The sequence below is a fragment of the Triticum aestivum genome, chromosome 7B, assembly GCF_018294505.1.
Source record: "Triticum aestivum cultivar Chinese Spring chromosome 7B, IWGSC CS RefSeq v2.1, whole genome shotgun sequence".
Lineage (NCBI taxonomy): Eukaryota > Viridiplantae > Streptophyta > Magnoliopsida > Poales > Poaceae > Triticum > Triticum aestivum.
In genome coordinates this window covers 23,735,978-23,801,978 of record NC_057813.1, presented here as the reverse complement: position 1 = coordinate 23,801,978, position 66,001 = coordinate 23,735,978, and the positions used below count along the sequence as shown (strand labels likewise).

Sequence of the window (66,001 nt, the reverse complement as noted above, 5' to 3'; positions counted from 1 at the left end):
ATCTTATCATATTATCTCTATCAGATATCACTTTCACAAGTGGCCGTGAAGGGATTGACAACCCCTTTATTGCGTTGGTTGCGAGTTCTTCTTTGTTTGTGTAGGTGCGTGGGACTTTTGAGGAGCCTCCTACTGGATTGATACATTGGTTCTCAAAAACTGAAGGAAATACTTACGCTACTATTGCTGCATCACCCTTTCCTCTTCAAGGAAAACCAACGCAAGCTCAAGACGTAGCAAGAAGGATTTTTGGCGCCGTTGCCGGGGAGGTCTTCTCTCAAGTCAAGACATACCAAGTACCCATCATAAACTCATCTCCCTCGCATTTACATTATTTTCCATTTGCCTCTCGTTTTCCTCTCCCCCACTTCACCCTTGCCGTTTTATTCGCCCTATCTTTCCAAATCTCCGCTCTTTTCCGCTTTCCCTCTTTTTCCTCCTCGCTTTTGTTTGCCATTATGTCTGAAATTGGGGAGAGTATCATCGATATGGACAATAATGATAACATGGAAAGTTCTGATGCTCCTGCTGAAGAACCCCCTATCTTGCATACTAAAAAGTTTCAAATCGGTAGTGGTAATATTATTGGAAAAGGGGTTATTCAAGATTTCTTTACTTGTGCCGGTGCTTTACCCTCTATGGGCGGTTCTATTCTTCATAGAACTAGTAGTCTTGCGGATGCTATCGCTATGCTTATAATTGAGCTTGAAAGACAATTTATGTATATGTATCCTTGCATATAAAGAATTTTCCTGGAATTTTCTAATATTGAGCATTCTTCTGTTAAGCGCGCCGCTACTATCTTTTTGTCTCATGAGTTTAGATTTATAATAAGAGAGGCCAAAGAAATCTTTGCACACAATAGGGTGGACACCGGCCGTCCTCCCATAGAAGCGATCCTCTTTGATCAAGAGGAAATTAGGCGTTTTCAATCTTTGGACTATGTTGCTCTTAATGAAAACCTTAGAAAAAAGGTTCCTACCAATGTCCTAGTTGATAGAATTTCCGAACTTAATAATGATTTTGCTCTTCGAAACAATGAGCTAGGATACTCTCTTGAGTATAGTCTTACTAATTTCTGCCAAAAGAATGCTTATAATGATGAATTAGTTGTGCAATATGAAGGGCCAAAGGAGGAACCCATACCTCTTGAGATTGATCTTGGGAACTTTTGTCCCATTAAATTTAGCCCTTTTGATTACTTTTGTTTGCCTCAAAGAAAACTTGCTTCTGAACATAGAGAATATGAGATGAGTTTTCGTGATCTATCTTATTATTATGGCACTACTTAGATCTATCCTCGCTTTTATGCCTAGCTAGGGGCGTTAAACGATAGCGCTAGTTGGGAGGCAACCCAATTTTATTTATGTTTTTTGTTTTTGCTTCTGTTTAGTAATAAATTTTGCATCTACCTTCTGGTTAGATGTGTTTTTATGTTTTAATTAGTGTTTGTGCCAAGTAGAACCTGTAGGATAACCTATGGTGATAGTTAATTTGATTCTGCTGAAAAACAGAAACTTTGCACGCACGAAAATAATTTTAGTAATTCACATAAACGTGATTGTGCGTTGATTCGTTTTGCTGTAGATCAACAGAAATATTTCCCAGGCCTTCCTATTTTGGTAGGATTTTTAGTGTTCCATAAGTATTTGGGAGTTACAGATTGCTCCAGACTGTTCTGTTTTTGACAGATTCTGTTTTTCGTGTGTTGTTTGCTTATTTTGATGCATCTATGGCTAGTATTAAGTGGTATGAACCATAGAGAACTTGGAATACAGTAGGTTTAACACCAATATAAATAAATAATGAGTTCATTACAGTACCGTATGTGGTGGGTTTTCTTTCTTTCACTAACGGAGCTTATGAGATTTCCTGTTGAGTTTTGTGTTGTGAAGTTTTCAAGTTTTGGGTAAAGATTTGATGGACTATGGAATAAGGAGTGGCAAGAGCCTAAGCTTGGGGATGCCCATGGCAGCCCAAGATATTCAAGAATAGCCAAAAGCCTAATTTTGGGGATGCCCCGGAAGGCATCCCCTCTTTCTTCTTTGTTTATCGATAACTTTACTTGGAGCTATATTTTTATTCGCCACATGATATGTGTTTTGCTTGGAGCGTCTTGTATGATATTAGTCTTTGCTTTTTAGTTTACCACAATAATCCTTGATGTACACACCTTTTGGGAGAAGCCCACTTGATTAGAATTTATTAGAATACGCTATGTGCTTCACTTATATCTTTTGAGCTTGATAGTTTTTGCTCTAGTGCTTCACTTATATCTTTTAGAGCACGATGGTGGCTTAATTTTGAAGAAATTGTTGATCTCTCATGATTCACTTATATTATTTTGAGAGTATCTTAGGACAGCATGGTATTTGCTTTGGTTATAAAATTGGTCCTAGAATGATGCGCATCCAAGTTGGGTATAATAAAAACTATCATAGGAAGTGAATTGGATGCTATGATCAATTTGATACTTGATAATTGTTTTGAAATGTAGAGGTGGTAATATTAAAGTCATGCTAGTTGGGTGATTATGAATTTAAAGAATACTTGTGTTGAAGTTTGTGATTCCCGTAGAATGCACGTATGGTGAACCGCTTTGTGATGAAGTTGGAGCACAATTTTATTTATTGATTGTCTTCCTTATGAGTGGCGGTCGAGGACGAGCGATGGTCTTTTCCTACCAATCTATCCCCCTAGGAGCATGCGCGTAGTACTTTGTTTTTGATGACTTGTAGATTTTTGCAATAAGTACATGAGTTCTTTATAAATAATGTTGAGTCCATGGATTATACGCACTCTCACCCTTCCACCATTGCTAGCCTCTCTTGTGCCGCACAACTTTCGCCGGTACCATACACCTACCATATACCTTCCTCAAAACAGCCACCATACCTACCTATTATGGCATTTCCATAGCCATTCCGAGATATATTGCCATGCAACTTTCCACTGTTCCGTTTATATGAGACGCATCATTATTGTCATATTGCTCTTTGCATGATCATGTAGTTGACATCGTATTTGTGGCAAGGACACCTTCATAATTTTCATACATGTCACTCTTGATTCATTGCATATCCCGACCACCGGAGGCATTCATATAGAGTCATATCTTGTTCTAAGTATTGAGTTGTAATCTTGAGTTGTAAGTAAATAAAAGTGTGATGATCTTCATTATTAGAGCATTGTCCCAGTAAAGAAAGGATGATGGAGATTATGATTCCCCCACAAGTCGGGATGAGACTTCAGACTTAAAAAAATAAAGGCCAAACAAAAAATGAGAGAAAAAGAGAGAAGGGACAATGCTACTATCCTTTTTACCACACTTGTGCTTCAAAGTAGCACCATGATCTTCATGATAGAGAGTCTCTTATGTTGTCACTTTCATTTACTAGTGGGAATTTTCATTATAAAACTTGGATTGTATATTCCAATGATGGGCTTCCACAAAATGCCCTAGGTCTTCGTGAGCAAGCGAGTTGGATGCACACCCACTTAGTTTCTTTTGTTGAGCTTTCATACATTTATAGCTCTAGTGCATCCGTTGCATGGCAATCCCTACTCACTCACATTGATATCTATTAATGGGCATCTCCATAGCCCGTTGATACGCCTAGTTGATGTGAGACTATCTTCCTCCTTTTTTGTCTTCTCCACAACCACCATTCTATTCCACATAAAGTGCTATGTCCATGGCTCACGCTCATGTATTGTGTCAAAGTTGAAAAAGTTTGAGATTACTAAAGTATGAAACAATTGCTTGGCTTGTAACCAGGGTTGTGCATGATTAAATACTTTGTGTGATGAAGATAGAGCAATAGCCAGACTATATGATTTTGTGGGGATAACTTTCTTTGGCCATGTTATTTTGAGAAGACATGATTGCTTGATTAAGTATGCTTGAAGTATTACTATTTCTTATGTCAATATGAACTTTTATTTTGAATCATTTGGATCTGAACATTCATGCCACAATAAAAAAATTACATTGAGAAATATGCTAGGTAGCATTCCACATCAAAAATTCTGTTTTTATCATTTACCTACTCGAGGATGAGCGGGAATTAAGCTCGGGGATGCTTGATACGTCTCCAATGTATCTATATTTTTTGATTGTTCCATGCTATTATATTACCCGTTTTGGATGTTTATGGGCTTTACTTTAAACTTTTATATCATTTTTGGGACTAACCTACTAACCGGAGGCCCAGCCTGTATTGCTGTTTTTTTGCCTATTTCAGTGTTTCGAAGAAAAGGAATATCAAACACAGTCCAAACGGAATGAAACCTTCGAGAGCGTGATTTTTGGAACGAACGTGATCCAGAGGACTTGGAGTGGAAGTCAAGCAACAGCCGAGGCGGCCACGAGGGTGGAGGGTGCCCCCCACTGGGCGTGCCCCCTATCTCGTGGGCCCCACGGGCATCCACCGACCTACATCTTCCTCCTATATATACACACGTACCCCAAGAACATCATAACAGACCACGAAAACCTAATTCCACCATCGCAACCTTCTGTATCCGCGAGATCCCATCTTGGAGCCTTTGCCGGCGCTCCACCGGAGGGGGAATCGATCACGGAGGGCCTTACATCATCTTCAAGGCCTCTCCGATGAGTTGTGAGTATTTTACCACAGACCTTCGGGTCCATAGTTATTAGCTAGATGGTTTCTTCTCTCTCTTTGGATCTCAATACCATGTTCTCCTTGATCTTCTTGGAGATCTATTCGATGTAACTCTTTTTGCGGTGTGTTTGTTGAGATCCGATGAATTGTGGGTTTATGATCAAGTTTATCTATGAGAAATATTTTAATCTCCTCTGAATTCTTTTATGTGTGATTAAGTTATCTTTGCAAGTCTCTTTGAATTATCAGTTTGGTTTGGCCTACTAGATTGATCTTTCTTGCAATGGGAGAAGTGCTTAGCTTTGGCTTCAATCTTGCGGTGTCCTTTTCAAGTGACAGCAGGGGCAGCAAGGCACGTATTGTATTGTTGCCATCGAGGATAAAAAGATGGGGTTTATATCATATTGCATGAGTTTATCCCTCTACATCATGTCATCTTTCTTAATGCGTTACTCTATTCTTTATGAACTTAATACTCTAGATGCATGCTGGATAGCGGTCGATGTGTGGAGTAATAGTAGTAGATGCAGGCAGGAGTCGGTCTACTTGTCACGGACGTGATGCCTATATACATGATCATGCTTAGATAATCTCATAATTATTTGCTTTTCTATCAATTGCTCAACAGTAATTTGTTCACCCAGCGTAATAATTATGCGATCTTGAGAGAAGCCACTAGTGAAACCTATGGCCCCCGGGTCTATCTTTTATCATATAAGCTTTCAATCTACTTTTATTTGCATCTTTACTTTTCCAATCTATATTATAAAATACCAAAAATATATTTATCTTATCATATTATCTCTATCAAATCTCACTTTCGCAAGTGGCCGTGAAGGGATTGACAACCCCTTTATTGTGTTGGTTGTGAGTTCTTGTTTGTTTGTGTAGGTGCGTGGGAGTTTTGAGGAGCCTCCTACTGGATTGATACCTTGGTTCTCAAAAACTGAGGGAAATACTTACGCTACTATTGCTGCATCACCCTTTCCTCTTCAAGGAAAACCAACGCAAGCTCAAGACGTAGCACCCGGCTGTATGGCGGCTTGCCGAATTGCCACTCCGACTCTGACAGCTTGCAGTCGGAGATGTGGTTCACTAGCCGGACGATCTCCGAGACCGGAATCTCCTTGGTGGACATCCGGCACGAATCCCGGTGCCCACTCAGGGCGCTGATGATGTGGGGACGACCTTGGAGGGGCAGCACCCGGCTCTCTACGAAGGGGGCCAGCAAGTCGGAGGGCCTGAGACGCTCCGAGTCGATCATCACCTGAAGTCGGGCGAGGGCGTTGGCGGAGGGGATCGACAGACTCTTCAGCCGGAAACTCTAGTTGGCACGGGGCTCGGCAGCCGGGCCAGCTACATAAGCCGGCAAGTTGACGTAGTTCCACTCCAGATTGAGGTTCTCGACGTAGAAATATGACCACTGCCACAGTTTTGCCGACTGCAGCAGGGCGATAGTCGGGAAGCGAGGCCCGCCCCTGGTCCTGGAGCGCTGCACCGTGATGTGGGCTATGCAATGTGCCGCCTCGCCCTTGGTGGTGGTGCCGAGCTTGAGGTAGAAGCGCTCTGCCCACAGCTCGAGTGTGGGCAGAGTGCCGAGGTAGCCTTCGCCAAACGTGACGAAGGTGGAGAGCACCACCACTGTGTTCGGCGTGAGGTGGTGGGGCTGCACTCCGTAGAAGTCCATTAGGGAGCGGAGGAACCCGCTCGCCGGGAGGCCGAAGCCGCGAAGAAAGTGCGCCCGAAAGACGACGTACTCGTCGTCCTTCGGTGCCAGAGAGATCTCCCAGGCAGGGGTAGACGCACCTTGATGTCGGCGTGATGAGGAAGACGCCGCGTCTTGCGCAGGAACTGGATATGATCCTCATGGACGGTGGAGCCGTCCCAGTCGCCGGCGCAGCCGCTGAGCGCCATGAGCTTCGTGCTCAGCAGTGGGGCGAGGTGGCAGCGACGAAGGAAGGGCCAGCGACGACGAACCGCAACAGCACTCCGGTGAGGGAAGAATGTGCAGCGGCAGCGAGGAAGAAGGCGCAAGGCAGCAAGGTAGAGGGAGAGGAGGGCGCGCGTGCATTCAGCTGCCCCTCCCCCCTACTTATAGCCTCGCGGCGGTGGAGCCGAGGGGGCGAGGCATGGGGGAATGTGGGATTAACTACGCCCACTCCCCCCCATGACCCCATGTTTTCTACGCCTTAAAGGCGTGTATTAAACCGCCCTGGAAGAGCAACCGTCCACCCCGGCCGTAGTGGATCCGCGCGCGTGTTGAGGCCCTGTAGTGGCGGGCATAGGCCTGCGGCAACGTCCCATCGCGCGTGTGGGCTTGCAGGCCAACCTGGCTGCCAGGCGCCGCGTGGCGGGCGGGTAGCGGGAGGCGATCCTGTCGCCAAGCCGACACGCCACCTGGTCCCCACCATGACTCTTCAAATTCCGCCAGGCGGCCGCGACTGCGTCCGACTCCTGGCACCCGGCTCCTCCCAGGCGGACGGAGCGGAAGGCGGAAGGCCACTCAAAGAGGGAAACTACCGAGGCTCCCCAGCTGCCCAAGCCGTAGAACCTCACCAGCTTTGGGGACTACTGATGGGGGTTAGACCCCGGGTAGCCTCATCTGCACCTCAGCAGATTTCAAGACATCGGGGCTAGCCTAGCCCCTCAGTCCGACCGGCCGCAAGGCCGGCCTCTATGGCCAGCTGGAGCCAACCGGCCGCCTCCTAGAAGGCGGCGCACCTCAAAAGGCGGCGAGGGTATGGGCCGACTCTGGGCAGGCGGCCCATCGCCGCCTCAAAGTCTACACCCACCTGCTACGACAAGACCGGGCATGGCAACAGTGCCACCTGCCACCAACGAATCCCGGAAGGAACGTGGCTACGGTGCAGACGTACCAGGCGGACACCCTTCGCCTGGCATGACACTGTAGCCATGTGGCCCATGACGATGCCTACGTTAGGCGGAGCCATGCCCCCACGACGGGTGGTCAGTGCGGCCCGCAGGCGGCTAGCCCCACCAGCCCGCTTATCCCAAAAGATGTTAAGGCCAGAGCAGGCGGGCTCAAGGGGAGGCTGACTCCTAGCAGGCGGCAACCCCTCCCATTGGAGTCTGTTCCCAATTAACCAGAGGTGACGGGGTGTGGCTACAGTGATCGCCCGCCAGGCGGTGATACTGTAGCCATGCGCCCCCGACCAAGCCATCGTCATCAGGGGCAGGGCTACAACGTAGCTTGGTCCCCCTGGTCCGCAGGCGACAGGCCCTACCTGTCGGCCGAGCTTACAGCAGCAGGCGGGACCCACCAGGTAGCGGGCACCAGCAGCCGACAGAGAAGCCGGAGCCCAGAGACACTGACGGCCGGGTCCCAGGACCAGCCGGATTACCATTGTACCCCTGGGGGTAGGCCTATATAAACCCCCCCAGGGTCACCCATGCAAAGTGTTCAACCTCTTTAGATCACATACACACACCCATAGCTAAGGAGAAGTAGTGCAAGTAGCCTTCTTCCTCCTCTAGCCCGAACAGCTCAATGAGCATCCTTGTACTTACTATTGATCATAGTGATGCAGAGACCCCGCAGAGCAGGACTAGGGGTGTTATCTCCACGGAGAGCCCCGAACCTGTGTTAGACCCGGCGTCGTTTGCGGTCTTGCCTACTCCCGCTTATAGAGCCCGACAATGTTCTATTGACCCCCTACATGATTAGCCACCCGTTGGCATATGTCGAGGAAATACCACGACAGCTGTCATGCACTTCTGGATTGAGGTGAATCCAAGTTTGCCGGTGCAATCCTTCTTGCACTTGAAGTAGCTGTCGAACTCCCGGATGGAATTCACAATCTCGAGGAAAAGCTTTTGGCTCATCCGATAATGGTGCCAAAATACTTTGTCGCCGTGCAGTAGAGCATCAGCGAAGTAGTCAGAGTAGAGCATGCAATAGCCTTCCAGTCGATGTCTGTTCTTTGCTTTCAGCCGCCCCGGCGCTGAGCCATCTCCCCACGGCTTTGCATTGCTCATGAGTAGGCCGGCCATAGTGACGAGGACCATGAGATGCTCTTCGTCCTGGATGTCGGCATCGGCTTCCTCCTCCAGCAGAGTCAAGAGTGCCTCCTCATTGTCCGAGTCCATCGTCGAGCAGACAAATCACCGAACACCTGGCGGGCGTGGTGGTCACACAGCGTCGGTATCCCGCCCTGCGCGGTCGGAGCATCGGAAACCTCGCCCAAGAAGGTGGTGGAGCGGTTGCCGTGACGAAACCCTCTCTCTTTTCCGGCGAGGAATGACCTATCTAGCGGTGCTGGGCGGCGGGCGTCGCCGGGATCGACAAGGTGGTGGGAGTCGCGCGCGAGGGGGGGGGAATCTAGACGTTTTGTCTTGACTGTTCGCCTGACAGTGTGGACCAGACGTGATTTTTTCTTCCGCCGGAGCCCCGAGCACCCCCAGTGCGCTAGGTTCGTCCTTGGATCGCCGGGCCCAAAAACGGGCCGAGCCGGCGGATTTCGGCATCTTAGGGGCGCGACTGGGGGTTTTTTTCGCCGCCGGCGCGAAAAAAGTCTCCCTAGGGGGCCTATTGGGGACGCGGGTGGTGGAGATGCTCTAAGATAAATACAATTGTGCTTCAACTTTAAAAATGAAAAATATAGTATGTGCTTCATGGAAAAAGAGAAAAGTATAGTCCGCGCCAAAAAATGTTGAAAACCCCAACCATGGTTCTGGCCTTCAGGTCTTTTTTTCTTTTTAAAATTATTATTTTTTGAAAAAAAAAGTTAATCAAAAACTATTAACATGATATCTACTCCCTCTATCCTATAATATAAGAGCATTTTTTACACTACATTAGTGTCAAAAACGCTCTTATATTGTGGGACAGAGGGAGTAATTTTGAAGAACTTGACACAAGAAATTCAACGGCTAGAACAGTTCAGTATTTGCACGCATGATTTAAGAGATAAAATATTTTGAATAAAAAAATTAACGGAAAAAAATAAAACTCCTAGGTAACGACAGGTGGTGCACATACAATACGTGGGCACCTGAGAAGATAGATGAGGAATGACCTCTACAAGGATAAATCTTAACCGGTGATTTCAGCGACCTACACGCCAATTTTTTTTTTGAGAAATCTCACACCACTTTATTATATAATAGCAATGTTCATAGGTACACGAAGCTGGTCATGGGGGACGCCCAGCCAAACATGCCGACCCCTAAGTTACAAGCGAACTTGGCGAGATTATGAGACTCGAAGTTCTGGTTTCTGTGCTCAAAGACAAAAACAACTGAATCGAAATTGCTTCTCCGGTGCGTTATTTCATGTACTATAGCCGAATGCGGACCTCCTGTTCCTTCATTGATATCTTGAACCACTCCTTTGCAATCCGAGGCAATCACCATGTTTGTCACCTGAAGATCCTCTGCAAGAGCTAGAGCCTCCCTGCACGCAAAAGTCTCCAGGGTTGTGGGGTCAGTGATGCCACGGTAAACTACCGCCGATGAGCCCAAGTATAATCCCGTGTGGTCTCGACACACCGTTGAAACTGCCCTGCCACGTCTATGACGCCCCACAGCTCCATCAACATTGATTTTCGCGAACCCCATAGGTGAGGCTAGCCAACTCCTTGGCCCTCCCCACGGTGATGCTACTTGTACATGGCGCTCATTAGGCTTCTCCAGTTGCTGCAGCTTGTTATATAAGAGGTCACAAACGATGAAGTGTGCATCGGGGATTGAAAAATGCCCTCGTGGATCGCCTTCCTTCTGGCGTACCATATCGCCCAAAGAGTCACCACCATCATTGTGAAAGACTTATGATCAAGCACATCATTCAGCCGAAACAGCCAATTCTTGGCGGTGTTCTCTCACTCTTCGCCATTTGCGCAACCAGACCCGGGTCAGATAATGCCCAAGTGCAGCGGGCCGACGTGCATGACACCAAAGCGTGACGCCATGAATTAGGAGTGCCACATAGCGGGCAAGCATCGCATGTTGCCATGTTCCTTCTGTTCAAAACATCAGTAGTTGGGAGAGAGTGGCGGGCTAGGCACCACAAGAAAACTCTGACCTTTGATGGCACTGTCAGCGACCAAAGTGAGGACCAGTCTCGCTCCTCTCTGTCATTGCTCGAGGACCCGCTCCTGCCTTCCAGCAAGTTTTCTCAAGTGATTTTAGTTTTGACCATAAACTTGTAAGTTGAGCTCACCGAAAATGGTCCCGTCTTCTCCGGATTCCATGCCCAAAAGTCCTCTATATTGCTAGTGCATCAGGGATCCTCAAAATCGCCTTTGCGTCAGTTGGCAAGAACAACGCTCGAACTAGGTTGTCATTCCAAGAACATGTTGCTGGAAGAAGTAGCTCGGAAACAAACTGAGGCGGGTCTTGGGCCAGAGACACAATCGGCCGCAAAGATCCCTCCTTGGATATCCAATTATGATCCCAGACCCTCGTCGTCTGTCCATTGCCGATCCTTCGAATTATGCCCTATTTTAGGATGTCTCGCCCCTCTAGGATAGCTCGTCAAATCTGTGATGGACGTGAGCCCAACTCTGCCATAAGAAACTCCGTGTTTGGGAAGTAAGATGCCTTGAGTATCCTCGCACTCAATGATGATGGATCCTGCAGCACCCTCCAAGCCTGTCTAGCTAACAATGCTAGGTTAAAGAGTTCCAGGTCTCTGAAACCTAGTCCTCCCAAATACTTATGCCTCGTCACTATCTCCCATGATACCCAAGACGGTTTCCATTGCCCCTCCTTGCATCCCCACCAAAATTTACGGATGATGGAATTTATATGTTAACATAAACCTTTGGGGAGTTTGAAACATGACATGGAATAAACCGGAATAGCTTGTGCAACCTTAATACCTCCTTGCCCCCGGCAGACAGACACTTGCCCATCCATCCTTTCACCTTGTCCCACACGCGATCGCTCAAGTGTTTGAAGGTGCTTTTTTTGAGTGTCCAACATCCGTGGGCATTCCAAGATATCTGTCGCTTAAGGACTCATTAGGTACCTGGAGACACCCCTTCACTGCATCTCTCACAATCTATGGGCATCCTTTACTGAAGTAAATAGTTGATTTTTCGTTGATAATCTGTTGACCCGAGGCCATACAATAAGTATCCAAAAGGTGTGACACTTCTTCTGCTCCATTCACGCTCGCCTTGAAGAATAGCAAGCTATCATCTGCAAATAAAAGGTGGTTCACCGATGGAGCCGATGGGGCCACCTTGATGCCGCTGAGCTGGGATGATCCCTTCTGAGATTTTAACAGGCACGAAAGGCCCTCTGCTGCCAATAATAAAAGGTATGGAGAGATGGGGTCTCCCCGACGAATACCTCTGGATGGTGAAAATTCTTCCAATTTACTCCCATTAAACAAAACTGAAAAAGAAACTGTTCTGACCATGTTCATGACAATGGAGACCCATGGTGCTGCAAAACCCAGTTTCCTCATGATAGCTTCCAAATAGTTCCACTCCACTCGATCATATGCCTTCATCATATCGAGTTTTAGAGCGCAGTAGTTATTGTTCTTTGACTTATTCCTCTTCATAAAGTGCAAACACTCATACGCTGAGATTATGTTATCAGTTATAAGCCTACCAGGCACAAATGTTGACTGCTCTTCAGAAATAACTTCAGAAAGTATTACCTTCAATCGATTAGCTAGAACCTTTGAAGCTATCTTGTAAAAGACATTGCATAAATTGATCGGTCAAAATTGAGATAAAAGAGTTGGTTTTGATACCTTAGGGATTAACACCAAAACAGTGTCATTCACACACTCCAGACTTTCTTCTCCTCGGACTATACTCCCAGAACAACACGTGTGACCACAGCACCACAAATGTCCTAGTGCCTCTGGAAAAAGTGCGCAGGGAACCCGTCCGGCCCCGGGGCCTTAGTAGGGAACATCTAAAAAAGCGCCTTCTTAACTTCTTCCTCCTTGTACGGCGCCATGAGAGTCTCATTCATCACTGCTGTCAGCTTTGAGGGGACATGTTGAAGCACGTCATCTAACCCCTCCACCCCTTCCGAGGTGTATAAGGCTTTATAGAAATCAAGTGCCAACTTCTGCATCTCTGATAAATCGTCTGTTAGCTGCCCATCTTGCTTCTGCAATGATTTTATCAATTTTTTGCGTCGCCTGTTTGAAGCTCGGAGGTGGAAAAGTGTGTATTCCTATCCCCTCTGACAACCATGCCACCCTTGATCGTTGGCGCCACATTATTTCTTCCCGAAGATATAGTTCGATCAATCGATCATTTGTTTTAATCTCAACATGGCTCGGTGCAGTCCTCGCCGGATCACTCCTGAGCCGCTCCAAGTCTTTCTTCAACCTCCTTATCTCTGACTTTACACTCCCAAAAGTTGACTTACTCCACTCGCCAAATTATTAGAGAAGGATTGTAAGTTTGCTCGGACTTTCGCTGCCGTTAGTTTAGGACCGTTCGCCTCCCATGCATGCTGGACCATGGGGATTAGCTTGGGATGCGTGTCCCACATGCACTTGTATCGAAACTGTATTTTTCCATGCTTTCTTCTATCCGGTGGATCCAGCCTTAGACTGATATGAGAGTGATCAGAAGTCGCAACTATGAGATGTTCCACCGCTGCTAGGGGGAACCAAGCACACCACTCGGGCGTTCCCAAAGCCCTGTCGAGCCTGACTCTTGTATATGATCCACCAGTCACCTTCTTTTCAAACGTCCACTTATGACCATGGTAGCCGAGATCAATTAAACCGCACACATCAACTGCATCACGAAAACCTTGAATCTGGGTTTGACTTCTCTGGCCAATTCCCTCGTTCTCATCATAGCAGAGAACCTCGTTGAAGTCCCCAATACACATCCACGACATGTTTTGGCGGGCTGCCAGGTTTTTCATCGTGTCCCAAGTTCTATAACGGAGGTGTGTTTGTGCCTCTCCGTAGAAACATGAGAGCCTCCAAGGATCTCCTCCCATGTCTGAGATCTTTGCATCAATATGATACTGCGAATAGCCCAAAATCTCAATCTTTATTTCGTTATTCCAATACAAAGCTAAATCACCGCTCCTATCGGTGGAAGGGTTCCGCAAAATAAGAATCAAAACCTAAAGTACTTGCCAAACTTTTAGCTCTATCTTGGCCAATCTGTGTTTCAACAATACAAAGTACTATAGGGGCAAACTTTAGAACGATTTCTCGTAGCTCTTGAACTGTCGGGGTGTTGCCTCGTCCCTGGCAGTTCTAGCTTAGGCAACTCATTGTGCTCGGCGGCCCTCCACCGGGGAGGCCGCCGCTTTAGCATTAGGATTCTTTAAGACCGTCGAGTTCTTCCTCCCACTCCAGTTCAACACCTTCTCTGTTTGTCGTGAGAGTCTTGAATGTTTTGGGTCTTGTTTCGGTGGTGGGCTAAGGGGTAGACTTGCAACACCACCATTGGTTTTCTCCATAGGGACAATATCCAGGCTTGAACTAGCCGCTGCGGGTGTGAGCCGACCCACTACCTCTTCAGATGTCCTTTTGCGGCTTGCATCATTCTCCTCCATCTCAGTATCCTCACCCTCCTTCTCATCATCCTGTGTTTTTGCCTCCTCCCTCTTTACCCCTAGTTCTTTGCCCATAGTTGCAGCGTCTAGAGCCCCATGCCGTAGTAGTAGGTGCCCTCAGGTTCTTGAAAACCAGGGCGGAGGGAGGGTGCACACCATCACCATGTTCCTTGAATTCGTGGCCCATCATACCACACACCTGACACCAATCGGGGAGTCGCTCATATTTCACCGCAAAAATTTCTCGCTGACCACCACGGACGATAGAAATCGCTTTCTTCAGCTGCTTACGAACATCCAGGCAAATTCTCACTCTATAGAAATTACCTTCAAAGTCAAAAGATGACGGCTCTGACTCCACAAAATTGTCGATCTTTGCTGCCAAGGACTTGACCTTTCCGTGGTAAGCAATGGGTAGGTCAAGGATTCTCGCCCAAATCTCAAATTTAAAAAAGCTCAATTGATGTGGGTTTAGATGATCACTCTTTCCCAATCCCCTAGGCACTCAAACTATACATGATGACCAAGTTCTCCGCTAGGGTTTTGATCTTGACCCTTCTTGCTAGATCCCGTGCTGACCGCATGTTGCGGAAGAACCAATAAGTGCTGAAAGTTTTGTCGATGTGAACACGAACCAGGGTCATCCATCTGAGATCCTCCTCTGGTGGCGCCTCCTCCTCCTCGAAGACGACATCATCTAGGTCATCTTCTTTCAGGGCGAGTTCCTCCATGAGGTCCTCGAGCTTCCCCTTCCCCTTGCTACCGGACACGACCGGAGTGCCTTGCTTCGCCATCTTCAGGAACATCAGATCCGATCTCACAGGTTCGACGCCGCCAACACAGCCAAAACCCTAAACACCTCCAGCCACGCCTAGCCTCCCACCAAGGCCGGGAAGCAGTGCTAGACTGCCCCGTAGTCAGCCCGAGCTCAGGGGAGCGGCAGTGAAGGACAGAGTTTCTCAACGTCGCCTGTGGCGGCGAGAGGAAGCCAAAACCCTAGCAAGAGGGAAAAAGTTTTGCATCCGCCTCTTTCTGCTTAGACACCTACACGCCAAGTAAATAACTTTTTTTAAGCAACTAGTGATCCCATCAAATACTTTTTATATATAATAGATGCTCTTAGAACAGCTGCAGTGCAGGCTGAAAGTGAAAACTGGACACACCGCTATTGAGAAACAGTAAAACTGAGCCACCTACGATGCCTCACAGCGACTTGGGGCTCTTTACCGTCCGATCACGTAGTTGAACGTCTCAGATCTTTCACAGTCGTCCCGCATCGTCGCTGAGGCACTTTCGGGCATGAACGAACCCCGCTCGGGCCGCTGCTCCGGAAACCGGTCTAGGTGGCCTGTGGTTGAGCGGGCCTTTTCCAAGTGGGAGGGGCGCCCACTCACACGGTTTGGACGGCCCATTATCACTTCTTTGCTTAGTGGCCCGCCGAGGGTTTGCTTCTCTGGCGACAGACCGTTCAAGATTTACACGACATGGAGGGGCGCGTCGCCTCCTTCGCCTCCACGACGACCTCGCCTAGACCGGGACAGGGCGCTCGATCTGCGTCCCCAGTGACTGACATGCTTGTTCCAGAGTTGCCCGCCATGTTCTATTGGCTTCACCTCTGACTGATTCAGCCATTCAGGTTCCCTCTTCTCTCTCTCTCTCTCTCTCTCTCTCTCCAGATATTAACGCAATCTGACCAACATAATTTGCTGCATGTCATTCTTCCAGACTCTGTCACTGAATCCTACCCTAGCGAGCAACCATGGTTGAGAGATCCCACGGCCAGCGACGGCGCACGGGATGGCGGCTGGACGCCTTCTCACCTTTCAGTGTAGGAAGTTTTGGCAACATGATACAAGTAAGGAGTAGATAAGGACTAAAATTGTTGCTCTGCTGATGATCTATATGTGAGCACGATCATATTCCCATTGTCGTGTGCATCTGCTTCACGTTTATTTATTTTCCAGGAAAGAATTTGAGGATCTTGCGTATATTTTGACGTCAGTTGTGCTCGAGTAATATAAAAATTGGGGGTACCTAGAGTTTTCACAATTGATAACAGGTGGATTAGTGACAATTGAGTACTACTGGTTAGACCTTGTGTCTTATCCATGATTTGGAGCTATACCTCATGTGCAATTGGTAGTTGGTTGAAATCGAGTGATCAGAACACATCCCCCTCATTGGCCATATTTAGTTATTTCATGAAAATTTAGATTATTTGGACTCCCCGAACCATATAGATATATCATTATTGCTGACCTTGAATTGATAGAGAAAATTTGTGATTTAGGTATATATATTATTCGTAGCATGGTATCATATATAGCATTATAGAACATAATTTTTTAGAACTTACCCATTCTTCACTTGTTAATGGGCACTTCTATTTCCAATTTTGAGAAAGGAGATGGAGTAAGTTATTTATCTCATTTTTAACCGATCTCCAAGAACTTAGCTCCCCTACTTTAATTTAATTTATATGTGATTTTTATTTATTTCATAACTTTTAAGAAGTATAAAAAATAAAAATATACATCATTTGCACATTTATTTTTGGCTTACGTGGTGAGGTTAGGTGTGCAACAATTCAAAGATTCAACGATGGTTAAAATGCTTAAGGAGGACAATTTTGTATATTGCCTTTACAACTACGAGGCTTGACATAAAAACAACACAAATTTTCAAGCGCAATTTAAAAGAAACAGAAGCAATATCCATTCTTTATTACCCTACCTTTAGGTATAAACCACCCCTTGTTTTCTCACAATGAATCATTCATGTATCCTCACTTTCGAGTGTTTCGTATTTATTACATATTATAACTCTAATTTTTTTAGACAATATCATCGTTACTGTTTTAAAGATGGACGGCGGCGGCAGAGCGCGCCTATATGATCTAGTCCTCTGTACAGCCTAGACAGAAGCCCAGCACAGCATACTCCTCATTCACTTCCCCTAAAAAATAAAAAATAAAAACTTCCCCCGTCTTCCAGTTCCACGCCAGACCTCACCTCATCTCGCCGCCGCGCACCCAAAGCCTCGCCGGCGGGGACGGGAGCACCTCAAACGGGCTTCCTCGCCGTCACTCGCTTCTCGTCTGGTACGTACGCCACACTCTTCGTAGATCCTCTCTTCCTTCCTTCCTGCTCCCTTCACCCATGTCGACGGATCTGCAATCTCTCCTCCCCCGCCCCCGTTCGCAGATTGAGTGCCTCCTCTCCCCACGGCGATGGCGGACGGATCCAGGGACATTAGCAGGCGGCGGAATCCGGCGGACAAGCTCACCGAAGACCTCCTCGTCGAGATCCTGTCGCGCGTGCCGTACAGGTCGCTGTGCCGCTTCAAGTGCGTCTCCAAGCGGTGGCGCGGCATCATCTCCCACCCCGACCACCGCAAGGCGCTGCCGCAGTACCATCTCCATGACCTCGCTGGCTTCCTCTACTCGAGCCGCGGCCCCAGCACTGGCTATTTCTCAACTGACAATTTCACCCATGTCTCGGCGGGAGGCCGTGCTCCTATCCGTCCTTCGCTCCCCTTCCTGCCTGACTGTCATCAGTTCCACCTTCTGGACAGCTGCAACGGCCTACTCCTCTGCCGCCGCTTCAAGACCTTTGGTGCGGGGGCATTTTATTACGTGGTGTGCAATCCTGCCACGGAGAAATGGGTCGCCTTGCCCGGCATCTTCAGCAAGATGCAGACAGCTCGCTTGGGGTTCGACCCGGCCGTCTCCTCGCACGTCCAAAACCGGCTAGGATAACGAGTATAAGTTCCTCTGGCAATGGTTTTCTGCATTTGGTTGACATCTGGTCTGCGGTGGTGGTGGCAGTGGATGTGGAGGGAACTACTTGGAGGGTTATTCCTATGCCATGCAATCTGTTTGGCTCTACAATAGATCTTGCTGTCGGGTTCACTGATCTGTCTCAAGGGCGTTTGTATTTCGCAAATATTGATCATCATGATTGTCACAAACTATTGATCTGGGTTCTTGAGGACTACGACAGTGAAGTGTGGGTATTGAAGCACAGCGTTAGTCCTTTTGATCTACTTGGAGTGAAGTATGTCCATCGGGGAATCAGGTTTCACATTATCGCCCACCTCCCGCAACGAAACATGATTTTCTTAGTTTATGGGCATGACAAAGAACTCATGTCTTATGAAATGGATAGTGGAAAAGTGCAGCTCATCCGCCATCTTGGAAATGGTTCCATGGGACCCTATTTTCCTTATGTTCCCTTGTACTCGGAGGAATTGGCAGATTGGAACTGATAGTCTGGCTTGCATATCGCCATTCCATTGTCGACCTTTCAGATAATGTTGAATCATAGGTCCCTTGTAATATCAGCAGCTATCCGGTTAGATCCTTCTGATGTTGTGTTACTTCTCTTTTGTTGTCGGGTGTACTCTGTAACCTAACTTTATGGGGCTAACTGTTCTAGTTAACTTAGTAGTGCTAGCTGCTTGTCTTGTGTAAACATATACTATGTGTTTATGGTTGGTAGCAGCATACGGGCAGCAGCCTTTGCTATTTAACTTTATGGAGCTACCATTTATTTGTACCACGGCTGCTGTTTGTGATGTCCAGATTGTTGTGTTGGGCTCTTAGTGGATGCCCTCTTTTACAAATATTATATGTGTATTATATGTTGAAGCTTATTGTGCATTTTAGCTATGTAATTGTATGGGCAGTAAAGCATGGGAGGGAATTTATGTTTTATTCCTCTTGTCATTGTAGTGAACAGTAGAGCATGTGAGTTTATGTTCCTTCGCTCCTGTCAATGTTGAAATGATCTGCACTAGTGAAGCAAAGCTATTCTTTTCTGTGAGATGCTGTTTAGTCTGGAGTTTACAGCATCAAAGGTAAAAATTTCTTCATTCCATCAATATAACAGCTTGATTCACTCTGTTTAATCTGTCGGATCCCAAGTCTACTAACCTTGTGTTGATTTGATCTAGAAAAATTGCCTGATTTACTTCCTGCTGTACTTAGTTGCAATGTCTGATCTTTGCCAGCGGATGCTTTGAGCTGTCGTTTAATTTGATACAGAAGGATAGGTGCCATCTTTTTCAGAGCCTCTATGGTATATCCAGATTATTTATCGGGATATTTACAGTAGAACTCTTGGAATTTTAGCCTCCGTGCGCCCTGACCTTTGTCCCTGCTGGTGCCTCACGTCCAAATGGGTTAAATAAACAGATTTTGCAGCGTCGAAATGGGTATTAAATAACAGATTTTGCAGATTGCGAGTTCAGGTGTAACTTCAGAATGAATTCTACGTGTTACAAAGCCAAGGTGCATCTTGATCGGATGATGGCAATCAATCACGACATTGCTGGTCCGATCATCTCCACGACGGGCATTCGGGCCGTTCGATCATCTCTACGACATTCGGACCGTCCTCATAATGTTGAGGAAGCTCGGGAGCGAGTAAACCACAAGGCTCGAAAACAAACACCAAATGATGTAACCTCTCCAAGTGAGGTGACCAGACCCAAAATCCATCTTCAGGTCATGCGCTGATGAGCACATTGATCTATCCATGTGGCGGTGATATTGCTCCCCAGCTACCTGGATGGATCTCTTTTCTTCCTGTAAAACAATGGGAGTTTCTCTGAAAATATGAAGCAACAAAACCAATCCTAGTCTCTCAACCTAGATGCGAAGTTGCAGACAGGATGACATTACTACTATCTTGCACCCAACCAAACCCTAACACCACACATAGGTACAACCACTGCCTCATCCCTCATAGACAAAACCGCCGCGGCACAAGAGAGTAACTTATATAAACAAAACCGAAGCTCAAACAGGTTCCTTATATATACTACCAGTACATGTTTATTGTTCTTCAGCAGAACAGTAAATACATGCTTTTTAGCTGCAGGAACAGGAAAATGGTTCGCCGGAATCAGGCCTTGTACACGGCGCAGGCCTTCTTGGGGATCCTGGTCCTCGCCCTCTTGGCGTCGACGCTGATGCGGCACGACACGTGCACCCTGTGCGTCACCCGCACCAGCTTGCCGATGACGTAGCCCCGGGAGACGAGCTCGAAGTCCACCGTCAGCGGCACCGTCACGTCGTTGCCGGACAGCGAGAGCCCGCCCCCCGCGCCGTAGAGGGGCACCTTCTCGCCGTGGATCACCGCCGACACCAGCCGGTGGCTCTTGCTCGGCTGGTAGTACTTGTGAACCTGCGTTCACATAGGAGAAACGGACAAATGAGTTGCCAGGAAGAAGAAGAAGCGCCGACAACAGGCACCTCTCTCTAGGCTGTTACCCAGAAACCAAAAAGGGGCAGGGGACGCTGATGGATGGGCATACCTGTCCAACCCCGATGGCGATCTCCGAATAGAGCAGGCGGACAGGGCCCGAGGAGACATGAATTCCGAACATTGACGCAGGGTTGTACACCACCATGTTGAGGGAGCAGTTGAGCGTGACCATCTTGGTTGGAACCCCGCTGTGGTCTGTGCCCTCTCCGGCATAGAAGTTGTCCATGGCTATGCTCTGCGCAGAAACAGAGTAAAAAACAGGCTCCTGGTTAGTAGTAGAACATTTTTTACAGAACCTTCACACTGAGAAATTCAGATCCGCAGCAGAAGTTCACCGTACCACTATGGTACAAAGGTAGTACATTGTACTGTGTTTTATAACTACTGTGAAACTTTTTTGTGAACAGGGGAGGGTTTGGAAATGCGAGTGAGACAGTCGACAAGCTGGGCTGACCGCAGTGGCAGCCGACAACATCTCCATCATAAACAGCACAACGAAGAAAATAAATTTATCTTGCCTCGTGGTCATTGTTTTATGTTTCTCTCTCTGTATAGTATTTATTTATTTAGTGGCCTAACACTAACGTCCAACGAAGTTTGGTTTTTCGAAGATGGGGTCAGAAAATGCCCAGCGAAGAAGCTGTTTGTTCTTCAGTCAGCGGTGCTTTGCCTTCGATTAACAGGATTTACATTACTAATGGTAAAAAACAAATACCCTTTGATTTCGTGTTCAGAGTAAGGAACCAATTGTAGAGAAAACAAAGCTCGAATGGATCTACCAGTAAAAAAAATTGTCTGCACAATTCAGAGTCTTTGCTAACCATTCTACCCGGAGATTTAAATTAAATTAGTAATGTAATTGATGTTTAAATTCAATCTACCCGGAGACACAAGTGAAACTGGAGCAATTGATGTTTGAATTCATGTCATATTATCATGTAGGAAAATTCAGTTCAGAGTGTGCAGAGGAAGTAAAACAAACACGGTGGATGCATGAGATGAATGGATATAGTATGGGTGTACTACCTTGACGAGGACGTCGGGCTCGTAGGGGCGGGCGGCGCCCCAGACGATGAGGCAGATGACGGTGAAGAGCAGGAGGAAGCTGACGAAGGCGAGCGCGAGCTTGCAGCGGCCGGAGAGGCCGCTGTCGCCGCCGGAGAGGCCCTCGTAGGAGCCCTCCTCCTCGATGACGCTGCACTCGGGCCACCCCTTGGCGTTCACCGCCTTGAGGTCGCCCCCGCCCCCGCCCTTGCGCCCGCTGCCGCCGCGGAGGATGCCGGAGAAGCGGCTGACGGAGGAGGCCCGGGAGTGGCGGCCGTAGGACGGGTGCGAGGGGGACTCGTTGGGGCTGTTGTACACCGGCGTCGCCTGCATCGACGACGACTTGTACCCGCCGGCGCCCCCGCCGTCGTGCGCCGAGTCCCGCGACGGGCTCTGCACGTAGTACGCGCCGCCGCCGGCCCCCGCGCCACGCTTCGGCGACCGCGGCGGCGACGACGCCGCCAGGCTCGTGATGTCCGAGTCCGACTTGCCGTGCATCATCTCCGCCGCTGCCGTCCTCCTCCGGAGTCCGGAATCCTGCCACGAGACACCGGCGAGCGCCCACGATCAAGAAAACCGAAAGAGCGAAAATGGAAAAAAACGAGAAGCAGACCGCGGCTCTGCGGGAGGGTTTTGGGTTCCGGCCCGGCCGGATCGTACCTGCGGCGGGAGAAGGCAGATGAGAGCTCCCGGAGGCGGCAGCAGGGGAGTGAAGGTGGTGGTGGTGGGGCGGCGGGGAGGAGGGGGAGGCGGAGGCAGAGCGGGGGTGGGGTGGAGTGGAGCAGTGGCAGGGGAGGGAGCACTAAAAGAGGGGGACGGGAGCGGTAACGCGCCGGAAAGGGCCGGGCCAACCTCCGCGCGCGGGATCCTCTGCGGCGGTGTGCGGTGGCGCGTGCGGGGAGCAGGTGATGGATCCAGTAGCCAGTAGGTAGGTGGTGGTGAGATTTCGCGGCGCCGTGGGGTGAATGGTTTATTGGAGTGTCGGCAGCGCAGAGAATGTCTCCTCCCGCGCCGGGACCGAGGGCGCGCGTGCGTGTCACCCAGCCTCCGGTCACACACACTCCTCCCTCCCCTCTCCCCCTATTCTTTTTTTTTTCGAGGCCCTTTCCACACTCTACCTCTAAAAAAAAGTTAACATGCACGAGTCCATCTTAAGTCGTGTGCGTCGACCGATGCAGAGGTTGGGGCTCGGCGATGCAAAAGGGCTAGCGTGCACGCGTTCATCTTAAGTCGTGTGCATCGATCGGTGCAGAGGTTGGCGACGTGAAAGAACTAGCGTGCACACATCCATCTTAAGTTGTGTCCGTATGCATCGATCGGTGCAGTTGTTCTGGCTGACGAAGCCCACCACATAGGGTTCGTGGCGCTTGCGTCGATGAGTCTAGCATGTATCGGGTGGGATCTCTATCCCCGGATAGCTCTCTCGTGCTCTCGGCGTCGTCTTTCGAGAAATTTCCATGTCGATCCAGGTTATCTCTTAGTTGGCGTTTTGGCTCGACGTTCGCAGTGCCAAGCGTACACGTAATGGTTTTTGCACTGTCGGTGGAAGCAAAATATACTGGGCGATAGTTGAAACTTATTTGGTTTACTATATAGGATGAAATGGCAAACATTATGAATGGAGTTTCGGTTTGTGCGGAGAAAACATTTGATTCACTGGTATGCGCTTCCGACTCCATGAGTAAAAAATTCAATGGGCATATTCCATTCAATTTAGGAATCCTCATACATCTCTGCTAGTCGATTATTCACTTTATGATTCTAGCTCTCTTTGATACACAATCCTCTTCGACAACAAGGATTTTCTTCCCTGTCTCAAGGTTGACTAAGCTTCTGGTGAATGGTGACACAATTATGTGAGGTCAATTTGCTAGACGGGTTGATGAATATGGCTCGATGTAGACTAGTGGGATAGCCTTCCACGTTTCATGTTCCTCTCCCGAATGGTAACTATTTCTCAAACTTCAAGATCTCGAACCGGTTTGCTCCAAAGACTTTATCTCTCGTGCTTCGTACGACATGGTTCGAGACATTTCCACGCCACCCAAGTTATCTCTTAGTTGGCATTTGGCTCCACGTTCACGATGCCATGCGTACATGTTAAGGCTTTGCACTGTCGGTGCAAACCCTATATGGGACGGTAGTGGAAACTTATTTGGTTTACTATGGAATGCAATGACAGTCATTATGGGCGGAGTTCGGGTTGCGTTGAGAAAACATTTCCTCTAGTGATATGCACTTCCAACTCCGTGTGTACAATTCCAATGGACATATCTCATTCAATCAGGGAACCCTTTTGGCTCTCTGCTAGTCGATCGTTTACTTTATGATTGAAGTCTCCATTTGATACGCAATCCTCTTCGACAAGAAGGATTTTCTTGCGTTTTCAAGGTTGATTAAGCTTCTAGCGAATAATGAAAAAAATGTGAGGTCACTTTGATGGACGGATTGATGAATATGGCTCGATGTAGACTGGTGGGATGACCTTCCACATTTCATGTTCCTCTCCTGAGTGATAACTATTTTCTCACTTCAGAATCCTGAACCGGTTTGCTTCAAAGACTTTATCTCTCATGCTCTCAGTGTCGTGTTTCAAGTCATGTCCGCATCTTGAATTTATCTCTTAGTTGGCACTTGGCTTGACCTTCGCAATGTCATACGTATACGTTAAGGTTTTGCACCATCGGTGCAAACCCTATATTGGACAGTAGTGAAAACTTATTTGGTTTACTATAGAATGCAATGACAGTCATTATGAGTGGAGCTTAGGTTGCCTTGAGAAAACATTTCCTCTAGTAATATGCACTTTCGGCTCCATTTGTACGATTCAAATGGGCATATCCCAGTCAAGCAGGGGATTTTTTGGCTCTCTGCTAGTCAATCACTTACTTTATGATTCAAGTCTCCCTTCGATACACAATCAACTTCGAGAAGAAGTATTTTCATGTGTTTTCAAGGCTGATTAAGCTTCTGGTGAACAGTGAAAAAAATATGAGGTCAATTTTCTTGATGGATTGATGAATCATGTGCCTCTGCTGAGTAATAACTATTTTCTAACTTCAGGATCTTGAACCGGTTTGCTCCAAAGACTTTATCTCTCATGCTCTTTTACGTCATGTTTTGAGTCATTTCCACGTCAGTTGGGTTACCTCTTACCTGGCGTTCGGCTCAAGGCTCGCAATGCCATGTGTAGATGTAAAAGGTTTTGTGTTGTCGGTGTAAACCTTATATTCGACGGTAGTTGAAACTTATTTGGTTAACTATAGATTGCAATGACAGTCATTATGAGTGGAGTTCGATTTGCGCTGAGAAAACATTTCCTCTAGTGATATGTATTTTTTTACTCCATTTGTACATATTCCAATGGGCATATCACATTCTATTCCGGAATTCGTTGGGCTCTCTGCTAGTCGGTCATTTACTTTACAATTCAAGTTCTCTTTGATACACAATTCTCTACCAAGAACGATTTTCTTGTGTGAATAGCGACACATCACGTGAGGTCAAATGGCTTGACGAATTGATGAATATACCTTGATGTAGACTGGTATATATGATTGCCTTCCACGTTTCACGTTCCTCGCCTGGGTGGTAACTCTTTTTCTAACTTTGTGGTCTTGAACTTGTTTTCTCCAAAGACTTTATCATTTTGTGTCGAAGCAAAAGAAAATGTTAAAAAACATTGTGATGGAGCACATATTGGGGAACATGGATATGAAATGACTTATATATGTCACATCATGGAGCTTCAGCTCCAAATTTACATACACAAGGATGATAAAAATATATTCTCATGGAGCTTCAACACAAAATCTACATACACAAGGATGATAAACACTCCAAATCTGCATACACAAGAATGATAAAAAATATTCCCGTGAATTCGTACCAAACTCAAATTCTTCTGTAATCTACAACATGTGTTTGTCGTTTTGGTTCTAAATGTATAAATTTTTGTGGTATGGTTCACTCAATTCAATATTTAAAAGTAGGCACACTAATGTAACATATATTCTAGAAGTAACAAATAGCTCTAAGTAAAAACCATCTAATCCGCATAATGTTACAATATATGAACAATACATATGGAATTGTGGTGTGTGGATCATTAGATGATTTTCACATGGACCGTGTGGGATTTCAATCCCTGTATAGCTCTCACTATCATGTGCTCATCTTTCATGCAATTTTCCAAACCATCTAGGTTATCATATAGATGGCGTTTGGTTCAAGATTCGCAATGCAATTCGTGAATGGAACATGTTTACAACGTCGGGTTAAACTGAATATTGCACAACAATTCAAACTATTTTTTTTCTCGCATGCTCATCTTCCATGGCATTTTCCATGTCATTTAGGTTATCACTTATTCACAATGCAAGACGTGAACGCAACAGCTTCACACTGTTGGTTTAAATCGAACATTGCACTATAGTTGAAACTTTATTTTGGTTAATATGGAATTTGAAGTTTATTGATATCAGAGGAGTTTGGTTTGCATCGACAAAACATTTTCCATAATACCGTGTGCTTCCACCAGGTGGGCATTTCTCAAGGATTCGACTGGGTATGTCACATTCGATTTGGGAAACCTGCTAGCATTCTTCCAGTCAACCTATGGTTGATCAGTCCATTTGCCATCAAAATCTTGAACCAACCTGTGGTTGGATGGTTGGTAATTGGTATCCCCAGCCCACCAGAGTACAAGTCCTAGACTTGACACCGGTGCTCGTATTTTCCTGGATTTATTCTAGGCCTTTCAGCGATGTGCGTTCAGTGGGAGGAGACGTTCCCGTCGACTACGAATGCGTCTATGGCGACTTCGTCAATCTCAAGATGATGTGCCGGCTCAGTCTGTCGAAGGTGTGCTCATAGGGGTAGGATGTGTGTGCGTGTGTTCATAGGGTGAGTGTGTGTATGTACGTATGCATGAGCGTCTGCATCTGTATTGTGTTCAAAAAAATCTTGCTTGATACATAGTTTCTTGGACAAATAGGGGTTCTCTTGAATTTTTAGGGTTGATCAAGTGTCTGGTGAAACATGGAAGCATTATATTGTGTGAGACCAAATCACCTAACAGATTGACGAATATGGCACGATATACTAGTCCACATATACTGTACAGTCTTGAACCATAGGGGCAGAGCCTTCTGCATATATCATGTTCCTCCCTTGCTTGGTAAGTCTTTTTGTTAGTTTGTCGATACACGGGCTGAACATAGTCTTGGAAAACAGTGGCGTGGTAGATGCATATGCAATCCAATATTGTGTAAGTTGTTGATATCCTAGAACTAGAAGTAACAATAAAGAAAAGGGCACTCTAGACAAAGCTATCTAATTCGCGTAATGCCCATCTCCAAACAAGCGTGGGCCGATATCCTAGATAGTGTAAGTAGGTGCAACAATATATATGTAATATAGTGTATTGTTCGGAGCCCTATAGATATCCTAGAGCTAGAAGGAACATATATAAGTCTAAAAGGAAAACTTTCTAATTCGCATAATGATGTTACAAAAATATGAACAATATGTAAGTAGGTGCAGTGCACACATCGATCGACAAGTGAAACTTTTGAAAGGAATCGGATCAACCAATGCATGGGGAGAGACTGGGACTGACAGAGACTCCCAAAAACCGTCCGGTCCCTTTCGCGAAGCCGACGCGTCGGGCAATTGTCAATAGAAATAAGTCCGACACGTTGGACAAACCGGAACAAATAAACCGCCAGCGGGTTGCCCTGCCTGCACGAGATTCATTTCACTTCGTGTCTGAGAACTCTGTGTGAAGTGTCTACGTTAACCGCTTTGATTTGCGTGCGGACGAGCGATCGCACTGCTAATTAATCAGTCCGCTATGTGGAAGCGACCGAGACGTGTGCGTGAGTGGGAGAGCGATGCTCGGGCGCCTTTTCCTCCGCACCGGTGAGGAAAATCCAGCGTTTGGATTGGGTGGGATACTTTTTTCGTAAAGCTTTTGCCATTGTGTGCCGTGTGTCGGTGATGGCTATCTAGGCTAAGTACTCTATCATTAGTTTAACTCGCCTTTGCCGCCTTGTTTTAGTAGCATCGCCATCATGCACGGATTTGTTGCGCCGGACCGAGCATATCTCTTATTTGTGATCTAGTTCTAATTATTAAGATCTTTCATTCATCGGTGGCACGTCGTGTGCAGAACCCGTCTAACGTCTAGACTATACAGCTCATTGATATAAAGTTTTCGGTGTTATTTAGCCAAAATTCGTTTTATAGTATCAACTAATTAATTAATTGGCGAACCAATATGTGATTGGATGGTTAGAGGGATAGTGGTATCCTCAGCCCATCAGGGTTCAAGTCGTGGAAAGAGACGTCCGCGTCGACGACGAGGCGTCTATGGTGACTTCGTAAATCTCAAGATGATATGCCGGTTCAGTCTCTTGAAGATGCTCACAGAAGTAAGGCGTGCGTGTGTGCGTTCATAGCGGTGAGTGTATGTGCGTATGTATGAACGCTTGCGTCTGTACTGTGTATGAACTACTTATGGATGAATATAGGCGTAGTTTAGAGTGTAGATTCACTCATTTTGCTTCGTATGCAATTTACATTGAAATCTCTACAAAGATTTATATTTAGAAACAGGAGTGCATATGAGTGGCGAGGTGAACGAAACCAACGGAAATGTCGGTGTATATTATGTAGGAGTATCATGTTGTACAGCCCATTATCAAGCATGCCTGGTTGATCAAATTAGCTGGGGCGGGATGGGACAAGAAGGGAATTAGCGTGGCGAGTTATGCGTGGACAGCACAGCACGGGGGATAACCAACTAACTGGAGTAGCATCTTGTGTGCACGCAGAGGAGAATGAATAATTAGTGGCCGGAAAATGACCTCGCAACAGACCATGTAGATATCGAGCCGTCCGTTGCGCCGTGGACGTTCCCGGCGTCAGAGCGACGCGCCGCCCACTGCCCGGACGACGAATGCGCCGGAGCATGACGCGCCAACACACTACTCCTCCGTCGGCCGTCCTGATTTAGTTCTTGTTTTCACTCTAGACCAGATCTTCTTCTAATTAAATTAAATACCAGTTATATAATCTGGTATGTACAGTAATTTGTGGTTGAGAAGCGTTCGCACCAGGGCCGGCCCTGGGGCATGGGCGACGGGGCGACGGCCCAGGGCCCTGGCGAGGGGGGGCCATGATGGAGTATATACATATACTATAGCCCAGCAAAAAGCAAAAAAAAGATACAAAAGAATTAAAGAAAAGAAATAGGATGGGCTAGGAGGCCCAGATATAGCTAGCTAGCTAGCGATCGCTGGATACGCGAAGGCCAAGCGGCGCCGTGACTCACGCTGGTTTCTACGTTTCCTCGTCGCCCTCGCACGCCCGTCGGCCTTCTCGCTCGTCGCTCGGCGCCTTGCCCCTTGGCCCTTGCCGCGTCGCCGTCGCCTCGCCGGCTCGCCATCGCCGCCACACAGCAGTCCGACAGGCAAGCGGCAGCCCGGCCATCCGGCATCCAGCACCGCGGCAATACGGCAATACCTATACGAGTACGCATCTGACTGGAAGTCAACAAGTACGCATCCATGTTTCCTGTCCATCCCCAAACCAGAATTTGACAATCTCACTATCTCAGTAATTTATTTATTCTTTATTTAGTATGTACGTATTCTAATCCAATCTATCATTTTTTTTGTCATTCTATATAACATGTCTAGGGTTTCAATCATCCGATCTATAAACTCCTAATTCTTTGTATGCTCTTTTGATCTTTTCTTCATGATTTTAGGACATTAGCCTGCCATGTTACCTAAGAAGAAGCAATTGTCGGGTGCTGAAAAAAGGAGGAAAAAGAAAGAAAGTGATCTGAAAATTCTAGCACTGAAGGATATCTTGGACAATGTTGATCTTGATTGTGCCCTTAATGACTTCGCATCAAGAAATGCCCGAAGAAACTTTTTTTGAAGCACTGAAGTATTATTGTTGTCGATGGAGTCAGTCTAATTTCGTTCTTATTTGAGGTAATCATGTCATGTTACTTTCATTTTGCGATCTTTTTAGTACCATTATTTTTTATGGAGTCGGTTTGAATTTGATTATTATTGTTCTCGATGGAGTCATTTGAATTATTATAGTCATATTTTAAACTAAAGATGTGTGATTGAAAATTACTTTTAATAAGTTATATATATAACATACGCATACATATATATTGTCTTAGGACTTAGGACTTAGGGGCCCATGTTGTCGAGTTCGCCTAGGGCCTCCCGAAACACAGGGCCGGCCCTGGTTCGCACTATGTGCTCGATCGAAACAGCATGGGCCCCATTTCGGAAGCTTTGATGCCTTCCGCGCACCAAGAACTTTGAACAAAACGGTGCGCAAAAGAGAAGCCCATGTTCTAATCCCGGTGCTCAATGCATGTAATTGTAGAAAAATCTTGTTTCTATCCTCAGTCTTGCCCCCGTCCTGGCGGGCGGTGCGACTAGCGTCGAAGGAGGGTGGGCGGAGGTGTCTCTCCGATGGATCTCCACTCAGATCTGGTCTTCGTTCGTCAACGTTGGTCTGTCTTCATGTTGAATTCTTTTGATCTATGCTTTTATTCATAGGCGGCGGTTGCTTTTCTGGTGCACTAGTTCTATGGAGCCTTAAGACGATGACTTTTTAATTGTCTGCTGCAACAAGATTCGTCCGGCTCCAACAAGGAAGGGATGATGACGTGCCTTCAGCTCGCTTCAGTATTTTTATAGTCATTGCTAGATGGTCTACGGATATAATATTTAATATTTTTGTGCTCGCCGTAGTGAATAGATCGAAAATTTTAAGCAAACACCGGTCTTGCCATTCTTGTGTAGTAGTGTGGTTAGGAGACGCGCCACCTCGTGAACACGTATGCATTGCGAATCATGTGCACCAGTGCCGTGCATGCAGTACGTACGTGCTCGCTCCCTGTCGACAATATAAATATGCAAGAAAACGACCACGTCGCTGCGCTTTCGGACACAAATAAATAAAAATAATAATACGGCGAGTACGAAAGTCCTGGAGACGCTGGCGACGGCGTGCCGGCCGGCTCGCGACTCCGCTGGAGAGTACGTACTACGGTATAAATGCCGATTCCGACGCGTCACGCAGTTCACGCGTAGGCCTGGCCATACCGACCAGTAGGAGTATACTGTATAGCGCCTGTCTGCCTACCGGCCGGGTCCATGTCGCCTCATGTATGTTTATAATCAGTGGGCCATCTGCCATTGTTGCCGTTGACATGTCGCCCACAACAGTCTCGGCGTTTCGTCCGTTCATTCATGCATTCATGCAGGGCGACGGGGCACCACGTGAGCATCTGGACAAAATTATTTTCTTCCCATGAAACTCACCGTACGGACCGTATGTATATCCGGTAGATACGGTTCGGTAAAAACAGATTTGCTAGAAAAATACGGTCTCAGAAACAGGATGATACATACAGGATAAATCTGCGGTTACCGACACATGTTGTGTCCGCGGCGAAACATATATAGGCACACATTTTTGTTCCACATCTCACTAGCATAGAGATTAGGTAGTACCAATGGTAATGATGATGAGGCTAGGCTTACTGATTCCGGTCTCGGTCAGCAGGAATGCAATCCAAACAGAGGGCAATTTATTGAGGACATGCACTTCAGGAGGCATGCATGGTGGTACAAGGTGAGCGGCCATGATAATCGTCTGAGAACTAGAGAAAGCGGTCGAACCAGTCGCTCGCTTCCTTCACCATGCTCGCGGTCATCCTGTGCCCAACTCCCGGCTCCGCGACGAACTGAACATGCAGCAGCAGATAAAGAAGCTGTTAGCGATCCAAAAGCCACCCTTTGTTTTTTTGGATAATACCTTGCTCTTATCCTAGATCTACACGATCATGCACTTGTCGCGGAGAAGATGGACGCTTACCAACGGAATAAAGCTTAAAAGCAACAAATTAGAAAAGGAAAAGTTACAACGCAACCCATGCTACAGAGAAAGCATAAATCAACCAAGACAAGATACTTCATCGGGGCGAAGAATTTGAGCATTCGATCCCTCACTCGTTCTGGTATGTGGCGCCTGAGCGCCGCAGCCCCACATGGTTTCAGCGTTTAGGACGTGGGAAAGAGGTGGTCCTCTCCTCGGAATGAAAACGATTATTGGATTGGAAGTCGAGGTCTGGCCTTGGTTTTTAAAACAGACGGTGGACCAGGCGTATGTGTAGCTGGCGGTCAGTGCCATCTCCCCATCGCTTACCAGCAGTAATCGGTTGGTTTTCTGCGCATTATTTTCCAAGAATATGCTGGCCGGCCGGCTTGAATACAAAACGGAGGAGGAAGAGTCCGAGAAGGCTCGGCTGAGCGAGCCACCGGCATCGCCTCTCCATGCAGCACAGCGAATAGATGATTTCAGGTGCGCACAGCCTTTTCCAGGTGGACCGTGGAAGTTCTTAAGATCATTAAGTTCTTGGATAAAGTTGGTTTGTGAGACGATTGAATCTGTTACAAGTCTTATGTGGCATTTGAATGGTTCCTTTTTGTCCAGCTGGGCATCCATTTCTATAACTGGTACCATCCCCCCCCCCCCCCCCCCCAAGTCAGATAATTACTTTATTAGGTTGCATTAAGCCTCTAACCTTGTAATGATTCTTACGGAAATGTGCATTTTACATTGAATGTTTCGCTACATATATTCTGGTAAATCAGATCTAGATTTTTGATAGAAAAATTTAGATCTGATTTACCAGAATAAAAATGAAGGAGAAAAAGTCCAAAAAGGCTTGGCTGAACGAGCCACCGACATTGTCTCTCCATGTAGGCGCAGCAAATAGATGATTTTGCGTGTGCATGGCCTTTTCTAGGTGGAAGTTTTTAGGTTCATTACGTTATTGGAGCTGACTTAAAGTTGTCCCAAGTCCATTGAAAAACATAATACCAACGTTTTCGAATATCTGATTATTATACATTGTAGGAATGAAGTTTCATCTTTTTCCGGGTTTGTATAAAGGTTTGTTATCTTAGATTCTTAGTAGTTAGCACTGCCCATATTGATCTATAGCTTTAGTTTAGTTATTTAGGAGAACAATCAGTTTTTTTTTCTCTCCAGGAGAGAATACCTTCAAATGACAACTTTACAAACATATTATTGTATGTATAATGCAAAATGCATAGTGTTAATAATTTTTACTCCTGATAAACTAATATAAGATGTTTTAGATAACTACTTCAGTGATCTAAAATGTCTTATATTACTTTACAGAGGTCGTATTTTCGAGCAGGTTTAGCCATTTAACCTGACAAAGATGAATACAAGTTTGAGAAGTATTAAACCAACCCGTTACAGTTTTAAGAAAATCTCATATTCATAGGTTTTAACTAGTGAGAGTTCATGTGTGGCCCCAAAAGAGCGGTGAAAAGAAAGTACATTGCATGTTACCTTGAACTTCTCCGCAGAACCAGCTTCTTCATAAGCCTTAGCAGCTTTGGAGGCAGGTTCTTGTAGACCAAGGACTGGGCAACGAGGGTCGTCAGCACCTGCATGGTAATTGGTAAATGAAGCTCCAGCAGCAAGAAACATCCTCAATTAAGATTAATTTTTAAACAAAGGGTTAACAACAGTTCTGGTTCAACCATAATGTATAAAACTAAAATATATGCTGAAGACTGGAAGCCCCAGCCCTCAAGTGCTCATTGAACTCATAAAAGAGAAGTGAGAGACATTTCAATATGTTGGGTTATGCAACAACTATTGGACGAAGCAGAAGCACTCAATAAGAAATATGATTGGTTTTACCATTTAGGAGGAGGAGCGGACGTGGTGCAATCAGAGGAACTGAGTAGGGAGCATCAAACTGTGAAGCCATACCAGGTGCTATCTTGTCCCAAACCTGGTAAAAATATGTCAATACACGATCGTGAAACATTTCTAATGGAACAATCAGAAATAAATGTCAAATAAATGAGATAGTCACCTTTTTCACAACCTCTGCATCTATTTCACTCTTCCCTGAATCAATTCTTGCTTCTACAGGAAAGGCAAAACGACATAGATACTTACATGTAAATGTTCTGAACTGATATAGTATATTTCAGTTGTGATCTATATTTTTCAATGGTGTGTGCCCAATCTTAAAGAGGATGCATGGTATCTAACCTTCAAATAAAGGCTTAATGCTATCAACTCTAGCTTGCCACTTGTCATTATCTATTGCCCATTGAAATCCCTGTAGCCACCACAAAGAGCATTGCTTTACTTACATGGGACAAATCACAAAACTATGCGCACCCATATCGACAAATTACTGTTGTGTGTACCTGAACACCAATTATTGGAACAACAACACTGTACCGTGTATCCACAAAAGCAGCAAACCATGCATGCATTCCTGTATTCAGCTCCAAATAAAAAAGATAAATTTTCTAAAAGTGAAGTCTATGTATTAATTCAGTATCATGATGCAATCATGATCTATAATACCCACGAGTGATTCACCAGTAATCCCTATCCTAGAGGGATCGACATCCTCCCTTGCACTAAGATAATCTCCAAGCTTTATCAAGTCCCACACCTGCACATGTTCCTCACTGAGTATCGCAAAAAAACAGGCCTAACATGTTTTGAAGTATGATATACCAGGTCATACAGTAGAAGACAATCATAAGGAGAGAACCAGACCAAGAGAATAAATCCAGAATTCAACTGAAGTGCCAACCCAGATAGTGTAGTTATGGCACCAGTACAGCTGGACTAACACCAACAACAGTGGCTTACCCATCAGGTTAGTTAAAGAGTAGACCACCAGCCACCAGGCATGGCACTGGGCCAGCCCAACTAAAGGCATGTGCTATACATATCCGGTTTGACATTTATTGGTACAGAGCCATCCATTTATTAAAAAAAATGTATTTGGTGGGCAAATTGAACAACACTGTTGCCAGAACTTAAGAACAATCAAAACATCAATTGTAACAGGTGGAAATAACATTTGGTACCGTGTCAAAAATAAAAGGCATAGTGTCCCCATTCCTCCAAGCTGAATTGAGTGCCTGTGTTTAAACCATGAAAGTAGGGATGATCAGATCAACTGTGGATACTACAATTGTCGAACGTTTCATGAAATCGGCGGCACATAAATGGGAGTAAGTAGATTACCTCTATGTAAGTAGTCTTGCTGCTGGCCCTTTCACCGTGATAACGAGAATCGATGGCGACAGCAATATAACCCCTGGAGGCATATGCCTGCAAATGTGCAAGCAAATTTTAAGAACAATAACTAGTTGAACATTAATGCACACTGCATAGAGGCATTGCTGATATGGTTGAAATGGGAAGCAATTTTACCTCAAGTAGAGGACGCAACCATTCCTTGCATTTGTAAGAGCTGTGCAGTATTACAACAACGGGCTTTCTTTCAGGAGCAGCGTCGTTAAGTTTCAGTAGAAGTACAGGTAGGCGTCCCTGTTCGCCCGACTGTTGGGAGAAAAAAGTGTAACAAATTCTGCTGTTTAGGGGACAAGAGGCACAATAAAGCCAAGCCAGTGCGCGTTAACTGTAGACTCAACTGGAGCTGGATCTCAGAACCACATTTAATACACCAACTATCAGGCTCTCCACAGACCACAAGTGGGTGCTTCAGACAGAGGGTCTGAGTGGAAACATGGTGCTAGGTGAAGCACATGTATGCAATACTATCAATCTGTCATTCTGTCTATGACGAGCACTGAGACGAACAGACACGCCTAGACAAAATGCACACTACTGTTGCTCCTCTACTATCTTTGTGGTAGCTCAGATGTAGCTGGCTTCATTGATCTCAAGTTAAACTGCAAAGATGCAGGCAGGCAGTGTGCAGTGCGATATTCAGAAACAAGCAATGCGCACTGTATCGGCTTGACACCTGCGAGGCTGCGACGAATCAATCGGTTGATCGATCGTGGAAATGTATGGGCAAAAAAGTACCTCGGTCATGAGGTAGAAATTTTCCTCAACCAGCTTCTCCTCGAAATTCTCCACCTCCTTCCTCGGGCACGACTCCATGGCCTGGGGAAAAAATTCAGACACGGCAGAGTCAACACGGTTGCCTCGATCTGGAAGGGGGAATGCAGTTGCGCAGATCGACGGAGGACCCTGACCTCTCTGCCCCCCAGAGGCCCGTTGCCTTGGTACAGTGGCTCCTTCACCGGGCTCCCTTTCTCCACGGTCGTAGGCACCGGGACTGGGGCGCCACGAGCAGATTCAGAGCAAAGCCGTTGATCAAACTTGTTAGGCTGCAAACTCAGGGACGCGCAAGCGCGAGGGAGAAAGGGAGGGGGGTGGGGCCGGCTGACCTTGGAGTTCGCGGCGGCGGCTGAGGAGCACCTCGCGGAACTCCGACCTGAGGTCTCCGGCGGCGGCGGCGGCGGCCATTGGGGCTCCGGCGGCGTCGGGGCGGCGGCAGGCGATGGGACCGCACGTGGTGGACTTGGAAGCGGAAGTGGAACTGGCGGAGTGGCAGGCGGGCCCCACCACCCCCACGAGGCGTCCCTTCGAGTGGCCGCTCGTCACGTGCGGCACGCGGCCGGCGGCGGAGGAGCACGCACGGCCGGTGCGCCGCGGCGAGGGTCAGCGCCAGCGCCATGGCCCGCCTCAGCATCTGCGACCGAGGAAGAGGCGGCGGATAAGGTTCGCCAGCTGGCCGCTCGCCGGCACGCGGCGTCGCGCGCGCCACACATCGTGGGACGTGGGGAGAGGATATGACTGCCACTGCGAGTGCTCTGCCGGAATCGAATCCCTACCTCCGTCGCCGTCGAACCCGCCGGTGAGAAAATTCCAAGGCACTATTGGACGAAAAGTTTCCAGGATAGATAGAAAAAATTTCGAGGGCATACAAATTGTGAAAGCGACTTACATTTACAAGTTGATTTGAAAGCTTTGGCGAAAGATTAATGTTGGTTACTACCGTTCAAGTCCGAGAGGCGAGAGATGTTTCAAACGGGTGAAGTATCATTTTATCTTCTGTTCTCTCTCTCTGATTCGTTTGGTTGTGGGATGTCTATTTATCTCCAGAGTATATACAACAAAAGAAATAGTTACAGGGAAAAAGAAAAACGATAAATCTAACCACCAGTCGACTCGATAGCCGTTCGACTCGATAGCCGTTCGATCCGCATCCAACGGCCCGCGTAGCCCCTGGTGCGCGCAGCGCAGGTGGCGATAGCCGTTACGTTCGCTCTATGTCGTTGTCTTGTGGGTCCACTCAAAACCGCCCATCGCGCCCAATGCGCACGATCCCCACTCGCCCCCTCTCCTTGTTCGCCTGCACTACTTCTTCCTCCTCTGCTTCGGGCGTTTCCATTCGAATCTCCTCTCGCTCCCCTCCCCCTCGCGTGCGACGGTTGCTGGTGGTGGCGCGTTCCGGTTCGCGGCGCACGACGTCTGAATCTACGGTGCGGAACGCATTCCCCACCCCTGTTTCATTCCTCTTTTTGCTCCGTCGCCGGTCCGCCATTGATTTAGGTTGGAGTCTTCGAATCCGGTAGTTTGTTCTTCCAATTAGGTTAGATTAAGGCCGGCTTCTAGTTTCTGAGTCGACGTTGAGCAGCGCATCCCCCCATTCCCCCACCCACCCACCCGCCCCGCTCTGTATTGTGGGTGTGGATAGGTCTTAGCGGTGGTAAGTGTGGTCGGTTCTAATAAGGATTTTGTTATGGTGTTACTGTCGTGGATGTGGTTGTTCAGGACATCCAATAATGTTTGGTGTTTATGGATTTCAAGTTGTGCATTAGTGGCTGAGGATTTAAAAAGCAACCCTAAGTTTTTTCACATAATGTTGTTTTATGTTGGTTTTGTTTGATGCGGTGTGTCTATTGATTAGGCTTTTGTGGTGCTCCAATTAGCATGTTTACAATGCTTGATTTGCTTGTTATGTCTTGTTCTGTTCAATTATCATGATGTGTATATTGAACTTACCAATGATATTGCACTCAAATTACCAGATGCTTAAACTATGTTATTTATCGGTGCTGTCTTGTTATGGTTGAATTATCATGGTGATGGTTTTACACTTACCACTGTCATCTTACCGTAGTTACCAGAAGTTTTTCTATACTAACTATATGCAGCACAATGCTGATTTATCATTCATTTGTTTTGGTTGGTTTATTAATGAACATGTGTGAATGCTATTTCTTATCACTGGTAATTTGGTTGTAACTTACCAATTGCATTGTGCCTCAATTATCAGTCACACATGCTTTTTATATACCTGTGCTATCTGTTTTACTTTTTTTAGCATGTGCGATGGACCAATTGCAGTTTGCTTGTTTCCTTTTATCAGCTGTATTATTGCTTTGTCAAACACCGATTTTATAAATGTTACAGTTTATTGTGATATCAGTTTTTCAAATTCATCTAATGGTTTCATTCGCTTTGCTTTTTTTTCCCTACGTGTCAGGGAGACAATGCCGAGGAAGCGTAAAGGAGATGGTGATGGAATCGGCGTGGTTCCTTCGAAAAAGGCGAAACGCCCTCCTCCGCGGAACAGAGCCTCACCCAGTTCGCTTCTTCTAGCATGCAAGGACATGAATGATGACAGGAAGGGTGCCATTGATGATATGGATTTAACTAGCCTTCGGAATATCCAATGTGACCATCTATTTAACAATCTCAGTATGTGGCTTGCTGATCTCTACGACCCCAATTCGCGTGAGGTGGTCGTACCAGGCCGAGGCAGGCTTCCGGTTAATGAGGAATACGTGCATCGTGTTATGGGCGTGCCGCGTGGAGGGAATGATGTCCCTTACAACCTCCCATCTGAAGCTGATATTGAGTTAGGGCTTGAGTTGTTTGGCGAGCTCGGATATGCCCCTAAAATGACTGATCTTGTTGATCTCATAAAGGGTTCTGAAAATTCTGATGATACTTTCAAGCGTATGTGGCTTCTGCTTGCGGGGAATGCAGTCATTGCCCCGACCACCTCCAACAAAGTTAGCCCCCGATGGTATGCTGTGCTGGTAAGTTGTTTTGTAAATATGTCATTTTCTTTCTTGTGTGCCTGATAACTTTACTATATGTCAGTGTGGTAACTTTCATATTTTTTTGTGGTGCATTCGGTGAACTTCAGTTTCTTTCTGTTTTTTAACTTGCAGCGTGACATCAATGGTGTTAAAAATCTCAATTGGTCCAAATTTATTGCTGATGAACTACACAAGGCGCCGTTGAAACGCAAGCCTACCAGGGGTTGCCTTCTCTTCTACAATGTAAGTGACGATGCTTTCCTCTTACCTTCTCTTTTGTCATTTGTCATTTCTTTGTCATTTTGTGTCTGATTTTTGTTTGTGTTTACCATGACGCTTGTGTTTTTCTTATCAGCTATTGTACATTCATGCGATTGATCTTTCTGGACTTGGCATCGTATTGCCTGATGGTCCTTTTCCCATCAATGTATGGACAAAGAAGCTGATAACTCTTGTCCTCAACAAGGATGTTCAGGCTGACAAAGTTTCTTTCGGGAAACTACCGGTAATCTACATCTATGTTCTTCAGTTCACAGTCTGCTTTGCAACTGCATTTTATTTTCATTGTTTTTTGTTGTTACTTATCTGTCATGTCGCTACATTTTTTTACAGTTGAAGCCTGAGTTTGGCATGAATTTCTGTCTGTTTGGTGGTCTTGGAAGGTCTTGACAAGTTTATGCGTGTTCATACTGCCCCAAGCTGCAGTCAAGAGGTGAGCATGTAACCTAGTTTTTTTTTGCTATTTTATGTTCTTTCATTGGCTGATAACTTATTTTTTGCACTCATTGTGGTTACCCTCTTTTGATGCCAACTTGACACTCTTTACTAATTTGGATGATTTCCAATGTGGCATATCCTCTATAGAAGATAATAATTATGATGCAACCATGTGATAATTCTTAGTGCAATGCCTTGATAACTTTGTAGCATTCCTGTGATAACTTGATATCATGATAACTTTGGTTGCATTTATTATGATGATTCTTAGATAACTTAAGTTTTTTTTGCTGATATCTAACTGTGCTGTTTTAGCTTTCTCATATATTGATCTTCATTTTCATGGTGACTGAATGTTTGCTAAATCATGAATACATTCATTTGTTTACTGCAACGACACCACACATTTGTTTAGTGAATGTTCTTTTTGTGTGTGCTTTTTTTTGTTAATTCATGATAACTTTTGTTGCATTTTGGTGATAACTTACTAGTTATTTCCAATTTTTTTGTATTTTTTATGTTGAACAGAAATTTGCGAAATCAACTCAAATAGTCGCTCGGTTCACGTCCGCCATGGCTGGCATCCTAGGCAATCTTGTGGAATCATTCACCGCTTTAGATGATGAGGGCCATTCACATGCATCCTGTCAGCTAGACGCTGGATTGAACGTTATCTCCTCTGCCGCCCGTACGACGTCAAGGACTACGCGGTCATCGCAAGGCAGGCGGCCAGAAAGTGCTGGAAAGAATGTTGCTGAAGATTCTGACAGTGATGACGAGTATCACGGAGGCAATGATTCTGATTCTGACGCTGACTCCGATAATGATGATGACTATCGAGTTGTTCGTCGTCGCTGTAAAGATCCTTTTGTTGCTTCAGGCAGTGGTACCGTGTATGTAGACATGGGCAGCGGTCCAGCTGATGATGACACCACACATCTTGATGGTGCAATTGTCAAAGCTCGTGATGGCACAGGACCAGATGTTGAAGACACCCCTGTCCGCCCTGTCGATGATAACCTCGTTGAGTCTCAGATCTTACTCACCGGAACATCTCATGCAGCATCCGTCGAATCAAGTGATGGAGGGCTTAGCCAGCAAGGTCTGACAGACACGCAAGCTGAGGCGGCCACTGACTCTTCTGTCAAGCGGTGCAGTGCTCAGCTTTTGAAAAAATTGGCTTACCAGAGGCGCAAGAAACTGAGGCTACCATCACCCTCCCGTTCAGCTTCACCAACTGTGCCATCACCCCCCCCCCCGTCCAACTTCACCAGTTGTGTCTGCCAGCCCATCGCAAAGGCCGTCTTCACCAATTGCACTGTCAGCATCTGAGATTCATTTAGCTGTGAAGAAAGTTGTGGTCCAGGAGCTTGGTATACGTGTGGCTGAAAAGGGAACCAGTGTCTCTGTCCCACTGTCCACCGTGCGGAAGGAGGCCCCACGCAGGTGAATTATTATTTCCAATGTCACCCTTCCTTTTTATCAATTATGTGCCTGAAACAACATGGTAAATACAGTTGTTTGAGTAATGTAGTTTGGGTAATTTCATGATGGTGATCAACTTGCTCATTTTTCATCTGCAGGGCCCCCGGCAAACAATCTGTTGCTGCTAAGGATTCAGGGATTGCACCACTGAAAAGGTATTCACATTGTTACTTTCGTTTATGTTCAGCAGTTATTTTGTTCTTGTTGTCTGATAACTTATTTTGATGAACATTGATAACTCAACTTTGCCCCCCTGGTAATTTAGAGTTACCAATCTTGATAGTTGTATGTGCTTGTAACATTTGGTTATTTTTTTCATTCAGTGCACCTATGAAACAAGTTGTTACTGCTAAGGGTTCACCAAGTGTACCAGGAGTGTTCACATACCTTTCTAGTTTGCAGTTATTCAAAAATAATTGTTGGTTTTTTTGTTCATATCATTTGATAACTTTATATTTCTAGTTCTTGATAACTCTGTAATTTTTTCCCTTGATGCTACTTAATACCTGAAGTACGTGACATCTTTTTTTTTACTGAAACATGTGGTAACTTAGGTTTAACAACATGTGTAATCTCACTACTACCGTTGTGTACCAATTTTTTCAGTCATTCAAAAGATAAAACTACTGTGAAAAAGGTGAAATTCGCCAAGACCAGATCCTCTCCACGTCTAAGGGCAACATTGTCGCAGACAACGTCATCGGAGACAACAGAAATTATCCATCTTGATGAATCTCCCACGGCGACATCTCCGTCTGAAAAAGCAGCAGCACCTAGCAAGGGCGCATCTAATGTTGTTGCGGCGACATCGGCTGGTGTTTCTGATGACGTTGTTTTTCAGCTAGCTGCAGCGGCAACTGTTACTGCTGCTGTTGAAGATATCGCCAGCGTGGCTGTGGCTGTTGAATGTGAAAATGAAGTCGTCCCGAATATAGTGCATGATGGAAGTGAAGGTAGTTCTGTTCGCCATCACCTTTGTTTTTTGTTTCTTGTATTTTAATGATGTTTTTTGTTGACGATGTGTTTAATCTTTTTCCGCTGTAGCCGTTTGTGTCACTGAGAAAGTTATGGGAAGTACCAGAGTCAATATGTCTATTGATACGGCTACAACTGGAGGTCAAGAGAATGATGCCCATAAACCTGTTGGCACAGGTTGGTAACTTAATTTTCTTATGTTGATAACTTGTCTGTTTAATCCATGATAACTCAAGATAATGTTTCTGGCACTAACAAATACAATGTCATCTACATGTTTTCCTGATACATTTTTTCCTTATTTGTGTGTTACTTGTGATGTTTGAAGCAGTAGCTGACCCTGCATTGGAGTCGAGCACCCCTGGAGCTGGAGACTACGATGGTAACTTTACGCCACCCAACTGCTCTCTTGGGCTGGATGCCATCTTTGGTGCGAGTCCACAAGTGCCACCATCTACTGAAGCAACTGCAACGACTCAAGCTGCACCAATGTTGCCTCAAGTACCACCTGCAGCACTAGAAGCACCTGCGGCGGCGCCATCTGCTCAAGTACCACCTGCAGCACCAGAAGCACCTGCGGCGGCGCCATCTGCTCAAGTACCACCTGCAGCACCAGAAGCACCTGCGGCGGCACCATCTGCTCAAGTACCACCTGCAGCACCAGCTACTGGCCCTGACGCCGTTCTAGGGCTCGCAGCTCCCGTTGATGCTGACTCGAAGGGCAAGGCAATGATGAAAGTTACCAAGGCGCAACCGGTTGCTTGGGCTCCGCCACCCAACAACTCTGGTAAGTGAAGACCTTGTGTCTTTGCTTTTATGCCGCAAGAGTGATGGATTGAGATATGTCAGTGTTCATCGTATTGTTTTGTGCCTTGGTGTGCTCTTTTTATTTATGTGTTTGGAACTTGCTATCATTCCGTGTGTATGGATGAATGTAATACTACTTCTATGCTTTGTGTGATGTAAATGAACATATGTGCTTTCAGTACCCGTAATATATATTTCTGTTGTGTCCGCTATAACATTTTGTACGATGCTAGCATAGACGATAACTCCATCCTCCTCCCCCCCCTTGGTAACTTTGTCAGTTTTGAAAGCCGATGTTATCCGTTACTGACTTTTAGTAAGCGCGTGATACGTACATCTCCTATCATTGCCTATTTATTTTCCTTAATTCATTGTCATGCTTACAAAACAATAGTGCACTCGTAGTAGCAGTTGTGTACTCTTATTCATCTGAACTTTTTTATTATTCCCTCCTTTTTTAATCACCCTGATAACTCTATATGACATATCTTGGTAACTCAAATGTTCAAATCCTGACAATTTATGATCCATTGACACCATAACTCCAGCCACATATGCATTCTTTACCAATTCTGGGCTATACAATTCTTTTTGGTATTCTTTTTTACATGTTATGATGATTTGTTTATATCACAGCTGTTCCTCGTTATGCACCAGTGTTATCTAATTTGTTCCTTAAAAGGCCCATACATGTGTGCTGGTAATCCACATTCATATTACCTGGTACCTTCTATATTGTGTTCCTATAACTTTTTGTATCTTGTCTCAATTTTTAATACTTGTTTTTTTGTAACAATTTATGTTGTTTATCACTACTGTTCATGTCCTCATCGCTCTTTTTTTATTTAAGTAACACCGGAAGCTGGTCGTGTGCAAGTGTATGATGTTGAGATTGACGATGATGAGGTTCTCATGTGGTGGGAAGAATTTGAACATGGCAATCCAGCATTAAAAGGGAAATCTAATGTTCAAATAGGTGATTTTTTTTCTGCTCCATGAACATTGCAACCCTTGCACAAACCACTTTATTTGTTTTTCAATTATGGACCACCACTTGGTAATCAAAACATGTGACAGTTGATATGTTTTGACCCATCACTTGATAATTCTTTCTCCCATTTGATGATAATTCATGGTTTTCTATTTTTTCTGTTTCTACCAGACAACCCTGAAAGTCCAACATTTGTTACACCAGAGTTACCACCTCGCACAGAGCATTTAGTACACAGTTCAACCCCTAAATCCTTTATTCGGAAAGTTAGGGTCACCCACCCGTCCAAATACCTGCTCCCGCCTTTTGCCACCCTCACACCGAGCGAGGAGGAAGAGTATGTTTACAATGAAGTTATCAAGCATACTACTGATTCTAACTCTAAGATTAAAGAGTATGTTTCCATCCTTTTTCTCATCTTTTTAACACAAATCATTATTTGTGCGCCATTTTTTGAAATGTATTTTTTAAATCTTTTATTTTTTTTTGTTTTTTGTAGTGTTAGGGTCATCGACATTGATGGTAGGTGGGTCACCCTCGGTGAGCTTGCCAATTGTGTGAAGGGAGTTGGACAACTATCAACCAGCATTGCCGAGTTACATGTTCGCGTTCTCCAGTATAAGGAAACGCCAAACAGGCCCATCTTCCCTTGGGTGCTATCTGTGTATCTGTTGATAGGAGACTTCAAATCCAAGTGTTTACTGAAGTATTTTCGACGGGACAAGTTTTACATTCTTAGTCACCAGGATCAGGTATGCTATGTTTGCTGGATCTGGTAACTGTACAGTTAGTGTCTTGGCAACTTCCTGTTAATATCATGTAACTTCCTGTTATTTGCGGATATTGTTTGTTCTTCATGTCATGATAACCTGTTTCATGCACACTGGCAACTTTGACCTTTCTGCCCTGATAACTTCTTTTTCTAGTTGCCTCCCATGTGAATTTCATGACCATTTGTTATCTTGGTAATTTTGTTTCTTTTCCAACTCCTTCTATGCTTACTGCCTTTTAATTTTTTGCAGCTGCTATTCCCTGCTTTGCAAAAGTTGGGCCGCGGTCCAGATGACGGGCATTGGTATGTGTTGTCACTAAATCTTAGGGCGAAGCAGTTTGAAGTTCTAGATTCATTGCGTGACCAAGATAGTCCTTCTCTTCTCGAGCATGCGACAAGATACATGAACGCAATAAAGAAGGCCTGGTTGATAAATTACAAGGACTCGCATAAGCAGATCGAGGACTATGAACTTGTGTACATTGATGTGTTGAAACAGGATAATGGGTTAGTTGTGTATTATTCACTCTCTTTTTAACATCCCACTACATGTTTCTCATCCCTGTTTATTGACCCGGTCCGAAACTTCAATTAAACTGATTTTGTGTTGTTTTTTTCATCACAAATGTTTCAGCATTGATTGTGGATTTTTCGCCTGCACGTACCTTGAGGTGTGGGATGGCAAAAATGTTCCAGCCTTAACTCATGAGCAAATTCCAGCTCTCCGGAAAATTATGACATTGAGGTGGTTAGATCATTATCAAAACAAGTGCAAACAGTTCGCTATCATCTGTTCGGCAGCGGGTGATGAGGTGATATTTTTTTACTGCCGTGTGATAACTTCTACCAAACTGTGATGATAACTTTTTTATATGAATATGTCATGACAATGTCATGGAGCAAAGTGTTGACATGCTGTTTTACTATAGTATACACAGTACAAAGTCACTGACTATATGATATAATTCACTACTGTGATTATAATTAGTTCATAAGCAATTTTTAGAAGTGCAAGCAGGACTAATTTTTTGTTCGCAAGCAATATAATGCAGTGCTGGTAGCCTTCAAAAAATGTAGATATAAAAAAATTGGCTTTTACAAATCCATGTCAATTCCATCATACATTGCTGGTAACTGGCATAATAGTGTACTGATAGCTTGGTTAAGATATAAAATTTTTGGATTTACAAATCCATGTCAATCCCATCAAACATTTGCTGGTAACTGGCATAACAGGGTACTGATAGCTTGCTTAAATTATAGAGATACACTTGTTTGCATTACAAATCCATGATAAAATCTATGATACAATGCTGATAACTGGAATGTTATGGGGCTTGTAGCTTGCACATTATGGTCCATGAAAAAAATGCAGCCACCATCTTCCATTTTAATAGCACCTTCTTCATTTATCTTGCTAGGGGAGATTTGCATGTGCGTTTGTCATGTTCCAGACTCCCGCACACACCACATTTCCTTTTTGTCTTTGGTTTTGCAATCTCAAAACCTGATTGCTTTCTTTTTGACTTTGGCCGTCCCTTCGTTGTAGTCTTGGGAGGGTCTAGTATCAACTTTGTGTTTGAGGACAGAGCTGCATCAGGATGTGGGGGCTGGATGACAAAAGCATGATTGTTTTTGCTAGCATGTATCGTCACCCGCACACTTTCTTGCTGTGTGGCAAGGTTACCCTGTCGCTGCACATTAGTAGCACTTTCTTGTTGTGTGGCGGTGTTCTCCTATCGATTCACATTAGTGGCACTTGTTTGCTGTGTGGCTGTTTTCTCCTGATGTCTTGCATCGGGCGTTTTGGTGATGTGTGACAGGGTTGTCTTCATTCATCCGCCCCACAGGTATCGAGCAGGGATCCGGCTGTCCTTGAAACGATCCTTTTGCTTCTTCCTTTTCCTTTCTTGCTTTTTTAAGTTGACTGTTCTTCAGTATTTCAAGCTCCTCATTGAAATTATACATGTGTTTTCTTGCCAATCTGGTCCCGTCATCTGTTAGGAAAGCGTCTTTGGCCGATGCCTTAAATTCTTTAAGAATTGACGTGTATCGCATGACGCTTTTCCCCTCCTCTGGCATCGACTTCTTAACTGTCGGCTGTTCGAAATCAGGTTGAATAAGATCCTCCTCTGGATCCCAGGTCCACCTCTTTAGGATGTACTTTTCAGGTATCTCGTATACCCCAATTTGGTCCATAACTCGTAGTACATGCGCGCACAGTAGCCCGTCACGATCAAACTTGCAGCAACTACACGAGTATGTCTCTTCAACCATGTTTGCTTGCACATGGTAGTCCCTGTCTCCACATTTTGGTATTATCCCCCGCACTGAGCTGACCTTAAAAGTACCATCATCCAATGCGTCACATCTGTATGCTGATTTCACCTTCATCTCCACCTGGAACTTGCAAAACAAGTTATGTGTGTATAGCCCCCGCACCTGCATCTCCAGCGGGTTCATCGAGTACATTTCGGTTTCTTTGTACACTGTTTCCAACTGCTCTTTTGACACGCTACCCATCACCTTATCCTGTATTGCAGTGTACTGTTGTGCGAATTCGACCAGTGAGTTGTTTGGGTTGACATACTTCTTGAGCACAGAGTTAAATCCCTCGCTTCTTGCCGCGGTCTGCAAGAACGGGAAAAAATTGTGCATATAGTATACCGGGACCCAACACTTCCTGTTCTCCCACAACCATTGAAAATGCTCGTTGTCAGCCTGGCCATATGCTTCCATCATCACCCACCACTTGTGCTCAAACTCCTCAACTGCATTCATAATATAAACATGGTAACATCAAGTATTGGAGGATGGTAATATCTATTCAAACATATCTGGTAACTAGGAACACCAATGCTGTTGATAATTATGTCACACACACATGGTTACTTTAGTTGAAGGATCATGGTAAGTACTTTGCAGACAAGATAAGTTTTTCTTTCCAAAGCGAATACCACTCTGTGTGTAGTACAAGCAACATTTTTAACTAGCAACAAAAAGATACTCATATCAATCAGCACTAGCTGGTGATTGAAAATTTTTGTTGTAACTAGTGGGGTGAACAACTGAAATGTGTACATCAAACATGGACATTATAGGGATAGTACAGAAAGCAACTAATGTAGGTAATTTTGTTATAATCCTCTAGTAACTTGTCACTTTGTTAGATGGTAACTGTTGTTATCATGCATCTAAACCCATTTTCTATGTGCCCATTTTTCTGTGTTTTAAGCTAGTGAGGGGTGGGAAGTAAAATACCAGTCAGGCTATTGTCAACACAATCCTTGAATGCATTGTTTAGTGGGTCATTGTCAGCCATCAACTTCCCAAGCTTCTCTGTGCTTTTTTCATTATATGCCAGCGGTAATTCCTGTGTACTATCCCAATGAACACCTCATCAATAGCACTCCTCATTGCAAAATCTTGATCTGTTATTATGTTCTTTGGCGCAATTCCACCCATTGCATGCAAGAATGCATTAAACAGCCACACAAAGTTACTAGATAGTTCATTTCGAACAAACCCACAACCAAATTGGATTGACTGCCCATGGTTATTAATGCCAATGAAGGGTGCACAGGGCATTTTGTACATGTTTGTCATGTATGTTGTGTCAAATGAGATGACATCATTGTATCTAGCATATGCCCTGCGCGACGCACCATCTATCAAGAATAGATTTTCCACTCTGTCCTCATCATCAAGCTTTATTCTCCAATAGAAATCTGGATCTTGTGCCTTCATATCTTGGAAGTACGAGATTGTGCTCCCGACATCAGCATGGCGGTACTCCATCCGGAATTTAGCTCGCTGGTTTGCGATGTCCTTTGTTGTGTATGGTACATCTTTAGGATTCCCGTAGAACCATTCCATTAGTTGCATCTGTCTTGCTGTCTCTATGTTGCATCCGTGCAATATCTTCAAGAAGTCCTGCTCATCTTTTGGAATGTTCCTATGTGATGATAGGAACTTTGTCAAGGACGGCTTTCTTATTAGAGGGTGGTTGTGGTCGTCGTTGAAGCGTTTGACTCTCCACCACGCATCCGTGTGGGTGATATAAAGGTGGGTCGGACATCCCGACCTCACAACCTTCCCTCTTTTCCTCTTCTTCACGATGCCTTTTGGGTCCTACACATCCTCTATCTCTTCCTTGTTTGTTTTTGGCTTGCCGTATTTCCCACAAACCAAGAGGACTCTGCTTACAGTATTGTCTTTGATTGTTTTTCTGTATTCCAGTCTCATTCCAAACCCATGTCTCTGTGCATATTGCCTGTAGTGTTCATAAGCTTCCTCAAAAGTATCAAACTTCATCGTTTCATCAGGAGGTTTCGGTGTGGAGTATGCCTCGGTATTTTTGTCTCCCTGTTCAGCATTCTCTCCCCCTGTTTCTGGACTCGCTGGCTCACTAACTGAATGATCAAAGAAGCTTTCTCTCCCCCCTATGCTGCTAGTAGTCGGTTCTTTGCTTGTCTCTCAAACCATCGGGTTGCTTCTAGATGTAGCACCTGTAATGTTTTTGAAAGTTGTTATTTTGTGTTATATTTTCTGCATGCCAACACTAGTGGTAACTTGTACTCCAGTTGCTTGGTAAAGTTTGCATGCATTAAGATGTTTTTTGTAGCTGTAAAGTGAAAGCATGTAATTCCAATTGCAATACAGATTGCATGATAATTCGTATGCAGTAAGTGTGGTAACTGTACCTAAATTCATGGTAACCTGTGTGCATCAAGCTACGTGATTTGTTAACTGTTTCATGGTGAATGTGATAGTTGTAAATAACACAAGGGTGATAGTTGCAATTCAATTACGATGGTAACGAGTTTGTGTACAAAAATGTGCTAGCATGGTAAATGTTTTACCTTCATCTGTTTTGGCAGAACCAAAGCTTGCCGTGTGTGCATATTCTGAAAGTGCTAGTTATCGACTAGAGGGGGGGTGAATAGGCGATTTTTCTCAAAGTCTTCAAAACGTGGAAGTTTCGAAGACAAGCAATAGAAATGACCTAATTGATATGCAGCGGAAGATAAACTACAACAGGCAAGCCATAGTCAAGTATGCAATAATGTGAACGTACAAAGACTAATAGCAGCTAGGTAGTGAGGATCAGGATGGAAGATAGTATGAAGTCAATCAATGATAGTAGTCAAGCAATGAAGTCAAAAAGACAAGACAAATAGGCAGTGACTTCACGAAGACAAACTCAAAGTAAAGAGAGGGAAGGGATAGAACCAGTCACTTGTTGAAGACACAGGATTTGTTGGACCAGTTCCAGTTGCTGTGACAACTGTACGTCTGGTTAGGGAGGCTGAGATTCAACTCAGAAGACCGCGTCTTCACCTTATTCCCCTTGAGCTAAGGACACACAGTCCTCTCCCAATCACTCTGGTAAGTCTTCAAGGTAGACTTCCGAACCTTTACAGACTTCATTCACCGGCAATCCACAATGACTCTTGGATGCTCAGAACGCGACGCCTAACCGGATGGAGGATACACAATCCTCAAGTGTAATAAGTCTTCAGGTCACACAGACAGAAAGACTTCAGTGATGCCTAACACTCTTTGGCTCTGGGTGTTTGGGCTTTGTCCTCGCAAGGATTTCTCTCTCAAAGGCTTCGAGGTGGGTTGCTCTCAAAATGACAAAAGCCGTAAACTAACTCTGAGCAGCCACCAATTTATGGTGTAGGGGTGGGATATTTATAGCCACAAGGCAACCCGACCTGACATGTCCGAAATGACCCTGGGTCACTAAGGAACTGACACGTGTTCCAACGGTCAGATTTCAAACACACACGGCAACTTTACTTGGGCTACAAGCAAAGCTGACTCATCCAGCTCTGGATAAGATTTGCTCTCATTGTCTTTGCTCGAAGACATAGGATTTGGGTTGAGCATCACTTCAGTCACTCTGACTTAGTTCACTTGGACCCCACTTAACAGTACGGTGGTTCCTATGACTCAACAAAGAAGAAAAGGAAACAACGAAACAACTCAGTCTTCGTGCTCCATAGTCTTCACTCAATGTCTTCTCATGTCATAGTCTTCAATGTGAATATCTTCACATACCACCATTGTCTTCAATGTCTTCATACATTTTTAGGGGTCATCTCCGGTAGGTAAACCGAATCAATGAGGGACACTACCTTTTTTATCCTGCAATTCTCGCAAACGCATTAGTCCCTCAACCAACTTTGTCGTCAATACTCCAAAACCAACTAGGGGTGGCACTAGTTGCACTTACAATCTCCCCCTTTTTGGTGATTGATGACAAACTGGTTGAAGTTTTCAACGGGAATGAAGTATGTGAAATTGTAAAGGATAGGGTATTGTCTTCATAATTGGCAAGGGCTCCCCCTGAAGATGTGCATATAAGTAATTTGCTTTTGGAATGCAAATGCACATGGCAGGTTGTACTTTTGGAGATCCTCTTCAACTTATGAAGATAATTCATCATGCATGAAATGATATAACTAAGAGAATGACATGCATAATGAAAAATGGACGTCTGCAGAATGATCTAAGTGCGGAAGTTATCATCGCACGTGAAAAAGCAAATAAGTAGCAGACGACCATCAAGTTTAAGTGTTACAACTCAAAGAACGGAATGTATCAAAAAGCAAGAGTTGTAAACACTAGGCAAAATATAAGCACCCGCCCATATGAACCCGCTTGAAGACTATCAAACTCATATGCTTCTCCCCCTTTTGTTAGTAATGACCAAAAAGGTTTGAAGACATAGAGCATCTACTCGTCCTCATGAGGAGTAGTTGAAGCAGCAGGGTTATCGTTGTTGCTTGGCGGTGCAGACGAACTTGGTGTAGTGTCGATGCGTGCAGAAGTAGGAGGCGGTGACATAGCATCGTCTTCATCATCGATCATGTTGGCATTCACAGTTGCCGCGGAGGAAGAATAGTCAGAATCTTCAAGAGATGGAGTTCTTCGTAGGACATCATTCCGTGGAGGAGTGGAGTCAAACTTGAATCTTTCAGTGAAGCCATCGTCTTGAAGATCTGCTTCAGCACTGAGCAGGGTCAAACTCTTCCATGATCGCCGACAAGTTTCATGAGTGACAAATGCATTCTTGGTGGCAAGATTTCGAATGCGATTTACGTCCACCAAGAGGCTTTGCATCTGACGCTTGAGCCAAAAGTGATGCTTATCTTGTTTCTGATGCAGTGCCACAAGATGTTCTCGGTCATTTAGGACACGAGAGCGCTTCCTAGGCCTTTGAGCAACTATGCTCTCAGTAGCTTCAGTTGGCGCACGATGAGGTAGACGAGTGTTCCCAGCCATTGGATAGACACGAGTTACAGCTTGGACTCCTTCCATAGGCTGAGTGAAGCTTTGGCGTTCAGCATTTTGAAGACAAAGAGGCTTCTTGGCAGGCTCAGGGTATATGGCTTCAACTGACATATCAACCTCTGGTAGAAAGATCACATGATTGCGAGCAGAGGGCTGATAGTTGATAGCAGAGTGTAGCTTGATGAGGCGCATGACCCTTGGAACATAGAATTTCAGGCCAAACAGATCAGATCCAGACGCAGCCAGTTGACGTAGGAAGAAATCTTGTGCATTGAAGCTGATGCCATTGAGGATGTAAAAGACCAATGTCTTCATGGCTCCTTCAAGTTTTGCAGCTGATGAATGTCCTTTGATCGGCCATAGAGTCCGCCTGATGATGTGATATATGGTGTGCGGCAGATACTCAAGGTCATCAACAAAGAACTCCTTTGGTTATTCAACGTCATGTGGCAATGGCTTCATCATGCTCAACATCTGGCTCATGTTTGGTTCTGGCTTATGGAAGATGCTCTCCAGTGCATTGCGGTGGTTTTGACAAGCAGGTTCATACAACTCTCCGGGAGTGGATAGGCCTGTGAGCTCAATGATGTCAAGAGCTTTGGCTTCATGATGAACATTTCCTGTCATCCACTCGAGAACCCATGTTTTTGTATCTCTGTTGTAGCTGCGAATGTGGAGGGTAGCATAGAATTGAAGCAAAAGTTCTTCATTCCAATGTTCTTTGTCTGTCACAAAGCTAAGCAGACCAGCATCATGAAAGCAGTCAAGTGCTTCTTCTAAGCATGGCAGTCCAGCAATGGCTTCAGCGTCGAGGCGCATATGAGGGAAAATGCGCCCTTGATCATACAGAACACAGGAGTAATAGCTTCATTGCTGATGACTCCAGAGCCGATCAGATGATATTCTTGGCCTTGAATAAGGGTTCTTTGAGCTGTCAAAGAAGGTGTTGTGGCTTTTGAAGCCATTTGCATTGAAGGACCCGACAGATGTGGCAGTACCTGGAAACCTTGGCAGTCTTGGCTTTGGTTTCTGGACCTGAGGCCTATGCTCAATGTGATAGTCAAACTGAGGACCAGAGACATTAGGCGGAGGGACCAGAACAGGCCATCTTACTATGATTAGTTTGCCATGGTTGTAAGCTTGCTCAATTGTATAGGGCCTTGGTGGCGGAATAGGAGCAGTGGAAGCAACAGTGGCTTCAGGCTGCACAACAGAAGCTTCAGGAGCAGTTGCAGCATTGACTTCTGGCATGTTGCTTGGTGCAGGCTCCACATTAGCTTCATCCATGACTACGTCATTGGCTTCATTCGTGTTAGTGGTGGCAGCCTCAACATTTTCAACCTCCACTTAATGAGCTGGAGGGTCTGGCACAGACACGTTCACTTCAGGAACAGTTTCTTCAGTTATGGGGGGAGTAGGGACACGTTCTTCTTGATGTTCGTCATCGGCTGATGCAGCCGGATTGTCTTCAGCAGCTTGGGCTTCAGACACGGAGACATTCACAGTTGGAGTGGCTTCTGAAAACACTTGACATGCAATAGGTTGGTGGTGCACTTCTCCTTCTGGAACGCTTGGAAGAGGGACTTGAGGCCTTGGTCCTTTGCGAAGGCTTTGTAATACAGGCGACGCCTTGGGAGATGGAGTAGGCAGGCTCTTATCCTCTTCAACTTGCACAGATGGTGTGACTTGTTGTTGTTGGGGAGTACTGGGGGAGTCTTGTTGTTGCGGGCGATCAGCCCATGATGCATCCTGAGCAATTGGCGTCAGAGGACGACCAATGCTGATGATTTTGCTGTTCGTGAGAACAGGCGATGATACCACATTGTGTTCAATCTGAGGAAGAACTTCATCATCTTCAACATTGTCATGGTGACCAATGTCTTCAGCAGTGATGGGATCAACTGCTGGAATCTCTTCAGCTTCATGAGCCTCTGTGGAAGCAGGCTCATGAACACTCATACGTAGTTCTTGGTTTGCAGATGCAGGACGAACCACAAAGATGGGTTCAACAACAAGGGGCTCTGTGGGAGCAGCCCGATTCTTCTTGGTTTTGCGCTTCTTCTTGGAGGGAGCAGCATCAGAGGCTTCAGTGTTTTTCCTTTTTCTGGCTTCAGCCTCTGCAGCCCTCGTCTTCTTCTGTTCTGAAGCGGTTGACATGACCTTTGGCTTCGAGCTAGTCATGCTGCTAGGGAAGACTATGCGAGGTTCATCTTGCCTTGACGGTGCAGATTGGATAGTCGATTGCTTCTTCTTCTTTGCAGCCATCCTGGGGTCGATGCTAGGACGACCAAGAGCCTTGCACTTCTCAGCCTCATTGTAGGCTAGCACACACTTGTCAGCCAAACTCTTCATGCGCTCACGAGAGCCTCGAGCTTCTTCACGCTTCGTGTGAAAGGCTTCTTTGAGCTCGTGCAACATGATCTTGAAGTTTTTGACATCTTGCACGCTGAGCTTGGCCACATGCTTCTTGAACTGAGCCTTTTCAAAGTCAATCTTGTGTTTCAGTTCAACGACGCGCTGAGCAATAGCTAGCTCAGAAGCAATAGCGCCATTGAAGGCGACGCTGAGGCCAATTGGAAGTTGCAAATCATCAAAGCTGAGATTTGGTGTGTCAAACCACTCATCAATGAAGTTATGGATGATTCCACGTCAAAGAGAGGCAAATTGTTGAAGATCTCTGCTTCTTCCTTGCTCTTGATCAGTTGCTCAAGAGCATCATCTGCAAGATCGTCATCGCTCGACAGATCAATGTGCTCTTCACGCAGAATGGCAGTAGGAGTCAATGTCTGATCAGTACTCTTGATGATTTTCTTTTTCTTCTCCGTCTTCTTGGAGATGCGTGAAAGATCTTCAGACTGCACACTGTCTTCAGGAGGTGCAGTGGCCAGTGGTTTCGCACGTGAAGCTTTTGGAGGAACAGCTGATGTTGAAGCCTTAATTTTCTTTGGCTTCTGCAGCCTTGGAGGAGGAGCTGGGGCTTCATCAGTATCAGCATCATTATCAGAATGATCCACTTTGGCACCTTGTACCAAGATGTATGAGATGAGGCCATCAAGGTTTGAAAAGGGGCCGATTTCATTTTGTTCCGCCTCACGTGAGCCGTCATCACGGGGAGCAAAGGGACCAGGATTGAAGTCTAATCCCCATGACTTCTTGTTTTCCTTTGCCGATGCCTTTGCATACTGGAAGTTGCGCTTGAAGAGATTATCGTCACGACACCAGAGCAATGATGATGGATCGGCATTTTCAGGCTATGGTCCACGGACCATACAAGGATAGAATTCTTGTGCAATAGCTTTTTGTTCTTGGGGGGAAGGCCTCGATAGAGAATATCACCCCAAGGACTTTTGATAGCATTTTTCTCAGTGTACTCCTGGGTCATGAACTTGTACTTGAACCATTGTTCAGCCTAATAGCGTCAAATCCATTGGATTCGGGTCTTGCGCTGATTATAATCCTCTTCAGGATCTGTCTTGTAGATTTCTGCGAGGTCATCAGGCAAATCTTTTGATGTTCCCCCTCGACGCTGTCTGCCACCCTTCCTTACTTATTTCTCTGCAGCCATGAACTTCAAACTGAATGGCTTCAATATGTTCAAAGGCTTCAAGGGTTTTCGCTTGCTGGTCAAACAGGAACTAGCTTCAGGAGAGTTAATGTGTTGCTGTAAGAATTCTGCAAATGAATGCAGACTATGAGAACCAAGGGATTCTCCCACAGACATGTACCTGTGATAGCATTAGAGATGCGAGGGAAGGGGAAGAGGTCATATGCATTCTCAGAAGATTTTGAAGATAAATCAGTTTGAAGACATTGACCTCATGTTGCGAAGACATTCACTTATATGTTGAGAGTTGGTTCCAGATTTGTACGAATCCGTGAATAAGTATAAGTGAGGAATCTAACTATATATGAAGCTTAAGTGAATATACTAGGCAGTATGAGATGCAGACAGAATAGATCTAACATTGTGTAGACAGAAACCAATTTTGGTATATAGGATGAATCATTGAGGATCAAAAAGATGGTAAAAACAGAGTTATATTTACCACACGAAAAACTGCTAGATGGGATGAATAGGAGACCGAGCAATTCAATCCACCGTGCCCTAACTTGGCGACGAAGGACACCTACGGCGGCGGCGAAGAGGACGATGCCCGCGGCCGGCGTGAGGACGGCGTCGGAGAAGTCGCGACAGCTAAGCGCTTCGTCGCCGGCGTCGTCGAGAGCTAGCGGTGGCGCTAGGGTTTTGATGAGGTGGAGAGGTGGAAGAAGGTTTATTGACCGCAGGGGACACGTATTTATAAGTAGGTGTGCGGCATAGCGCAATTACGTAGGTGCCCATGCCTGTTCACATCTGTGGGACACGTGGCAAGCATGCAACATACTCAGAGTTGTCCCACGTTCCCACGCCCGCCAAGTTTGTCGGATGGTTGTTCCGGCTTCTCCGGATTTCAACAATAAATATGAATCATTTAAAAGGACTTGATGTTTGCCTCTGTGTCTTCTGCTGACAAGGATGCAGAGAAGACATTTGACAGTTTCAATAGAATGCATATGATTTGGATAGATAGAGTTTGAGATAGAAAGCATAGAGAGATTAGGGTCCGATCACATTCACTTAGTTCAAAAGATTCACAAATGAAGACATAGCTATAAGTGAATGTTGTAGAGGACAGAATACTAGTATATATATATATATATATATATATATATATATATATATATATGAGAAAGCAATCAAATCAACATAGTGAAGTAAATCATGAAGATAAGTTGAAAGTTGAAGATAAATCAATATGTGAAGATATTCAACAATAACGCCATGAGTGAAACACTTCAAACCAAGAAATTTGGTGGTGGCGTTTCCCACCGTATAGGAAGTATTAGACCCAGACACGACGCACAATTATCGTGGCGCTCTGAGGTCAAATTCCACATTAATGTATTCACACTCAGAATGTAAGTCTTCATTGATTGAAGATATACTTTACTTCGTGTGTTGCACATCTAAGTCATCAACATGCATAAGTGTTAGGATGTGTGCCTGATCACAGGACATTTGAGGATTCCAAGATATTTAGCTCACACCGTAACTTGCAAAACCTTTTCGCATCCAAGGGCTTTGTAAAGATATCTGCCAGTTGCTCTTCAGTGTTGACGTGAATGATGTCAATATCTTTCTTCATGACATGATCTCTGAGAAAGTGATGACGAATTTCAATGTGCTTTGTCTTTGAGTGTTGAACTGGATTGTTGGCAATCTTGATGGCGCTTTCGTTGTCGCAGAAGAGAGGTACTTGTTTCAGATTGACGCCATAGTCCTTGAGAGTTTTCTTCATCCACAGAAGCTGAGCACAACAAGATCCAGCAACAATGTATTCAGATTCAGCAGTTGAGAGTGATACACAGTTTTGCTTCTTTGAAGACCAACAGACGAGTGATCGTCCCAGAAAGTGACATGTGCCTGATGTAGACTTGCAATCGACCTTGTCACCAGCATAACCAGCATCCGAGAATCCAACCAGATCAAATCTTGATCCCTTTGGATACCATAATCCGAGTGTTGGGGTGTAAGCCAAATATCTAAGAATTCGCTTCACAGCTAAGTGATGCGATTCATTTGGTGCCGCTTGGAATCAAGCACACATGCAAACACTAAGCATAATATCTGGCCTAGATGCACATAGGTAAAGTAAAGAACCAATCATGGAGTGATATACCTTTTGATCGAACTCTTTACCATTGTCGTTGGGACCAAGGTGGTGTTTGGCTGGCATTGGCGTCGTGTAACCTTTGCAATCTTGCATTCCAAACTTCTTCAGACAGTCTTTGAGATATTTTTCTTGAGATATGAAGATGCCATTCCTTTGCTGACGAATTTGAAGACCAAGGAAGAACTTCAGCTCACCCATCATGGACATCTGATATTGCTCTTGCATCATGTATCCAAACTCATCACTATACTTCTGGTTGGTGCACCCGAAGATAATGTCATCCACATATATTTGGCACACAAACAGTTCACCATCATATGTCTTCGTGAAGAGTGTGGGATCGAGGGATCCAGGTTTGAAGCCTTTTCTCTTCAGGAAGTCTTTGATCGTATCATACCAAGCGCGAGGAGCTTGTTTGAGACCATACAGTGCTTTGTTTAGTTTGTACACCATATCAGGATGTTTTGGATCTTCAAAGCCAGGTGGTTGAGCAACGTACACTTCTTCTTCAATCTTGCCGTTGAGTAATGCACTCTTCACATCCATTTGATATAGCAAGATGTTGTGGTGATTAGCATAGGCTAGCAGTATGCGAATAGCTTCAAGCCTTGCTACAGGAGCAAATGTTTCATCGAAGTCAATTCCTTCAACTTGAGTATATCCTTGAGCCACAAGACGTGCTTTGTTTCTGACGACTTGACCATGCTCATCTTGCTTGTTTCGATATATCCATTTAGTGCCAATAATGTTATGTTTGCGAGGGTCAGGGCGCTTGACAAGTTCCCAAACATTATTCAGCTTGAACTGTTGAAGTTCTTCTTGCATGGCTTGAATCCATTCAGGTTCCATAAAGGCTTCAACAACTTTCTTGGGTTCTGATATTGACACAAATGAAAAATGCCCATAGAAATTTGCTAACTGTGTTGCCCTTGAGCGAGTAAGTGGACCAGGTGCATTGAGGCTATCAATTATCTTCTCAATTTGTACTTCATTTGCAACATGAGGATGAACTGGACGAAGACCTTGCTCATGCCGATCATTATCATCATTGGGAGGATTGTCTTCGGTCTGAGCATTGTCTTCAGGTCGGTTTGGTGCAGAAATGATAAGTTCCTATTCAGGATGTGCTTCAGAGGGCATGATTTCACCAGTTCCCATCAGCTTGATAGATTCGCTAGGAGGAGCTTCATCTAGTGTGCTTGGCAGGAGCTCTCGTTGTGAACCATTGGTTTCATCAAATCACACGTCCACAGTTTCAACGATTTTGTAGTGAAAGAGGTTGAAGACTCTGTAAGAGTGCGAGTCCTTTCCATGACCGAGCATGAAGCCTTCGTGAGCTTTAGGTGCAAATTTTGACTTGTGATGGGGATCCTTGATCCAGCACCTAGCACCAAAGACTCTGAAGTAGCTAACATTTGGCTTCTTGCCAGTAAGGAGCTCATAGGATGTTTTGTTTAGAAGCTTATGGATGTAGACACGGTTGATGATGTGACAAGCTGTGTCAATAGCTCCAGGCCAGAACTTTCTTGGTGTCTTGTACTCGTCGAGCATTGTTCGAGCCATCTCAATGAGGGTTCTGTTCTTGCGCTATACAATGCCATTTTGCTGAGGTGTGTATGGAGCAGAAAACTCATGAGTGATTCCCATTGTATCCAGATAAAGATCAAGCCCGGTGTTCTTGAATTTAGTGCCGTTATCACTTCTGATATGCTTGATCTTGACGCCATAATTGTTCATGGCTCGATTGGCGAATCGTCTGAAGACATCTTGCACTTTAGTCTTGTATAGAATTATGTGCACCCATGTATATCTTGAGTAGTCATCAAGAATGACGAAGCCATAGAGACAAGCTGTTGTTGTGAGGGTAGAGTAGTGAGTAGGGCCAAATAAGTCCATGTGCAACAACTCGAAGGGTTGAGATGTCGTCGTGATTGTCTTCGAGGGGTGCTTCGCCCTAGTCATCTTTCCAGCTTCGCAGGCACCACACAAATGATCTTTCTTGAACTTGACACCTTCGATGCCTATGACATGCTTCTTCTTGACGAGTGTGTGTAAGTTCCTCATACCAGCATGCCCCAGCCTCCGATGCCAGAGCCAGCATTCTGAAGCTTTTGCAAGAAGACATACGACAAGCTGTGGACCTGCTGAGAAATCTACCATGTATAGATCATCTTTCCTATACCCTTCAAAGACTAGAGACTTGTCAGATTCCATTAGTACAAGGCAACGATATTTTCCAAATATCACAATCATGTTTAACTCACAAAGCATTGAGACAAACATTAAGTTGAGCCCAAGGGATTCAACAAGCATCACTTTATCCATGTGTTGATACTTTGAGATTGCAACTCTACCTAGACCCAATACCTTGCCTTTACCAGTGTCAGCAAATGTGATTTGACTCTTATCGGATGGACGTAAAGTTGAGTCCATGAGAAGACTTCGATCACCAGTCATATGATTAGTGCATCCGCTGTCCATAATCCATTCTAAAGCACGAGGTGTTGTACCCTACAGTGCAGTTAGGAGGATAGGCTTCACAAGGTATGTTGTGAAGCATAAGCATTTGACGCACACTAGGATTATCACAGCTTAGATCAAAGTTAGAACACATAGTATGACAGGTAAGCAATTTATATGTGGAATACATAGTAAGTCATTTTATCATGCGTCCCTTATAGTGTTTTATGTCCCCAGCAATAGTATCGGACGCCTTTGATTGCTGGCTGGAGACCATATTCTGCAAAAGAGAGTTAATTGTTCTTCACCACCCACATCTTCAGGGGTGGCTTAGAAGCAATGAGTCTAAGTGCAGCATCTGAGAATTTCGGCTTTGAAGCCCTAGCAAATAGCCTTGCAGGAGATGAATGATACTCATATGAATAAGCAGAAAAGTTCTTAGTTCTATGAACATAGCGATTTGAAGACACACGCTCATATTCATAAGTTTGAGTACGATTTCCCTACAAAACATTGGCGTTAGGGTGACTCAAGTGAGTCCTGTATTCGTATGAAGCCGTTGGACCATATGATGCCTTTGGTCTGGGGTTTGTCTTCTTCCCTGGTGGTGTCATGATGACATTCACTGGAAGATTCTCAAGACAGCTTTTGGGAACCCAAATCTTCTTCATAGGTGGTCCATTCCTGCAGTTAGTACCAATATACCTGGCAAACACTTCACCATTCTGATTTTTGAACAGTTTATAGTTTGCATCAAAGGATTCATCAATGATAATAGGATTAGCACATGTAAAGCTAGATAAAGTGGATGGATCCACTGAAGGTTCCTTTGTAGCAACCCATGTGGTTTTGGGATACTGCTCAGGCTTCCAGTAGGAACCATCAGCATTCATTTTCCTCTAGAACCCAACACCCTCTTTCCTAGGGTTTCGGTTCAGAATCTGCTTTTTGAGGACATCACAAAGTGTCTGATGTCCTTTCAGACTTTTATACATCCCTGTTTCAAGCAATGTCTTCAACCTAGCATTTTCATCAGCAATAGCAGTGGTATCCTCCGTAGAGGGGTTAGTTACCACATCAGTAGTTGAAGACAAAGCAACAGTAGCAGCAATGGAACATTCAGCAACAGAGGTAGCATTATCATGCTCAATGCATTTTAAGCACGGTGGTTCAAATCCATCTTGAGCGGAACTGATCTATTGAGCGCAAAATGACTCATTCTCTTTTTGAAGATCTTCATGAGTCGCTTTCAATTTCTCAAGTTCTTGCTTCCTTTGAAGATAATCATAGGAGAGCTTTTCATATGTGGTTGAGAGCGTCTCATGAAGACTTTCAAGTTCTTGGTACTTAGCATGAAGATTTTTTATGTCTTCTACTAAGGACTGTGAACGTGTCATTTCCACGTCCAACAAGTCATCGCTTTTGTCTAACAGTTTTTGAGTATGTTCGATAGCCCTTTGTTGTTCAGTAGCAATTTTAGCAAGTGTTTTGTAGCTGGGTTTGGATTCACAATCAGAGTCATCTTCACTTGATGTTTGGAAGTAAGCATCTCGTGATTTTACCTTGGCACCACGTGCCATGAAGCAGTAGGTGGGAGCAGAATCGTCCATGTCATCAGCTTCAGCGTTGGTGTGGAAGTCATTGTCTTCAGTGTTGAAGATGGACTTGGCAACATAGGCTGTGGCTAGAGCCAGACTTGCAACGCCAGGGTCGGACTCTTCTTCAGACTCCACCTCCGCCTCCTCAGAAGCAGACTCCTCTTCTTAATCCATTTCCTTTCCAACAAAAGCACGAGCCTTGTCAGATGAGCTCTTCTTATGTGATGAAGACTTTGATGAGGACTTAGAAGAAGACTTTGAAGATTTCTTCTTCTTCTTGTCATCAGAGTCATATTCTTTGCTCTTCTTCTTCTTCTTCTTGTTTTCCCACTGAGGACACTCAGAGATGTAGTGCCCAGGCTTCTTACACTTGTGACATGTTCTCTTCTTGTTGTCTTGAGTGGAAGCTTCATCATTTCTCGAACTGGATCGTGAAGATTTTCTGAAGCCCTTCTTCTTGGTGAACTTCTGGAACTTCTTCACAAGCATAGCAAGTTCCTTTCCAATCTCTTCAGGATCATCAAAACCACAGTCAGGTTCTTCAGATGAGGAAACCACTTTTGCCTTCAAAGCGCGAGTTCGGCCATAGTTGGGGCCATAGATATCTCTTTTCTCAGAAATCTGGAACTCATGTGTGTTGAGCCTCTCAAGTATATCAGACGGATCAAGAGTCTTGAAGTCAGGACGTTCTTGTATCATGAGGGCTAGGGTGTCAAAGGAGCTATCAAGAGATCTCAGCAGCGTCTTGACGATTTCATGCTTGGTAATCTCAGTGGCGCCGAGAGCCTGAAGATCATTTGTGATGTCGGTGAGGCGATCAAACGTGAGCTGGACATTTTCATTGTCGTTTCTCTTGAAGCAGTTGAAGAGGTTGCGAAGAACACTGATCCTTTGATCTCTCTGAGTTGAGACGCCTTCGTTGACCTTGGATAGCCAGTCCCAGACTAGGTTTGACGTTTCCAGAGCACTCACACGGCCATACTGTCCTTTGGTCAGATGACCACAGATGATGTTCTTTGCAGTCGAGTCAAGTTGAATGAACTTCTTGACATCAGCAGGGGTGACACCTTCACCAGTTTTTGGAACACCGTTCTTGACGACATACCAGAGGTCAACATCAATGGCTTCAAGATGCATGCGCATCTTATTCTTCCAGTAGGGATATTCAATTCCATCGAACACGGGGCAAGCAGCGGAGACTTTGATTATCCCTGCAGTCGACATAGCTAAACTCCAGGTGGTTAAACCGAATCACACAAAACAAGGGAGTACCTTGCTCTGATACCAATTGAAAGTGCTAGTTATCGACTAGAGGGGGGGGGTGAATAGGCAATTTTTATCAAAGTCTTCAAAACATGGAAGTTTCGAAGACAAGCAATAGAAATGACCTATTTGATATGCAGCGGAAGATAAACTACAACAGGCAAGCCATAGTCAAGTATGCAATAATGTGAACGTACAAAGACTAATAGCAGCTAGGTAGTGAGGATCAGGATGGAAGATAGTATGAAGCCAATCAACGATAGTAGTCAAGCAATGAAGTCAAACAGATAAGACAAATAGGCAGTGACTTCACGAAGACAAACTCAAAGTAAAGAGAGGGAAGGGATAGAACCAGTCACTTGTTGAAGACACAGGATTTGTTGGACCAGTTCTAGTTGCTGTGACAACTGTACGTCTGGTTAGGGAGGCTGAGACTCAACTCAGAAGACCGCGTCTTCACCTTATTCCCCTTGAGCTAAGGACACACAGTCCTCGCCCAATCACTCTGGTAAGTCTTCAAGGTAGACTTCCGAACCTTTACAGACTTCATTCACCGGCAATCCACAATGACTCTTGGATGCTCAGAACGCGACGCCTAACCGGCTGGAGGATACACAGTCCTCAAGTGTAATAAGTCTTCAGGTCACACAGACAGAAAGACTTCAGTGATGCCTAACACTCTTTGGCTCTGGGTGTTTGGGCTTTGTCCTCGCAAGGATTTCTCTCTCAAAGGCTTCGAGGTGGGTTGCTCTCAAAATGACAAAAGCCGTAAACTAACTCTGAGCAGCCACCAATTTATGGTGTAGGGGTGGGATATTTATAGCCACAAGGCAACCCGACCTGACATGTCCGAAATGACCCTGGGTCACTAAGGAACTGACACGTGTTCCAACGGTCAGATTTCAAACACACACGGCAACTTTACTTGGGCTACAAGCAAAGCTGACTCATCCAGCTCTGGATAAGATTTGCTCTCATTGTCTTTGCTCGAAGACATAAGATTTGGGTTGAGCATCACTTCAGTCACTCTGACTTAGTTCACTTGGACCCCACTTAACAGTATGGTGGTTCCTATGACTCAACAAAGAAGAAAAGGAAACAACGAAACAACTCAGTCTTCGTGCTCCATAGTCTTCACTCAATGTCTTCTCATGTCATAGTCTTCAATGTGAATATCTTCACATACCACCATTGTCTTCAATGTCTTCATACATTTTTAGGGGTCATCTCCGGTAGGTAAACCGAATCAATGAGGGACACTACCTTTTTTATCCTGCAATTCTCACAAACGCATTAGTCCCTCAACCAACTTTGTCGTCAATACTCAAAAACCAACTAGGGGTGGCACTAGATGCACTTACAATCTCCCCCTTTTTGGTGATTGATGACAAACTGGTTGAAGTTTTCAACGGGAATGAAGTATGTGAAATTGTAAAGGATAGGGTATTGTCTTCATAATTGGCAAGGGCTCCCCCTGAAGATGTGCATATAAGTAATTTGCTTTTGGAATGCAAATGCACATGGCAGGTTGTACTTTTGGAGATCCTCTTCAACTTATGAAGATAATTCATCATGCATGAAATGATATAACTAAGAGAATGACATGCATAATGAAAAATGGACGTCTGCAGAATGATCTAAGTGCGGAAGTTATCATCGCACGTGAAAAAGCAAATAAGTAGCAGACGACCATCAAGTTTAAGTGTTACAACTCAAAGAACGGAATGTATCAAAAAGCAAGAGTTGTAAACACCAGGCAAAATATAAGCACCCGCCCATATGAACCCGCTTGAAGACTATCAAACTCATATGCTTCTCCCCCTTTTGTTAGTAATGACCAAAAAGGTTTGAAGACATAGAGCATCTACTCGTCCTCATGAGGAGTAGTTGAAGCAGCAGGGTTGTCGTTGTTGCTTGGCGGTGCAGACGAACTTGGTGTAGTGTCGATGCGTGCAGAAGTAGGAGGCGGTGATGTAGCATCATCTTCATCATCGATCATGTTGGCATTCACAGTTGCCGCGGAGGAAGAATAGTCAGAATCTTCAAGAGATGGAGTTCTTCGTAGGACAACATTCCGTGGAGGAGTGGAGTCAAACTTGAATCTTTCAGTGAATCTTTCAGTGAAACAACTTAGTCTTCGCGGTCCATAGTCTTCACTCAATGTCTTCTCATGTCATAGTCTTCAATGTGAATATCTTCACGTACCACCATTGTCTTCAATGTCTTCATACATTTTTAGGGGTCATCTCCGGTAGGTAAACCAAATCAATGAGGGACACTACCTGCGTTATCCTGCAATTCTCACAAACGCATTAGTCCCTCAACCAACTTTGTCGTCAATACTCCAAAACCAACTAGGGGTGGCACTAGATGCACTTACATATTCACATTGTTGGTTTGTCCCCACACCACTCATCATGACATCCACATTACCCCCGTTGTCATGCGCCATTTTCTTGTGTTGCAGCACCTGCTAGCACATACGATTGCACCCATTAATTTTCCACAATTACAAGCAATCTTGATTATTTTTTCACAACAACTATTTTTTTTCCTTTTTACTGCACTGATTTCTTTTTTATTATAACAGGTATCGTTTTGGCAGTAGCCATCATATGGGAGTATGACAACGATAGTTTCTATCAACCTCATTTCATGAACATCATTTTTTATAAAAAAAGAATGGTGGCAACAATTTAAATCAACACATGTTATTCTTGTAGTGTTTTTAGCACCTTTGGTTCTGAGTTTTCCTGGTAATTTGTAATGAATTAGCATGATAACTTGTTCTGACATGGGTGTGTTCAATATATAAAGGAAGAAAAGGATCTTTTTTTATGTTGAATAAGTCTTACAAGATGCTGATTACTCAATGCACACACTCTGGTAATCTATATTCAATCGAGATGGTATGTCAGTTTTAATGAGAAAATTCATACATGTATTTTCTAACATGCTCCAAAAAAGATAGCTTGGTAGATTGATGATGATAACCTATATGTGTTTATGTTGGTAACTCAATGATGAGGTAACTCAATGATGTAATCTGTAAGTAAGAACATGGTCCTATTTTACCAACTTTTTGCCTGTAAAAGATGAAATTTAGTCAATCTTTTTGTTGGTAACCTGACTGAATTTGAGTGGTAACTCAATTTCAACCGAGGAATTACACACATGTAGTAAAAGTACTACCTTTTTTTGCATGCTTTAGTTCTTGTTGTTTTTCCCCATGATTTTATTGGTATGAAATGCAAATGCGGCATGTGTATAGAGGTTGAATCACTTACCTCCTTTCTTTTCTGCCTGATTATGATGAAATTGAGACGAATTGATGTAACCCCTATGATGTTCTTGTGGTAAACCGGGACCCTCCCTCAAATCCTTGTGTTTTTGGTGGTGTTTTTTCGTGGTTTACTTTTTTTGGTGGATCAGATCTGGGGCCGAGGTTGCTGGTGATGGAGGCGCGTCGGGGAGAGAG

The 66,001-nt window shown here is 45.0% G+C and overlaps 2 protein-coding genes and 1 pseudogene across 3 annotated transcripts; 1 reads left to right on the top strand and 2 right to left on the bottom strand.

Annotated features, from left to right (window-relative positions):
* Nucleotides 1–17,247: 17,247 nt before the first annotated feature.
* LOC123156891 (F-box protein At5g07610-like) lies at nt 17,248–18,700 on the top strand (annotated as a pseudogene).
* Nucleotides 18,701–19,904: 1,204 nt separating this feature from the next.
* Nucleotides 19,905–22,338, bottom strand: LOC123156892 (uncharacterized). Its single transcript, XM_044575087.1, has 4 exons — nt 22,115–22,338; nt 21,437–21,991; nt 20,460–20,645; nt 19,905–20,329 (listed from the first exon to the last, which is right to left on the bottom strand). The coding sequence occupies exons 2-4, from the start codon at nt 21,953–21,955 to the stop codon at nt 20,048–20,050; spliced, it is 987 nt and encodes a 328-aa protein (XP_044431022.1). The 5' UTR covers nt 21,956–21,991; nt 22,115–22,338; the 3' UTR covers nt 19,905–20,047.
* Nucleotides 22,339–30,903: 8,565 nt separating this feature from the next.
* Nucleotides 30,904–36,242, bottom strand: LOC123159997 (putative hydrolase YtaP). Of its 2 annotated transcripts, none has more exons than XM_044577802.1 (13): nt 35,773–36,242; nt 35,578–35,660; nt 35,405–35,485; nt 34,787–34,915; nt 34,598–34,684; nt 34,438–34,491; nt 33,938–34,013; nt 33,760–33,830; nt 33,599–33,668; nt 33,417–33,469; nt 33,239–33,332; nt 32,882–32,979; nt 30,904–31,241 (listed from the first exon to the last, which is right to left on the bottom strand). In XM_044577802.1, the coding sequence occupies exons 1-13, from the start codon at nt 35,849–35,851 to the stop codon at nt 31,158–31,160; spliced, it is 1,059 nt and encodes a 352-aa protein (XP_044433737.1). In that variant the 5' UTR covers nt 35,852–36,242; the 3' UTR covers nt 30,904–31,157. The 2 variants fall into 2 exon arrangements, with proteins under 2 accessions (XP_044433737.1, XP_044433736.1); XM_044577801.1 differs by having other exon boundaries at nt 33,923–34,013; nt 35,773–36,241.
* Between the last annotated feature and the right edge of the window lie 29,759 nt (nt 36,243–66,001).

Excerpts from the sequence above, each read along its gene's own strand:
- LOC123156892 (XM_044575087.1), bottom strand. The coding sequence starts at position 21,955 with ATGATGCACGGCAAGTCGGACTCGGACATCACGAGCCTGGCGGCGTCG. Across the intron at positions 20,646-21,436 it reads AGCCCGACGTCCTCGTCAAG|AGCATAGCCATGGACAACTT; the intron begins GTAGTACACCCA and ends GTTTCTGCGCAG. Across the intron at positions 20,330-20,459 it reads TCGCCATCGGGGTTGGACAG|GTTCACAAGTACTACCAGCC; the intron begins GTATGCCCATCC and ends ATGTGAACGCAG.
- LOC123159997 (XM_044577801.1), bottom strand. The coding sequence starts at position 35,851 with ATGGCCGCCGCCGCCGCCGCCGGAGACCTCAGGTCGGAGTTCCGCGAG. Across the intron at positions 34,492-34,597 it reads GCAAGACTACTTACATAGAG|GCACTCAATTCAGCTTGGAG; the intron begins GTAATCTACTTA and ends GTTTAAACACAG. Across the intron at positions 34,014-34,437 it reads TGCCTTTTATTTTTGACACG|GTGTGGGACTTGATAAAGCT; the intron begins GTACCAAATGTT and ends GAACATGTGCAG.